Source organism: Primulina tabacum, chromosome 12 (assembly GCF_025594145.1).
Source record: "Primulina tabacum isolate GXHZ01 chromosome 12, ASM2559414v2, whole genome shotgun sequence".
Taxonomy (NCBI): domain Eukaryota; kingdom Viridiplantae; phylum Streptophyta; class Magnoliopsida; order Lamiales; family Gesneriaceae; genus Primulina; species Primulina tabacum.
In genome coordinates, this window is record NC_134561.1 from 13,245,371 (window position 1) to 13,317,459 (window position 72,089).

The following is a 72,089-nucleotide window of genomic DNA, read 5'->3' on the forward strand; positions in this document are numbered from 1 at the left end:
ATTGTTATAGACTAGTATTGGTTGAGTTGTCGGTATCGAGAAACTACGCCGTTATACCGTCAAAATTATCTCGAGATTGGATATTGCACTACACATATATTATTTTGAGTTAGAAGTTGATATGGTGCATTGTATATATGTCATTTCATATTGGGTTTGACAGATTCGATATCAAGAATACGAGACTTCGACTTCTACGAACGACAAGGAAGGTATAATTCAATGTTTGTTTGGGGAAGACACAACTCAATTGAGATTCAATTTGAGTTTCCCAACAAAATCACATACTTGTTCTGTTTGTACTTTATATTGATTTATATATATGTACTGAGATAGGAGTGTCATTGGTAGATACGTCAATTTTCTAAACGTTCGGTGATATCGATGCTTCGGATCAGATTCACTCCGATTGTAGATTTCGATACAGACCAGACCGAAGTTTAGGAATAAGATGTAACGCCACCACGATTGGGAGAGTAGGTGGGAGACCTGTTACATCTTATTCACACCGGGATCCCTAGACTTAGATACGAGTCGAGTTAAAGATTAAGAGTCAGATTGTTTTATCTGTATTCACTAATGTGTCATAATTACTGATTATGTGTTATGGATTGTATTAAACTGCATGACATGCATGTATACATGTTTTATAATGGGATTTATTCTCACCGGAGTTTCCGGCTGTTGTTGTGTCTGTATGTGTGCATAACAACAGGTAGGGCAGGATCTGGGTCGCAACAGAGATGAGAGATGGATATAGCGTGGTGATCACGGGCATAGAAGATATACTAGTAGTTTGTACTTTTGTCATGTACTGTATTTGAGATACTGGTTTGTTGAATATGTACTGGACAAGACATGTATATTATGTTTGTAGAGATAAAATAAATAAAGACCTTGTGCATGTTTATATAGATTTGAATTAATGTTAAAAGCAAAAATTTGACCCACATTTTCTAGCAAAGATCCAACTAATCCCAAAAAGAATCGAGTTAGAGCCCGGGTCCCCACATCAGGTGGTATCAGAGCAGTAGGTTCTGTAGACTGAGATAGAATAGAATGAGCGGGGTAGATCGAGTCTTCTTCCTTGCCTTTGATGTGCTAGCATGATTTATTGCTTTCCTTATTACATGTTGTATTGTTATCTGAATTGATTTACAGCATGTACTTGTAAAGACTGAATCAGAACCGATTCTGGATCAGAGGTATATGATCAGAGGACGGCTGAGACAGATTGTATAGACTGTGTACTAATCTGTTTGATAATCAGATATGCCGCCTAGAAGAATACCACAACCAGCTGCAGGTCAAGTGCCAGAACAAGGTAGTACGTCAGGTACTCAAATGGACGTTACTGCGACACCTATGGAGACGTTATTAAAGAGGTTTCAGTCATTCCATCCCCTGACTTTAAAGAGCACGGAGAATGTAGTGGATTGTGAGAGCTGGTTAGACGATATAGAGATGCTGTTTGAATCTCTTGCCTATACAGATGAACGAAGAGTAAAGTTTATTGGGCATTAGTTACAAGAAGTCGCCAAGAGTTGGTGGCTTACCACGAAACGAGCATTGGAGCATAGAGGTATTGATATTACTTGGAAGGTATTCAAGGATGAATTTTATCAACGTTTCTTTCCAGTCTCCTATCGAAAAGACAAAGGGGCAGAATTTGCCAACTTGAGACAGGGGCAATGGAACATAGAAGAGTATGTTGCCAAGTTTTCTTCCTTGCTTCGATTTGCGCCACACGTGGCAGGAAATGACGAAGCGGTCGCGAACCAGTTCATCAATGGTTTAAACCCTGATATTTTTACTTTGGTGAACACGGGACGACCCAACACCTTTTCTGATGCACTGAACAGAGCGAAATGAGCAGAGGCTGACTTGATTAGGCAGCGAGGAGCTTCGTATAGTGCTCAGAGTCAGAGACAGCCACAGCCCGCCGCACAGTTTCCACCACCTCCTCCTCGATTTGATAGTGGAAGCAGTAGTAGTAGCAAGAAAGATTCTTTGAAAGCTAAAGGCAAGCAGTTCAAGAGATCAGGGAGCAGTTCGTCGAGCTCCAGTGGACCCCGACAGGAAGGTCCTGGTCAGAGTGCAGAGTATGCAGGTGTATACTGTCGTTCTTGTGGAGGCCGACATGCCACAGAGCAGTGTCAGGGAGTGATGGGCAGATGTAACATTTGTAGGCAACAGGGACATTTCGCCAAAGTCTGTCCACAGAGAGGTGCACAGAGATTTCAGGGTGTAGGGTCATCAGCATCAGTGACTCAACCCGAAAGGCAAGCTTCGTCTGTTCATTCCTTCCAGCCGCCGCCTACATAGTCCCAACCGAGAGCCAGAGGTGGCCAGACAGTGAGCCAACCTCCCAGACAACAGGCTCAGTTGTTTGCATTGACGGAGGAGCAGGCCCAAGATGCACCAGACGATGTGATTGCAGGTAACTGTTTTCTTTTTGGTTATCCTGCCTATGTATTGATAGATACAGGTGCATCACATACATTCATATCATAATGTTTTGCATTGAGACATGCATTGCCTGTCGAGTCATTGTCTGCTATAGTGTCTATTACTTCTCCGTTGGGAAGTGGTTTGATATCTGTGACATCAGTTAGACATTGTATACTACAGTTTGAGGGACATGAGATTGATTTAGACTGTGTTTGTGAGACCCCGTAATCTGATTAATGTTAATTAGGTACTTATGAGTCATAGAGCAACTCATAAAGTAATCAAAATTAAAATTGAAATAAGAAAATATAAATAATATATCATGATAAGAGATATGGGTTGCAAAAATAATCTATTAAATTTTAAAAGTAGTCTATTAATTTAAAAATAGTCAATTAAAATTTAAGGGTAAAATGGTAATTTTCATAAGAAATTTACATGTGCAGATCCTTGATTCATGTTAAATTGGTGTTTTTGTCCTTTCATTTCGTAAGCATGCTGTGAGTCTAAGATAGACTCGCAACCACCGCCTTATATTTATTCCATTTTATTGTGTATATATGTCATTTATTTAACAAAAAATAGCAGATAAATAGAGAAAAGTTAGAGGGGACTCGCCGTTTTCCTTTCCTTCATTAAGTATTGTAGAAACATTAAACCAGCAGCATACTATTCACTCTTGGCATAGCTAGTAAGTAATCGAGGTGAGTTCTTGGATTTCTTACTTGAATTGAGAATTTATGTCATAAGTGGAGTTTGCTTGATATGTAGACTCATGTTTATGAGAACGTCAATCTAGTAATTTGTGTAAAATAAATAATTCTTCAGTATCAGTTAGATAATGATATTGAAATTTTATTAAGTTAGTGCTAATGGAGAGTTTTTAATTGTAATACTTGATTTGGGGTGAAACAAAGAATCAAAGTAGTAAAATGAATCAGAATAACATAATATTAAATCTTAAAATAATGAAATAATGAGGTCTTCTTTGGACAAGTTGTGTAATTCGAATTCTGATGGTCTTTTGTGCTAGTAATATTAAAATGATAATTAGTGATAATTGCTTCAACTTAGTTTAACAATTTGAAGAATCATAGAAAATAAATTAGTTTACATATGGATTATCGAATGAGAAACTGAAACAAAAATAAATATATGGAATTGTGTAGATTTCACCCAACATTGAAGATATCAAGTTTGGATAATCAGAAATAAGATATGTTGCGACCAGGTAACATATGACAGGTATCTGTATTATATGATATATTTTTGATTGATTGGATTGAGAATATGTGTCTATATGCCTTACGTGATGACCTGATGTGGCATACATGACATTGTGATTGGAATATCGATGTATAAAATAAATGTTTTGTTAACACACATCGTTTGATGCATACATCGATACATGACATGCACGTTGAGCTATGATCCTTGGATACCCTGATATGATTTGATTGGATTCTGGGGTTTGTGAACACAATGCTATGTTTAGTATTATATGACCCTTAAAAACATAGACATTTGTGGCCCCGATGATTGGATATGAGATTTGGGATTTGATGGCGCTTTGTCGACGCTATCATACGAGTATCCCTTATTGAGGCCGGTGTGCCAGCTCGAGCATTGATTTGATAGCGATTCGTTTGATTCTGACATGTGCTCAGTGGATGGGCATTTGACCTGATACCTCCACGACATACATGCATTGCATACCATATATCATTGTTTAGATATCTGTGGTATATATGATTGGTTGTTCCATACGGAGCTTTGCTCACCCCCAAAGGGGGCTGTTGTTGTCTTTGTGTGTGGATAATGGCAGGTACTCCAGGATATCAGGAGACCGGAGAGGGTACTTCTGGAGGGAGCCACAGTTTGGGCTGAGGTTTTATGTTTATGTCTTGTTCCCTGTATATATGTATATGTATTTATATACCGGGGCATGTCCCGAGGATATGAGTTGTTTGTATATGATTGGTTATGATTTCCTGTGGGCATGTTTATGATGTGAGATTAAATACTGTTTTTAGTATTTAAATTATAGAAGAAATATTTCGGGCTCATTGTAAAGAAATTTTAAACTCGTTTTCCGCTGTAATTAGTTAACCCTAATCAGATTGCATTGTAATAACGATTAGGAGCTAAGGGCCCCACAGTGTTGTACTTGGCTTCTCTGATTTTGATTGCATTGTCGGGATTGACATGTTAACTAAGTACAGAGCCACCGTAGACTGTTTTCACAAGATTGTCAGATTCAGACCTGAAATGACAGAAGAGTGGAAATTCTATGGTAAGGGTTCCAGATCTCGGATTCCTTTAGTATCTGCTTTGACTATGAGTAGATTGCTGCAGAAAGGAGCAGAGGGGTTCCTTATTTACTCTGTAGACCTACAGAAATCGAGCCCGACATTGGCAGATTTGCCAATAGTACGGGAGTTTGCAGATGTATTTTCAGATGAGATCCCAGGGTTACCGCCAGCTCGAGAGGTAGATTTTATTATTGATCTCATTCCAGGTACTGTTCCTATATCTCGAGCTCCGTATAGAATGGCGCCGATGGAGTTGAAAGAACTGAAAACACAAATAGAAGATCTTCTAGCCAAAGGATATATCAGACCCAGTGTATCTCCTTGGGGCGCTCCGGTATTATTTGTTCGAAAAAAAGACTGTTCGATGAGATTGTGCATCGATTACCGGCAACTGAATAAAGCAACGGTGAAGAATAAATATCCATTGTCGCGTATCGACGATTTATTTGATCAGTTACAGGGATCATCTGTCTATTCCAAGATTGATTTGTGATCGGGATATCACCAGTTGAGAGTTAGAGATGTGGACATACCGAAGACAGCATTCTGAACCAGGTATGGACATTATGAGTTTGTTGTCATGCCTTTTGGTTTAACGAATGCTCCAGCAGTGTTTATGGGATTGATGAACCGTGTCTTTCAGAGGTATTTAGATGAGTTTGTGATTGTTTTATTGATGATATCTTGGTGTATTCTAAGAATCTGAGTGAGCATGCCAATCATTTGAGAATTGTGTTGCAAACGTTGAGAAATGAAAAATTATTTGCTAAACTGTCAAAGTGTGACTTTTGGCTAAGACAGGTTGTCTTCTTGGGTCATATTATATCTGGAGACGGTATTTCTGTAGATCCGAGTAAAGTTGAAGCTGTGATCAGGTAGCCCAGACCGACTTCCGTGCCTGAGATACGCAGTTTCATGGGTCTGGCAGGGTACTATCGACGATTCATCAAAGATTTCTCCAGCATTGCAAAGCCGATTACCCAGTTGACACAGAAGAATACTCCGTTTGTATGGTCTGAAGATTGTGAGTCTAGCTTTCTAGAGTTGAAGAAGAGGCTGACCAGTGCACCCGCCTTGATGATTCCTTCAGGTACTGGCGATTTCGTTGTATATTGTGATGCATCTCACAGAGGGCTAGGATGTGTTCTTATGCAGCGAGGTCATATGATAGCATATGCATCTAGACAGCTGAAGCCACACGAGACCCGATACCCAATTCATGACCTTGAATTGGCGGCCATCGTTTTTGCATTGAAGATTTGGCGTCACTATCTTTATGGCGAGAAATTTGAGATTTACTCTGATCACAAGAGCCTGAAGTATCTGTTTTCTCAGTCAGAGTTGAACATGAGACAGCGTAGATGGCTCGATTTGTTGAAAGATTTTGAATGCGAAATCAAATACTATCCAGGGAATCAAATGCAGCAGCAGATGCCTTGAGTCGAAAGGTATGTGCTCTATCCTTATCGACGATAGGTGTTTCGAATTTAGTTGAAGATTGCTGTTTGTCTGGTTTAGCATTTGACACAGATAGTAGACTATTGAGACTTGCTTCGATTCAAGTTGAGCCAGATTTGATTATGAGAATCAAGGAAGCTCAAAGAACTGATCAGAATGTGCAGAAATCGATTGATATGGTCAGATCAGGACATCAGTCTGAGTATCAGGTACATGATTATGTTCTGTATGTGAATAACCGTCTTGTAGTGCCAGATGTTCCAGAATTGAAACAACAGATTTTGTCAGAAGCGCACTGTAGTCGGTTTAGTATTCATCCTGGTGGCAGGAAGATGTACAATGACTTGAAGATACAGTTATGGTGGAAACAGATGAAGTCAGATATTGCCGAATTTGTGTCTAAGTGCTTGAATTGCCAACATGTGAAGGCCGAGGGAAAGAAGCCCGGAGGTCTACTTCAGAGTATGTCTATTCCTGAGTGGAAATGGGATCACATTTCCATAGATTTCGTGACAAAGTTACCTCGATCATCCTGGGGCTGCGATGCGATTTGGGTCATTATTGACAGATTGACCAAATCAGCTTGTTTTATTCCATACAGAATGACATATCGACACGATCAGATGGCTGAGTTGTATGTCCGAGAAGTAGTCAGATTGCATGGTGTGCCGAAGTCTATCGTATCGGATCGTGATCCACGATTCACTTCACACTTTTGGCACAGTTTGCAGCAGGCTTTAGGTACGACATTGCACCTGAGTACTGCCTATCATCCCCAAACAGATGGACAGTCAGAGCGGACTATCCAGACTTTAGAGGACATGTTGAGAGCTGTAGTGCTAGATTTCGGCACTAGTTGGCAAGATTCACTGCCACTTTGTGAATTCTCGTACAACAACAGCTATCAGACGAGCATTGAGATGGATCCGTTTGAAGCCTTGTATGGCAAAAAGTGCAGATCTCCGTTGTACTGGGATGATATATCTGAGCTACCAGAACTTGGGCCTGATATGATTCGTGAAATAACTGAGAAGGTAAAGATCATTCAGAAGAGAATGAAGGCAGCGCAGGATAGACAAGCCAAATATGCCAATATCAGACGTAGACCGTTGGTATTTGAACAAGGAGACAGAGTGTTTTTAAAGATTTCTCCTTTCAGAGGCATTGTCAGATTTGGCAAGCGTGGAAAGTTGTCTCCTAGATACATCGGTCCTTACGAGATTCTGGAGAAGATTGGCGATCGAGCATATCGACTGGCTCTTCCTCCTTCTTTATCTTGGATACATGACGTTTTTCATGTATCGATGTTGCGTAGATATATGCCAGATATTTCTCATGTAATTCAGCCTGACGAAGCCGAGCTTGATCAGACGTTGATTTATGTTGAGCAACCGATACAGATTCTTGATCGGAAAGAGAAGCAGCTCAGAACGAAGACTATTCCACTTGTAAAAGTTCAATGGAGTCGGCATTGAGGAAGCGACTTGGGAAACAGAAGCAGATATGAGACAGAGATATCCCGAGCTATTTCTATGACGTGAGTATTTATTTAGTTTTGATTAGATTGCATCTTGTATATACTTCGATTGATTGAAGTCGATTTCGAGGACGAAATCATTTCTTAGAGGGGGAGAAATGTAAGGCCCGAGAATTGGATTATCATAATCAGACTTGTTTTGTTGATAATTAAGGGGATTGTAGACGCATTGTATCAGACCGGAAGAGACGGAAAAGTAGATGCAATTTTTGGTATGAGATGAGCTCGGCGCATATGCGCGACATTTCCAGAAACATTGGCGCACATGCGCGAGTAGATACGCGCATATGCGCGACACGTCCAGAATCTTTGGCGCATATGCGCGAGATGAAGCGCGCATATGCGCGAGGAGTTAAGATTGACATTGCCGAGACCAGTAGGTCTCGCGCATATGCGCGGGTGATGTCGCGCATATGCGCGAGACGTGTACTCCAAAGAATAAGCCATTTGTCCTAGGCCATGCATATATGTTGAGTTGGCTTCTTCCCTTCCTTGCAGCAGCTGAGAACCGAGAGAGCAAATTCCATAGAAGCTCAAGATTCCTTCATAGCTTAGAAATTGATTTGTGCAAGAATTATTCACCCAAACTTTGATCCAAGTAAAGATTCTCGTTCCTTGCATCAAGGGCTTCAAAAGGGTATATGTTTTATTAAATTCCAACATGTTTTGATATATATGTGTTGGGAGAATGAGGAATTGAGCTCTATGATATGTTCCTATAATTATGAAGATAGTATATTCGCCACCGGAACGAAAAAAAGATACCGTATACGATTTTTATGAAATTCCAACATGTATTGAATGGAAATTATGTAGATTTTCAGAGTTGGACATGTTTATGATAGTGATTATGAGTTGATTGTTATAGACTAGTATTGGTTGAGTTGTCGGTATCGAGAACCTACGCCGTTATACCGTCAAAATTATCTCGAGATTGGATATTGCACTTCACATATATTATTTTGAGTTAGAAATTTAATATGGTGCATTGTATATATGTCATTTCATATTGGGTTTGACAGATTCGATATCAAGAATACGAGACTTCGACTTCTACGAACGACAAGGAAGGTATAATTCAATGTTTGTTTGGGGAAGACACAACTCAAATGAGATTCAATTTGAGTTTCCCAACAAAATCACATACTTGTTCTGTTTGTACTTTATATTGATTTATATATATGTACTGAGATAGGAGTGTCATTGGTAGATACGCCAATTTCCTAAACGTTCGGTGATATCGATGCTTCGGATCAGATTCACTCCGATTGTAGATTTTGATACAGACCAGACCGAAGTTTAGGAATAAGATGTAACGACACCACGATTGGGAGAGTAGGTGGGAGACCTGTTACATCTTATTCACACCGGGATCCCTAGAATTAGATACGAGTCGAGTTAAAGAGTAAGAGTCAGATTGTTTTATCTGTATTCATTAATGTGTCACAATTACTGATTATGTGTTATGAATTGTATTAAACTGCATGACATGCATGTATACATGTTTTATACTGGGATTTATTCTCACCGGAGTTTCCGGCTGTTGTTGTGTCTGTATGTGTGCATAACAACAGGTAGGGCAGGATCTGGGTCGCAACAGAGATGAGAGATGGATATAGCGTGGTGATCACGGGCATAGCAGATGTACTAGTAGTTTGTACTTTTGTCATGTATTGTATTTGAGATACTGGTTTGTTGAATATTTACTGGACAAGACATGTATATTATGTTTGTAGATATAAAATAAATAAAGACCTTGTGCATGTTTATATAGATTTGAATTAATGTTAAAAGCAAAAATTTGACCCACATTTTCTAGCAAAGATCCAACTAATCCCAAAAAGAATCGAGTTAGAGCCCGGGTCTCCACACTTTACTTTTGAGATGTATATCTGATTGATTACATTACGTTTCCGCATTTGTATTTTAAAAAAAAAAATTAAACCCTGTTTATTAATTGATCTAATTATTCCCAAAGATGATTAAGAAATGAATTAGCGTCCGGGTCCCCACAGCAGGTGGTATCAGAGCAGTAGGTTCTGTAGATTGAGATAGAAGCTAGTGAGCGGGGTAGATTGAGTTTTCTTCCTTGCTTTTTATTGCTAGCATGATTCCTTGCTTTCATACATGTTTACCTGATTATCTGATTTGATTTGGTAATGTATAGTATTGAGAATGAATCAGAACCGATTCTTGATCAGCAGTAAGATGATCAGAGGTGGACTGAAACAGGTTTGTGGTATTTGGTTACTAATCCTTTTGATAATAAGATTTACCTCCTCGAAGAATTCCAGAACTAGGTAGTATCTCGACTAATCAGATGGATGTGTCAGAAACTTCGATGGAAACAATTTTGAAGAGGTTTCAGTCATTTCAACCGCCGATTATGAAGGGCACTGAGACGTCTGATGATTGTGAGAGTTGGCTAGATGATATAGAAATGTTGTTTGATTCACTTGATTATCCGGATGAACGTAGAGTTAAACTGATTGGGCACTAGTTACACGAGGTCGCGAAGAGTTGGTGGCTTGCAACCAAGGAAGCCTTAGAACAGAGGGGTACGGTGATTACGTGGAAAATCTTCAAAGCTGAATTCTATAAAAGGTTTTTCCCAGTATCGTACCGAAAGGACAAGAGTATAGAGTTTGCCAACTTGAAACAAGGCCAGCTAAATATTGAAGAATATGTAGCAAAATTTTCTGCCTTGCTACGTTTTGCTCCTCACGTAGCTGGGAATGATGAAGCGGTAGCTGATCAGTTCATCGATGGATTGAATCCTGAGATATTTGCGTTAGTAAAGGTGGAACGACCCCATAATTTTGCTGACGCCTTGAATAGAGCAAAGGGAGCTGAAGCAAATTTGATGCAACAGCGAGGAATGTCGTATGTTGCTCAACCACAGAAACAACAACAACCTCTAGCTCAATTCTTGCAATAACCGTTTAGATTTGATAGCGGCAGTAGTAGTGGTGGAAAGAAAGATTTTCTGAAAGCTCGAAGGAAACAGTTTAAGAAGTTAGGGAGTAGTTCATCTAGTTCCAGTGGTTCTAGCCAGAGTTATACAGGGGTTTATTGCAGGACTTGCGGAGGAAGACATCCCACAGAGCAATGCCGAGGTGTGTTTGGTAGTTGCCACGTCTGTCGACAGCAGGGACACTTTTGTAAAGTCTGTCCACAGCGAGGTTCCCAACGATCCCAGAGAACAGAATCATCTGGATCAGTGGCACAGCCTGATAGACAATCATCTGTTGTTCACTCGTTCCAGCCACCCTCTACCCAGTCAGAGCCAAGGCTAGGAGGAAGCCAAACAGGTAGCCAACCTCCTAGACAGTAGGCCAGAGTGTTACCTTGACCAGGAAATAGGCCCAAAACGCATCTGATAATATTGTGGCAGGTAATTGTTTCCTGTGTGGTTATTCTGCATAAATATTGATAGATACTAATGCATTCCATACGATTATCTTTGAACGAATTGCGTTGATATATGCTTTGTCTATTGAGTCATTATCTGTTGTAGTACTTATCTCGTCGCCTTTGAGGAGAGGTTTTGTATCAGTGACATCTTTTAGGCATTGTATGCTACAGTATGACGGGCATGAGATAGAATTAGACTGTATTGTACTTAGGTTGTCTAAGTTTGACTGTATTATCAATATTGATATGTTGACCAAGTACATAGCTACTGTTGATTGTTCCCATGAGATTGTGAGATTCAGACCTAATATGGCTGAAGAATGGAAAATTCTACGGTAAGGATTCTAGATCTAGAATTCCTTTTATATTTGCGATGTTGATGACTCGATTATTACAGAAAGGAACAGAGGGATTCCTTATGTATTCAGTTGACATACTAAAATTGAGCCTATCATTGGCTGATTTGCCAGTGGTATATGAGTTTGAAGATATTTTCCCAAAGAAGATTTCAGAATTGCCTCTAGTCAGAGAGATAGACTTCATCATTGAATGTGTACCAGGTACAGTTCCTATCTTTAAAATATTGGACAGGATGGTACTGATTGAATTGAAAGAGTTGAAAGAGCGGCTTGAATATTTACTGACCAAGGATTACATTTTCCTTGGGGTACTTCAGTTATGTTTATGGATTTAATGAACCGAGTATTTCAGAAGTAATTTGATGATTTTATGATTATTCTATTGATGACATTCTGATATATTCGAAAAGTATGACTGATTATGCAGAAAATTTGAGAATTTTGTTGAATATTCGAGAGCAGAGAAATTGCATGAAAAATGTGAATTTTGGCTGAGACAGATTGTATGTTTGGGGCACAATATATCCGAAAATGGTATAGCGGTTGATCTGAATAAGTTGAAGACGTGATCAGTTAGCCAAGACCGATATTAGTGTCAGAAATTCGCAATTTTATGGGTTTAGCAGATTAGTATCGATGATTGATGTCTCGAATCTGATTGAATATTGCTGTTGTTCTGAATTCGTGTTTGAAACAGATAGTAGACTATGAAAACTTTATATTGTACAGGCCGAACCAGAGCTGATTTTGAAAATCAAAGCGGTTCAGAAAGTTGATCAGAACGTTCAGGACTCGATTGTGATGGTCAAAGCAGGGCATCGATCCGAGTATCAGGTTTGTGACAGTGTGTTATATGTGAATAATCGTCGTGTTGTACCAGATATTTCAAATTTGAAACGACAGATATTGTCAGAAATGCATAGCAGTCGATTCAGTATTCGTCTTAATGGCAGAAAGATGTTTAATAAGTTGAAATAGACAGTTTTGAGAAAAACAGATGAAAACAGATATTGCAGAGTTTGTATCGAAATATTTGAATTGCCAACAGGTGAAAGCAGAAAGAAAGAAACCAGGAGGTCTATTACAGAGCTTGTCTATTCCTGAATGGAAATGGGATTACATTTCCATGGACTTTGTGACGAATCTACAATGTTCCTCCCGAGGTTGTGATGCGATGTGAATTGTGATTGACAGATTGAGCAAATCAGTATGCTTTATTCGGTATAAGATGACATAGAGACATGATCAGATGACAGAGATTTAAATCAGAGAAGTGATCATATTGCATAGAATGCTGAAGTCAATTGTTCAGACCGTGATCCTCCGTTTACTTCGCACTTTTGGCAGAGTTTACAGCAGGCTCTAGGTACGAAGTTACATTTGAGTACCGCATATCATCCACAGACCGACGGACAGTCAAAGCAGACTATCCAGACACTGAAGGATATGCTTAGAGCTGTAGTACTTGATTTTAGCACTAATTGGCAAGATTCTTTCCCACTTTGTGAGTTTTCGTACGACAACAGCTATCAGACGAGTATTGAAATGGCACCATTTGAAGCGTTGTACGGCAAGAAGTGCCGATTCCCTTTGTATTGGGATGATATCTCTGAGGTACCTCAGATTGGACCTGATATGATCAGAGATATGACAGAAAAAGTGAAGCTGATTCAGAAAAGTATGAAGGCAGCTCAAGAGAGACAGGCCAAATATGCCAATGTTCGACGTAGACCGTTGGTATTTGAGACAGGAGACCGAGTATTCTTGAATATTTCACCTTTCAGAGGAGTTGTTAGATTTGGCAAGAAAGGGAAATTGTCTCCACGTTATATTGGGTTGTATGAGATTCTCGAGAAGATAGGAGATCGTACCTATCGACTCGCATTACTGCCTTCTTTATCTGGGATATATGATACCTTTCATGTTTCTTTATTGAAGAAATATCTTCCTGATGCATCTCATGTTATTCAGCCATATGAGGCCGAACTTGACAAGACACTGAGTTACTTCGAAAATCCGATCCAGATTCTCGATCGTAAAGAAAAGCAGCTCAGAACGAAGACTATTCCGCTTGTGAAAGTTCAGTGGAGTCGTCATGGCATCGAAGAAGCTACATGGGAAACCGAATCAGACATGAGACAGAGATTCCCGAGTTGTTTCACTGATGTGAGTCTTCTTATTTAGATTCTATTCTCCATTCCTTATTGTATCTGATTTGATATCTTATTTGATTGCCTGTGATTTCGGGGACGAAATCGGATCTTAGAGGGGGAGAAATGTAATGCCCGAGATTTTGATTATTGTAATCTGAAAGGATTTGTTGTAATTGAGATACGATTATAGACGGAAAGAATCGGACCGGGGAAGACCGGAGAAGAAATGTTATGTGCGAGGACTAAGCACCTCGCGCACATGCGCGGCCCAGCCGGGCGCATATGCGTGAGGTAGGCAAAGAACCTCGCGCATATGCGCGACATGGACCGGTGCATATGTGCGAGTATGGTAGAGAGTTGCAAAGAACCTCACGCATATGCGCCGAGTGAGGGCGCGCATATGCGCGAGTTGCCGTGTAGATACGCGCCGAGACATAGTGTCTCACGCATATGCGCCCAAGGAGGTCGCGCATATGCGCGAGACGTGCAGTACAAACATTGAGCCACATGGCTTAGACATGCAAGATAGATGTTAAAAACTTCATTCCTTCACTCAGTTACTAAGGAAAGAACCAAGAGAAGTCCTGGAGAAAAGTCAAGTTCTTCAAACAAGGAATTTGTGATTTACGCAAAATCCGCCCGTCAGAATTTCAATCCGACTTCGATACTGTGTTCCTATAGGTAAGAGCTTCAACTGGACGTAAGTTTTACTACGTTTTGTTATGATTCGAAAATATGATATTGAAGGAATCAGACATGTTTCATATATGGTGTTCTTGACATAGTAGACATCGTATAATCGAAATCGGATTGAACAACAGATACCGTATGAAATTGTTTTAATTTTCAGAATGGATTTGGTTGAGATTTGATATCAGAATTGTATTGTTGATTTGTTATGAGTTATTGGGATTGATATCTGATTGATACTGTATTGCTGAGTATACTGAGATTGTGCAGTTATGCCGTTGAAAACATAAGTTGATTGAGTTCTGATTATATCCAGTATTGATTCGAGTGGTATGGTGATATTATGCTTCTTGAATTATTATTCCAGATTGGAATCAGAATCAGTAGAAGAAAGATCAGAGTTGTCAATTGTTTGTGCTACGACAAAAAGGTATAAATTAATGTTGATCCGGGGTTGCACAACTCGAGTTTGATTTAACTTGAGTTTCCCAAAATCACATACTTAATTGTCATTACCTCGATATGTTGCAATGTTTGAGATTGATATGCTTATTCTATTGATTTATAGTTAAACATATGTTATGTGAGTAGTCATGGGCGGATGTGCCTAGTTCTTGGGCTGATGTGCCTGATATTTGGCGGAGATGCCAAATCTTTGGCAGAGGTGCCAAGACACCGGACGTTTGGTCATATCGATGTCACTTAGGAGTGGATTGACTTCTATCGCCGAGATTCGATATGGACAGGACCAAAGTCCATAAATAAGAACATATCATCACCGCGATCGGGAGATTAGCTGAGAGATTGTTACGTTATTATTAAGATTGGGATCCCTAGATTAGGAAAGAGTCGAGTCAGAGTTGATTTACAGTTTTACATCGATTCATGTCTTTCAGATTTGATACATGTTATTGATATTTGCTTCATGCTTTTATATCTTTATATGATTGCATGTATACATGATTTATACTGGGAATGTATTTCTCACCGGAGTTATCCGGCTGCTGTTGTGTTTGTATGTGTGCATGACAACAGGAGGGATAGGATCAGGGTCAAGAAGAGGATGAGAGAGGACAAGTTAGCGTGGAGATCCGGATCAGATGTAGATAGGCTTCAGCACTTGATATATAGTGATTGAACCCTAGTGCGCACGGCGTGCAAGCGCACTGGCGCGTGTAGCGGCGGAGCGTCCGCACGCTGTGAGCACTGGCTGCCGCCACTGCCCGCAACGTTCGAGCAGCGGGCGGTCAGCGAGGGTGTGGGGACCTGGGTGCTAATTCATTTTCGTTAATCGTTGGGACTAATTGGATCAGTTATGTATGCTAAAAAAAATTTTCCTATATATATACACCATAGCATCACTAGCTAAATAGATACAAGCATACAACAACTCAAGGTTCTTTATTATACAAGATCAAAAGCAAGGTCTACAACACATGATCAACTTGTAAATATATTCCATTTACAAACCATCTAACTAGTGTTTATTTCCATCAATACACGTCTAGGAATACTGTGAGACCCCGATAATAAAATAGTATTGATGGCATTTTTGTAAATAAGTTAAAAAATAATGAATTAATTTTAATGGCAAAATGGTAATTTGTGACCTATCTTAGTCATATGAAGTCCAAATGATTTAATATAATATAATATTAAAAATAAAAAAAAAGGATAAATTTGAACGTAAAGAATGAATTCACAATTCATCTTTCGCACAGAAGAAAGCCGAGAGGAGAGAGGGGAAAAGAATTAGGTTTTCGAATTTTCTTTTCGATCGTGCGACTTATCGGTTTATCCAATCGACGAACCGACTTCAATTTTGGAATCATTGACACGAGATCTTCGATTTGAGGTATAAATTTTATATTTTTTGTGAAGTTTGAAATTCGTCGATTTTTGGAATAAATCCGATAAATTGTTGAATCATACAGAAATTGAAGATTGTTGACTAGTGTATGATTTTAACGAAGAAGAGATGATTATAGTGATGTTATTTTGAATTATTCCTAATTTATTATAATTAGGAAATTTTAATCGTATGGTTGAGATTGAATAATTATTTGTCAGTTATTATTAATTCTGATAAATATATGCGGTAGAATAACCGACAAGAAACTAAGTTTTGAAGTCGGAATTGAATTATGATATGATTTTGATTTGATATGAATTTTTGAAGTTTCAAATGATATTTGAAACTCATATTAATGATTTTGGATTATGTTATTGATTGGAATGAGTATGTTATTGATGTAGATAAAGTATTATACCGATATCTTCAGGCTACATCAACTGGAACGAAGAATTGAGGTATGTTGCGACCGGGTAACATACGACAGGTATCTGTATTATATAATATATGTCGGATTGATTTGATTGATTGGAATGAGAATACATGTTTATATGCCTTATTTGTTGATTGATGTGGCATACATGACATTGAGATTGAGATATCGATTTATAAAATAAATGTTTTGTTAACACACATCGTTTGATGCATACATTGATACATGACATGCACGTTGAGCTATGATCCTTGGATACCCTGATATGATTTGATTGGATTCTGGGGTTTGTGAACACAATGCTATGTTGGTATTATATGACCCGTAAAGCATAGACAATTATGGCCCTGATGATTGGACATGAGATTTGGGATTTGATGGCGCTTTGTCGACGCTATCATACGAGTATCCCTTATTGAGGCCGGTGTGCCAGCTCGAGCATTGATTTGATAGCGATTCGTTTGATTCTGACATGTGCTCAGTGGATGGGCATTTGACCTGATACCTCCACAACATACATGCATTGCATACCATATATCATTGTTTGGATACTTGTGGTATATATGATGGTTGTTCCATACGGAGCTTTGCTCACTCCCAACGGGGGCTGTTGTTGTCTTTGTGTGTGGACAATGGCAGGTACTCCAGGATATCAGGAGGCCGGAGAGGGTACTTCTGGAGGGAGTCACAGTTTGGGCTGAGGTTTTATGTTTTGTTCCCAGTATATATATATGTATCTATATACCGGGGCATGTCCCGAGGACTTGAGGTGTTTGTATATGATTGGTTTTGATTACGTGTGGGCATGTTTATGATGTGAGATAAAATACTATTTTTAGTATTAAAATGAAATGATTTGGGCTCATTGTAAACAAAATTTAAATTCGTTTTCCGCTGTAATTAATTAACCATAATCAAATTGCATTGTAATAACGATTAGGAGCTAAGGGCCCCACAAATACACCACCAGCTTCATATCTAAGCCCGAATCACCACGCTAATCATCACTCGTTCAAGCTCTTCTCGGTACTGATCCTGTCCCACCTGTTGCCATGCACACATATAAACACGACAACAGCCGGAAACTCCGGTGAGAATAACTTCCAGTATAAAACATGTATACATGCAATGCATAAGATCATATACAAAACATAAACCATGTATCAAGAACATGAATCATGATTTTATGACACATAGTGAATACAGATAAAAATCTTGACTCGACTCAAATCTAAGTCTAGGGATCCCGGTGTGAATAAGACGTAACAAATCTCCCACCTACTCTCCCAATCGGGGTGGTGGTACATCTTATTCCTAGACTTCGGTCCTTTCTGTATCGAACATCTACAATAGGAATCGATCTTCTCCTAAGCAATTCGATACCACCGAACATCTAGTAACTTGGCTGCTCTGCGAAGGACTCATCTATCTTAAGTGCATTTCTATAATTCAATAGACAAAATATAAACATCTCAAAGCATAAACAATCTAGTATGTGGTTTAGGGAAACTCCAGTCCAATCTGACTCGAGTCGTATCTCCCGGTTCAACATTGATTTTTTGGTGTTTGGTTGGATTAAATCAATCCCAATCTTCAAAACCTTCAATACGAATCTGAAAAACATGTATAAGATGCACTATATCAATCTTCAACTCAATGAATGAATACCGATATGAATCTCGATGCATTTCTACGGCATAACGGTGTAGTCTTGATAGACCGGCCACTTACATATCATAAGAGCAATATCACCAATTCATAGCAACAATGATATGCACATCATAACCCCAAAATTCTGTACAACTCATACCATATAAGCTGGAAAATTCATAACAATTGTCTACAATAACATTTCTTCGATCCGGTTTCGATTCTACTTATCTCAACATATCAATAACACATCATATAGCTCAAAATCTGATTTTCCCAACATGCTATTTCCAAATCAATGAAGAACATAATAAAACTTACATCCATTGGAAGTTAGTGACAAGAGGAGCAAGAATCTATACTCGGATCGGAATTCGGATAACCGGATTTATCACAATTCTATTACAACTATAGCATGAAGCTTGATGGAATTTCTAAATCTTTCTCTCGGTGTTTGCTGTTGTGATTCCTTAAGAATGAAGTACAATTCATATATATATCTTGCATGTAAGGGGAAAATGGCTTAACCTTAACACAACATGTCTCGCGCATACGCGCGACCATTCTCGGCGCATATGCGAGAGACACTATGTCTCGGCGCGTGCAAGTCTCGGCAGCTCGCACATATGCGCGCCCTCATTCGGCGCATATGCGTGAGGTCCTTCACAATTCTTCACAACTCTCGGATAACCTCACGCACATGCGCAGATCCATGTCGCGCATATGCGCAAGGTGCTCTGCCTGCCTTGCGCATATGCGCCCTGCCCGGTCGCGCATATGCGCGAGGTGTTCTGTCCTCGCACATAATTCGGTCTTCTTTTCATCTATCCCGGTCTGATATGTTTCCTCCATAATCACCTCAATTTATCCATAATTCATATTCGATTATGATAATCTAATTCTCGGGCCTTACAGAGGGCGGTTTCCCGGGATCGTCTCGGGAAGCGTTCTGAATGACGGGCTTGAATTGTTTGGGTCTAGGGTGCAATTTTCTTATTTTTCAAAATTTTGGGCAAAATTGATATTTTTGGAAAATTGTTCAATTTTTATTTTGTAAAATTAATTTTTAGAATATTAATTATTTTCTTGTAAAATAAATAAATAGAATATGATTTAAATTATTTATGGTAAAATAAGTTTTACAAGAAATCAATTATTGTTGATTTAATTGGAAATTAAATAAAGGAGTTTATTTAATTTATTAAATTCTTTAATAATTGTGGTGGTTAGTGATAAAATTATTAGATATATGATTTATCAATTAATTAAATTGTTTAATTAAATTGATGTTAATATTTGATATTAAATGCATGAAGGATGGTCGAGAGCCTTGACCAATGTGTTAGGTGTATGTTAGGATATTTTACTGTTTTATTCGTTTTTTTTAATATTTGATATTATTAAAGTGGGCCTGGTTTATGGCATGTTCCCACCCCCATGAGATGTATCCTTTATGTGCATGGCTATTTAAATGTAATCATTAGAAATAATGGGAGATCAAGACTGGAAGATGGTGGGCCCGATGAACGAGATAAAGACATGTAAAATATTGGAAGCTCTTGTAATAGTTGTATTTGTATCCCTTCATTCACCTAGGTTTTGGACCTGGATCCATGTATGGCTCACATGGATCTAATCGTGTCGGCGATCGATCATCCTTAGTTATTGTTGAATGTCGTATTATGATATATGTGATATATAGTAGTATGCATGTATGTATATTATTAAATAATATAGATGCATGAATCCGGCAAACATACAAACATGGCACACGATTTTTAAATTAAAATGATGGGACAATTTTGAAATTAAAATCCCTCATTTTGAATATGATTCAAAATTTATATCAAACCGAAAAAGTAAATTAAAAGAGTTTAATTTTTTCTTGCCTTCCATCAACCGTGGTTGCATGTTGATCGCTACCCGCGGATAGTGTCTGGCTCATATTATTGGGGAGGCCTGTACGCCGGAAAGCTGTGACTTCTACCGGACATATGATGTGAATTGAGTGAAACTCCCATGACTTCTGCTCATATTATTGGAGGAACTAATGGCGACCGTCTACTACAATTCAATATTGATGGGTCGATTTGACACCCGAAAATAAACGGCGTCATATTATTGGGTCCTTATTAAACGTGAGGCAAAACACGCGGAGGTTGCATAGGGATGCAATTGGATTCTACCTTTTAGAAATTATAATGGCTGATATTATTCGGGATTATAATTGGCTATTTGGACTCTACGTGCCCACTAAGGAAATACGATTTCCCTTTTTCATCAGAGGGTGGTGGAAATGTCAAAATAGTGGGAGGGAGATTTATAAAATAAAAATCCATATTTTAAATCTTAAAATTATTTTAAAATAATCAGCAACCATTATTCTATTTCCATATCAGTATATTTTTGATTTTGTCACGTAATTAATTTTTGTTATTAACAAGCTAACCGAATCTAATTTTCAAGACTGGTTGAAAAATTTGTTCTAAATTCGGAGAAAATGATATACCCACTAATGTCAGTCTTGTTGAACTGACAATGCATGCAAGATGGTAGGACCATAGTATGCAAGCTAAAGTGTGATGTGCTCGCTTCTATGTCAAATGAACTGTAGGGACAGTTTGAGGAATTTTGAATGCTGCTGACATTCGAATGCACGTGCAAGAGTTTCATGGTGCATGAAACTCATACGATGATGCACACTACTTTCAAGGAGCTCATGACTACACACATACAAGATGGGGCTCTAGCCCATGAACATGGTGTACATATGACTGTGCTTATTGAGAATGTGGTGGGCCTGGAATATGTGATTCCTAACGAGTTAATTGATAACATCAATTTATTGTTTTTCTCTTCCTCATTTGACGGGGTTATGGTGAACTTCAAGTTTAATAAGATATTTGATAGCCTTGAAGAGCTAGTCAATATGCTTATGACTTATGATATCACCATAAAATAAGAAAATTTGCTGGTTTTATGGGCCTTTCGTTGGACGAAAAATGACCCACAAGGTAAGGGAAAGAAATGTTCTGCCCCTCATAAGAAAAACAATCACAATAAGAGGCAAACTCTGAAAGACACTTAAAAGGCCTACAAAGCCCGATAAGTTAGAACATATTTATTTCACTGAATGAAGTCTGGACATAAGAAATTATATGTGCCAGAAATGTTCTGGAAATGATAAGTGAATGTCCAAGTAAACATGATTTCAACAACAAACAAAAGAAAGTTAGATGATCCAAATCCCACACAAATATGGCACGCTAGACTATGTCACATTTCCAAAGAAAGATGCACAAACTAGTGAAAGAAGGCATGTTTGACTTGTCATACATAAATTCTCTACCTGTTTGTGAGTCCTGTGTAAAAGGAAAAGCGACTAAGACTCCATTCGATGGAAACGTGGAATGTGCGCATGGTCTACTGGATTTGATCCACACAGACATTTGTGGCCCGCTAAGTGTTAGCACAGAATATGGGCAATCCTACTTCATTACCTTTACTGATGACAATTCGAGGTATGGGTATGTTTACGAAACACAAATGTGAAGCATTTGAAAGGTTCAAAGAATTCAGATCTGAAGTAGGACAACAGCTAGAAAGGAGTATTAAGACACTTCGATCTGATCGAGATTGAGAATACTTAAGTGCTAAATTTTTGGATTATCTAAAAGAGAATGAGATTCTCTCACAGTGGACTCCACCAGCAACACCACAATTGAATGGTGTTTCTGAATGTCGAAATCGAACCTTGATGGACATGGTTCGATCTATGATGGGATTCACTGAATTGCCTATATCGTTTTGGGGATTTGCGCTTAAAACTGCGACAATGTTGTTGAATAATGTCCATACAAAAGCAGTGGATAAAACGCCATATGAGATGTGGATGGGAAAAACTCCCAAATATTCTTACATGAGAATATGGGGATGTCCTGCTTACGTGAAGCAGACAAGGGAGAGAAATTGGATAGTAGATCCACTTTGTGCTACTTTGTAGGATATCCAAAGAATTCAGTTGGATATTATTTCTATCATCCCAACGAAGCAAAAGTGTTTGTTTCAAGAAATGCCACCTTTTTAGAAAGGGAATTTCTATTAGATAGAAAAGGCAAGATGATAGAACTTGAAGAAATTCAAGATACTCCCTCAACTATAGAAGTTGAACCCATTTCCCAAGAACCAGTAGTTGAAGTACAAGCTTCTAGAAGGTCTAATAGGGTTATTAGACCACCTGCAAAATATACGCTTCTTCATGAACAAGGCCATGATGAGTCTTGTGTTGGATGTGATCCAATGAATTTCAAAGAAGCAATATCTGATACTGATTCAACCAAATGGCTTGAAGCCATGCAGTCAGAAATGGACTCTATTTATTCAAACCAAGTTTGACTTTAGTGGATCCACCTGAGGGAATCGTTCCCATAGGATGCAAATGGATCTACAAAAGAAAGCTTGGGGCGGATGGGAAGGTAGTGATCTTCAAAACAAGACTGGTTGCAAAAGGTTATACTCAAAGGCAAGGAGTTGACTACGAGGAAACTTTTTCACCAGTTGCTATGTTTAAGTCCATTAGAATACTACTAGCCATAGCAGCATGGTATGACTATGAGATATGGCAAATGGATGTAAAGACTGCATTCCTCAATGGAGACATCAAAGAAGAAATTTATATGTCTCAACCTGAGGGATACACATCAGTAGGAAGTAAGCATAAGGTATGCAAACTTCAGAGGTCAATATATGGTCTCAAGCAGGCATCAAGGAGTTGGAACCTCAGATTTGATAGCACAACCAAAGAGTTTGGTTTTGCTAAGAATCCTGAGAAACCATGCGTGTACAAGAAAGTTAGTGGGAATGCAGTGACGTTCCTACTACTTTATGTTGATGATATCCTACTCATTGGGAATGATGTAGGATTACTGCAATCAATTAAAGTATGGTTGGCGAGTAAATTCTCCATGAAAGACATGGGTGAAGCATCCTATGTATTGAGAATACAAATCTATAGAGATAGATCAAAGAGGATGCTTGGGCTCACCCAAGCGACTTATATCGATACCATCCTGAAAAGATTCTCTATGGAAGAGTCCAAGAGAGGATACTTACTAATGTGTCATGGTGTTATTCTATCTAAGGCAATGTGCCCCAAGACTGATGAAGATATAGATGTGATGACACGTATTCCATATGTGTCAGCCATTGGTAGTATCATGTATGGTATGATATCAACGCGCCCTGATGTTGCTTACGCTCTAAGTGTTACAAGCAGATATCAGGCGAACCCTGGTCCAATGCATTGGAAGGCCGTGAAAGATATTCTTAAGTACTTGAGAAGGACTAAGAACTTGTTCATGGTCTATGGGGGTGGAGAATTGAAATTATAAGGCTACATTGATTCTAGCTTCCAATGTGACGTAGATGATTCGAAATCGACCTCTGGTTTTGTATTCATGCTTAATGGTGCGGCTGTCTCTTGGAAAAGTTCCAAGTAAGACACCGTTGCGGATTCAACCACTGAACCTGAATACATTGCTGCATCGGCTGCAGCCAAAGAGACAGTTTGGATGAGGAATTTTGTCCAAGAGTTGGGCGTCATTCCTAATAGACTTGATCCAGTCCCGGTGTACTGCGACAACACTGGTGCCATTGCGCAAGCAAGGGAACCAAGGTCTCATCAAAGATCCAAACATATACTGAGGAAGTTCCACATCATCCGGGAGATTGTGGGAAGAGGATACATATCAGTCGAAAGAGTTCCCTCTGCAGATAATGTTGTTGATCCACTGTAAGGCTCGAGACTTATTAGTCTTCGTTGATGTGATATTCGGAAGATATGAGTATGCATGACATGTAATGAGAGGCACTAAATGAGATTATGAAGTGTTGCATGAGATATAGACCGCACCCGCGCCTAAAGAAGGACAGCACCCGCGGTGCATAGGCAGAAAGTTGGATAGAATTACAGTAGCAACACCGCACCCCGCGGTTCCAGCGCCAGCGCACTCGCGGTGCAGCTACAGTAGGGTCACCGCACCCGCGGTGCAGAACTGACCGCACCTGCAGTCGACGTTTATGCAAATTGGGATGTACTGCCGAAGCTTGAGCGCAGCCGCGGTTCATGAACTACCGCACCCGCGGTCATGCGTGTTACTTGAAAAATATGACACTTGTCCCTCAACATGCATGATATATATATGAGGTGTTAGCATTCTTTCCTTCCCATTTCAGCAACCAGAGGACCGAGACCATTAGCAGGAAAGCTTCAAAGTTTCTTCCATTCTATAATTGGGTTTGTGCAAGATTTAGCCATCCAAACTTAAATCAAATTTCGGTTTTGAACTCCTCTCCTCAAGGGCTAGCTAAGGATGTAAGTTTCATTCATTTCCTGCATGATTTGAGATATTGTGATTGGGGAAATTGTGAATTTCACTAGATTATGTGTGATTGTGAAGTTGGTGATCGTATATTCGTAGTCGGATCGAAGAAATATTATCGTATGCAATGTTATGAAATTCCAGCGTAGTTATGATTGAACATGTTCAGATTTCAGAGTTTAGAGTGTGTTATGAAGAGAATGGTGAATTGTTGATATTGATTATATTGTGTTGATTTGATCGGTATCGAGAAACTACGCTGTTATGCCGTCGAAATGTACCGAGATTGAATATTGATGTGTACATGTATTGAATTGAGTTGTGTATTGATACATATACTCCTCGATATTGTCATTTCAGATTGATTGACATTGACAGATTCAGACTCCAGACTTTGACTTCGACGGACCGACGGAAAGAAATGTTTAAATCGATGTGAATTGGGAGATCGACTGGAGTTAGATTTAACTCGAGTTTTCCTAAACCACATACTTGTATGTTATTGTTTTCATACCTTTGTATGCTTTGTTTGAGTATGCTGATTTTATTGATGTGTGTAAAAGCAGTGGATAGCAGATAGCTATTGAGGGAGAGTCACTGACATAGGGGCTAGGTTTTGACAGAGCGATCACTGGCCTATTGCACATTGTCAAAATAGGATTGGCAGACATGCCAAGTCTTTGGCAGATCTTCCAAGACATTGGACGTTTGGTGTATCGATGTGCTTAAGAGACAGAGCAGCCTTTATTGCAGACTATTCGATACAGATCAGACCAAAGTCCAGGAATAGGGACTATCAATTACAACCACCGCGAATGTAAGAGATAGGTGGGAGACTTGTTACGTTCTTATTCATACCAGGATCCCTAGATGAGAGATGAGTCGAGTCTGAGCGATTGAGTCAGAGTCTTAGAATCACAGAGTGTGATTCAGAGTCTTTATTGATTCATATTTCTTATGATACATGTTCAGAGTATGAATTACTGTTTGATATCAATTTATGTTTTCAGATTATGATACATGTCTTGATATCTATTTCATGCTTTATTATATGTTGTTATATGAAATGCATGTATACATGATTTATTCTCACCGGAGTATCCGGCTGTTTTTTTTTTTTTGTATGTGTGCATGACAACAGGTGGGACAGGATCAGGGTCAAGAAGATGATGAGAGAAGATGAGTTAGAGTGGTGATTCCGGACTTATTGTAGACTTGGTTTAATACTTGAAATTTAGTAGTTGAACCTTAGACTAGTTTGAATAATTGTTGTACATGATTGTACTTTTATACTGAGATGTATATTAGTTAAATTCCATTACGTTCCGCACTTATATTTAAAAAAAATAAAAATTTTTAGACACTGTTTTATCTTAATTGATAATTAAATCCCAAAGATGATTAAGAAGATGATTAGCGTCCGGGTCCCCACAACAGGAGGTATCAGAGCGATAGATCCTTTAGATTGAGATAAAAGATTGAATGAGCGGGGTAGATTGAGTTTTCTTTCCTTGCTCGTGATTGCTAGCATGATTTATTGTTTAATACTTGATTTCTTGAATATCTGAATTGATTTGATAATATATATGATTGAGAATGAATCAAACCCGATTCTTGATCAGCTGTAAGAGGATCGGAGGAGGATTGAAACAGAACTGTTATATCTGGTTACTGATGATTTTGATAGTCAGATCTATCTCCTCGAGGAATCACAGAACATATAAGTATCTTGATTGATCAGATGGATGTGTCAGAAACTCTGATGGAAACGCAGTTACAGAGGTTCCAGTCATTTCAACCGCCGATTTTAAGGGGTACTGAGACGTTTATTGATTGCGAAAGTTGGCTAGATGATATAGAGATATTGTTTGATTCACTTGAGTATCCAGAGGAACGAAGAGTTAAACTGATTGGACATCAGTTACGCGAAGTCGCAAAGAGCTGGTGGATTGCAACCAAGGAAGTCTTAGAACAGCATGGTACAGTGATTTCTTGGAAGATCTTCAAAGTTGAATTCTATCGAAGGTTTTTCCCAGCTTCGTATCGAGAGGACAAGAAGGCAGAATTTGAAAATTTGAAACAGGGTCAACTAAACATTGCAGAATATGTTGCCCACTTTTCTACTTTGCTATGTTTTACTCCTCACGTGGTTGAGAATGATGAAGCTGTGATTGATCGTTTTATCAAGGGATTGAATCCTGAGATATTGACATTGATAAGTGTGAGCCGACCCTATACTTTTATTGATATTTTGAGTAAAGCTAAGAGAGCCGAAGCTAGTCTAATGAGACGGAAAGGAGCTTCGTTTGTACTTCCAACATTGAGACCACAGCAACCACCTCTCAGACTTGAGATTGGTGGTAGTAGTGGTGGAAAGAAAGATTATTTGGAAGTCAGAGGAAGACAGTTCAAGAGGTCTGGCAGCAGTTTGTCTGATTCCAGTGGTTCTAGCCAGAGTTATACTGGAGTTTATTGCAGCGCATGCGGAGGGAGACATCCCACAGAGCAATGCCAAGGAGTACTTGGTAGTTGAAACATTTGCAAACAACAAGGACACTTTGCTAGAGTATGTCCACAAAGAGATTCCCGAAGAATCCAGGGAATAGAAGCAGCTGGTGACAGTGATCGAGGAACAGACACAGGACACACCTGATGATAGCGTGGCAGGTACTGTTCTTTTATGATTATACTGCATAGGTATTGATATATACTAATGCATTCCCTACGATTATCTTTGACTAAGTTGCATTGAGATATGCTATATCTGTTGAGTCAGTTTGTACTGTAGTATTGATTCCCTTACTTTTTGGGAAAGAAAGATTGATATCAGAGATTTCTGTGAAATATTGTATACTACAGTAAGATGAGAATGAGGTCGAGTTAGATTATGATGCACTTGTGTTTCTGATTTGACTGCATTATTGATATTCATATGCTGAACAAGTACAGAACTATTGTAGATTCCTTCCAGAAAAATATAAGACTCGGACCAGATAGGGCTGATGAGTAGGAATTCCACGGTAAGGATTCTAGATATAGAATTCCTTTGATACCTGTATTGTTTATGACTCGATTGATACAGAAAGGAGCAGATGGTATCCTTATGTATTCAGTAGACATGCTGAAATCGAGCCTAGTATTGGCAGATTTGCCAAGTGATGTACGAGTTGGTTGACGTCTCCCTGGATAAGATTTTGGATTTGCTTTATATCAAGAAGATAGATTTCAGAATTGAATTGATACTAGGTACTGTTTGTATTTTAGAATTCAGTACAGAATGATATTGAATGTACAGCATGTCACTGACTGAATTTAAAGAATTGGAAGATCAGTGGAAGAGTACCGGCCATGAGTTACATTTGATTTAGTGTTTCTTTGTGGCATGTTTCAGTATGTTCAGAGATATTCTGATGATTTCATGCTCGTTGTATCTATGATATTTTGATATATTGCAGCATCTGATTGATTGAATCGAATATCTGAAGATTGTATTGAATACTCTGAGAATTGTGATTATTGTATATAGAAATTATTCAGATAAGAATCTTGCTTGAAACAGATTGTATTCAGAATAAGCGATATCTGAAGTTAATATATCTATTGATTGTGACACAGTTGAGATTGTGATCAGTGACTGAGAACGATACCAATATCAGAAAGATCAGAAATTTCAGAAATATCAGAAATTTATTTTGTCTGAGTTGGCAGATTATCTTATACGATTGTTGTTTTGTATCTGCTTGAGCATTGTTATTGTTCTAAAACAATATTTGAGACAGCTTATATTGTTTGAGGGCATATTATATTTGCAGATGATATATAGCAGTTGATCAGAACGACATGAAGACGTGATTGATTAGTCAGAATTGACAATATTGCCAGAAATTGTCGTTTTATGAATTTATTGAACTCACTAGATCAGTATAGATTAGTGATATTGTGAATCTGATTTGATAGTACTGTTATTCTGAGTCAGTGTTGGATACAGATTATTCAAACCGAATCAGAGCTGAATTCGAGAATTTCGGCAGTTCAGAGATTTAACCAGAATATTCAGAACTTAAATTCGATAAATCAGAGCAGAACATCGTTCAGAGTGGCAGATATGTGATTTCTACTGTATGAAAATGATTATCGTATGATGTCAAATGTGTCAGATTTGCACGACTGAATTTGATATCGATAGTCAGAACCGAATACCAGGTAGGTAATTTTTCTTTTAATTTATATTATTAACTGATTTGTTTGTACCAAATAGTTCGAAACGGAAATGACAGGTAGTGTCCGAAACGCACCGTAGTAGATTCGGTTTCATTTTGGTGAATGAGAATGTATAATATTCGAACAGATAGTTTTTGACATAGACAGATTAAATCAGTGGTGACAGAATTTGTACTGAAATGTTGACAGAATTTGTACTGAAATGTCTGAATCGCCAATAAATGAAGATAGAAAGATAGAAATCAGAAGAGTTATTACAGAATTGGTATATTTCTGACTAGACATGGGGAGTATAATTCGATGAATTTCGTAAGGAGATCACTATAATACTTTCCAGATTGTGATATAATATGATGGTGATTGACAGATTGTTCAATCTATATCTAGTAGTGGTACAAGATGACGTACACACATGACCAGATGACAAAGATCGATGTCAAAGAAATAGTCAGATTGACTTGAATGTGAAATAGATTATATCAGATTGTGAATTATTGTACGATAATAGTTATCAGATAACCAGATGGATAATGAAATAGTTACAGACGACCCATTGCACAGTAAGTACTGCAGATTTCTTTGATATAAGAATAATATCTCGGAGATACCTGAGATAGGAGCTGATACGGTCAGAGATATGACAAAGAAAATGTAGCTAATTCAGAAGAGAATGAAGATAGCTCAGACCAGACAGACTTAATATGCCGACGTCGAATGGTGACGGTTGGTAATTGAAGCCGAAGGTTGAGTAAATCCTTGACTGGGATAAACAGATTTGATAACAACCAATGATATTGATTTGGTATGAGTTGTTGATTGATATGTACGGATGTTGTATAGCCAGTATTGTGAGATTGATTCTGTCAGAGTTATTTCGAAGGGTATTATAATATTATGCTCTTGAATTATTAGTCCAATTTAGAATCACAGATCCGTACAAGAAAGATATTTCAGAATGAAGACTATTCTATTATTGAAAATACTGTAAGTTGACAGGGCATTAAAGAGACTATCTAAAATACAGAATTTGTCATGAGATTAAGATTTCAGAATGGATTCATTGAGATGAGTTTCTGATTTAAACTCTGTATACATTCCTTCTGATATGTTTGAATTGATTACTTGCGATTTCGAGGACGAAATCATTTCTTAGAGGGGGAGAAATGTAAGGCTTGAGATTTATTAATCTTCGTTGATTTGATATTCGGAAGATATGAGTATACAAGACATGTAATGAGAGGCATTAAATGAGATTGTGAAGTGTTGCATGAGATATAGACCGCACCCGCGCCTAAAGAAGGACAGCACCCGCGGTGCATAGGCAGAAAGTTGGATAGAATTACAGTAGCAACACCGCACCCGCGGTTCCAGCGCCAGCGCACTCGCGGTGCAGCTACAGTAGGGTCACCGCACCCGCGGTGCAGAACTGACCGCACCTGCAGTCGACGTTTATGCAAATTGGGATGTACTGCCGAAGCTTGAGCGCAGCCGCGGTTCATGAACTACCGCACCCGCGGTCATGCGTGTTACTTGAAAAATATGACACTTGTCCCTCAACATGCATGATATATATATGAGGTGTTAGCATTCTTTCCTTCCCATTTCAGCAACCAGAGGACCGAGACCATTAGCAGGAAAGCTTCAAAGTTTCTTCCATTCTATAATTGGGTTTGTGCAAGATTTAGCCATCCAAACTTAAATCAAATTTCGGTTTTGAACTCCTCTCCTCAAGGGCTAGCTAAGGATGTAAGTTTCATTCATTTCCTGCATGATTTGAGATATTGTGATTGGGGAAATTGTGAATTTCACTAGATTATGTGTGATTGTGAAGTTGGTGATCGTATATTCGTAGTCGGATCGAAGAAATATTATCGCATGCAATGTTATGAAATTCCAGCGTAGTTATGATTGAACATGTTCAGATTTCAGAGTTTAGAGTGTGTTATGAAGAGAATGGTGAATTGTTGATATTGATTATATTGTGTTGATTTGATCGGTATCGAGAAACTACGCTGTTATGCCGTCGAAATGTGCTGAGATTGAATATGGATGTGTACATGTATTGAATTGAGTTGTGTATTGATACATATACTCCTCGATATTGTCATTTCAGATTGATTGACATTGACAGATTCAGATTCCATACTTTGACTTCGACAGACCGACGGAAAGAAAGGTTTAAATCGATGTGAATTGGGAGATCGACTGGAGTTAGATTCAACTCGAGTTTCCCTAAATCACATACTTGTATGTTATTGTTTTCATACCTTTGTATGCTTTGTTTGAGTATACTGATTTGATTGATGTGTGTAAAAGCAGTGGATAGCAGATGACTATTAAGGGAGAGTCACTGACAGAGGGGCTAGGTTTTGACAGAGAGATCACTAGCCCATTGCACATTGTCAGAATAGGATTGGCAGACATGCCAAGTCTTTGGCAGATCTGCCAAAACATTGGACGTTTGGTGTATCGATGTGCTTAAGAGACAGAGCAGCCTTTATTGCAGACTATTCAATATAGATCAGACCAAAGTCCAGGAGTAGGGACGTATCAATTACAACCACCGCGAATGTAAGAGATAGGTGGGAGACTTGTTACGTTCTTATTCAGACCGAGATCCCTAGATGTGAGATGAGTCGAGTCTGAGCGATTGAGTCAGAGTCTTAGAATCACAGAGTGTGATTCAGAGTTTATTCTGATTCATATTTCTTAGGTGATACATGTTCAGAGTATGAATTATTGTTTGATATCAATTTATGATTTCAGATTATGATACATGTCTTGATATCTATTTCATGCTTTTATATATGCTGTTATATGAAATGCATGTATACATGATTTATACTTGGATTTATTCTCACATGAGTATCCGGCTGTTTTTTTTTTTTTTTTTTGTATGTGTGCATGACAACAGGTGGGACAGGATCGGGGTCAAGAAGATGATGAGAGAAGATGAGTTAGAGTGGTGATTCCGGACTTATTGTAGACTTGGTTTAATACTTGAAATTTAGTAGTTGAACCTTAGACTAGTTTGAATAATTGTTGTACATGATTGTACTTTTATACTGAGATGTATATTAGTTAAATTTCATTACGTTCCGCACTTATATTTAAAAAAAAATTAAAAATTTTTAGACCCTGTTTTATCTTAATTGATAATTAAATCCCAAAGATGATTAATAAGATGATTAGCGTCCGGGTCCCCACATCCACTTACAAAGCCCTTGCCAGGACCATTGTTTGAAAAGCATCGCGAAGCAATGCAATTAAGGGTAGTTGGCTCTAGGGCAAGTGGGAGATTGTTAGAGTAGATTCCCTGCAAGCCAACGTTTGGCTAGGGAATTTATTGACTAAAGTGAAATAAACAATTTTTATTTTAATATAATTTAAATTTTTATGGTTTTGTTATACTTTATCTGTATACCCATGCTAACAGCATAGGTAAAGTCCTTGATTATGCTTTAATACAAATGAATCGTAATTCGATGTTGAAACTCATTTGTAAACACTGCATATTCTAAATTCGTTCCTAGTCGATTCAGCCGCCTAAAACAGGGATAAAGGTCGCTTGAGCTCGAGACTAGCATCTGTGATGTTGTGTACTGCGTTTCTTGGTAAGAGCATAGAGATGTCCAAACATGCAGATGGGTAGTCATATGATGATTATACCGAACAACCCTCAATCGAACTTTCCAAGTGGTTATAAATTCATCGAGACGATAAGTCCGTGGTTATGATTGTACACCATTAGTCCTTACAACCCGGGACAACACTGAGTCTCTATATGCTAGGGCTTTGCTTTGACTCATTTACCGGCTCCAGGAGAGTCATCAGGTGGCGAGGGTGGGTACAGTTGCGACACATATAGGAGCCAGTGCATTGTAGTCGGGGATTCACCGCTCACCTACGGGTGTGGATATCCTATGTGATCTGATGTAATAATAATGCATGGAATCTCTGACCAGAGTATGAGATGTACGTTGGAGAAGGAGTTCTCCAATAGTACACGCGATGCCACTATTATAGTTATCACATAGTTATCGAATTATTATGAAACCCTCGATGAACCAATGGTTGCAGATTCGATCGGGATATATGAGATGAAGGGACCGTACTGTACGTTAATCATAATCGACTGGTTATTGCAGGCACTATCAGTGATACCTAGGGGATCATGGGGCGATGCTACTAGACGCTCTTACCATGATCCGATGGATGCAATCTGAAATGAGTTCTGACATTCTTGATCAAGGTGTTGATGAAAAGAATGGGGCTAACTAGGGTAAGCCCGAATAAAGGATTATGTCCTGAATCACAAAGAGTTGTGAACCCACAGCTAGCTGTATCCATGAACCATTGAGGGTCACACAAGCACTAGATTGTTTGTTCCCGTTGAGAAAATAAATTCAAGAAGTTGAATTTATATTATAATATAGTAAATTACAGGAGTTGAATTTATGATAATTAAATTTTGAGAAAAATAAATTCAAAGAAGTTGAATTTATGAGATAGTAAATTCAAAAAGTTGAATTTATAAAATTTAAGGATTTAATTTATTAAACTCAAAAATTGAGTTTATTAAATATTAAATTAAATATAGTGTGAATTATGTTTAATGGGCTTGTAGGAGTTCAAGTCCAACATACTAAATAATTAAAGTTTTTAATGGACTTTGATAGATTAATTAAACTAGTTGGACTAGTCCAATTAATTAATCAAGTCCATTAATTTTAATTATGGTAATTAGTTCATGGATTTTTTTTAAAATCAATTTTTGACCTAAAATCATAGCCTCCACTAATTTGGATTGTGAGATTTTGAGAATCACAACCATATTCCTCCAAATATTTAGTTTACTTAATTAATTAAATTAATTAAGTAAATGATAATTAAAGAAAGATTAATATTTCTTTATTCTCAAAATTATGCACAAGATGATTTCGAGAGTTTCAAGGAATTGCTATTCTTTCTTTCGGATTTTACAGCATACAATATTATTTTAGAATATTCAATTGACTTAATCAATTAAGTAAATTGAATATTAGAAAGAAAAAAAAAAGATTTTGATTCTCATAAAACGTGCAGAGGGCATCCGAAAGCTAAGATTTAATAGATTTCGGCTCTTCCATTAAAGATACTCTAAAAGGTTTTGAACAAAATTTTGTGTGTTCTATCTCTTCGCAAAATCTTCTATACTTTCTAATGCAAGTTAGAAGAGGAACAAGCAATCCGGTCGTGAACCTGATTCGAAGTTGATCGAAGAACGTTCGTAGGGATTTACAACAAGAGCTACGTCCGCTAATACCGGAGTAATTGGAGTCCAGAGATTTGATTCACAAAGGTATAATTTTAAACATTCTATGTATGTTTAATTCACGAAAACCATACGAGTGTCCAAAAGAATTATTTTGTTTTTCAAAATAAAATAAAAATTTTAAACTTCCGCTGCGTTTGGGCATGTAGAAAACCGAGATCCAACAATACTCACCCCCCTTACAACCCTTCCCAGATAAGCTTGAAGAAGAAATCGAAGAGGAAGAGTCGGAACAATTCTGGGGATGGTGAATGTTCGAGAATTAAATTAAGTCTAAGTTATTATTATTCAGTTTACGTTTCCGCATTTAACTCTGTCGTCTTTTTGAGATTTCGGTTTTGTAAAGCCAATGTTTATTTCATTGAAATTATGAATTATAAACTGGTTTCGGTTACATTTGTGAGGGCCCGTTATCCTAATCACGATTTATTAACATGCAATCTTGATTAATCAATAAACAGTGGAAAAGTGAATTAAAAATTTGCGTTTGGGCCTATAAAAATTTCGGCATGACCTTCCCGTAAATAGGACATACCAGAAAATCAAATACTTAAAATAAACAGCATGTGCCCTCAATAAACACAACAACATACACACGTGCCAGCCAGACACGATCATGACATATACAAACCAAAATATCATAGAGCCGACAAGGCTCGATAATACCATAATACGATCCTCCAAATATATACATAGAGTATCTGGGAGACAGCAACACCACGCAGTACCTAAATACAACTACGTCTACTCTCAAGGAGCTCTGGTACTTCCTGAGGCTTCCTCTCGAGCGCCTGAGGTCGAACCACCTGTACCACCTGTCATGTCCACACAAAAAGACACGACAGCTCCCTCTCGGGGGGTCAGTAACCCCAGTACGAGACATCAAGAAACACGATATATGACATAGAAATATAATGATGCCATGCATGAATGCAATGCATGAATAGGTGCAAGATATCAGGATATCAGGAGTCAAATGATCGATATCAACAATCATACATATATAATCGAGCTGGTCCACGACTCAGCGGACCATGCCTGGGATATGGCCCAGCCTCGAAGCCAGCAACTACCTAAGCCGGACCAAATCAAGGTAGCCAAACATCTCCAGAACACCATATCATATCATATATATAACAGATATCAACCGAAATATAACTGGATCTCAATAACAGATAGGCTCAATATGATATGTTCAATGGTGTTGATGTGTCTAACGAAAATAAAAGGTGTGTGAATCAAAGAAATATTTTATTTTATTTTGCACATCAATTACCAACTGATAATATGCAAGTCAGCATATAATATCACATAAATCAGCAAATAGCAAATAAATCATACACATGATCATCAGATGCCTCTGTCAGACATCGTGAAAATAACTGATCTCTACGTACCTTAACTAATTTACTAGTAACTTAAATTCTCAAGAGAGTCCTGGAATTGCCAACTCAGACAAATCACCTGAATATTAATTTAAATGGTCTTATTAACATATAAAAATTCTAGAACCATTTAAATTCACTAAAAATCCAATTTCAACAATTTAGGCATTTTAAATTCCTAAAATTTCAATATTCGACTAAAATGCCTAAAATCAATCGTTTTATTTTATTGTCGCAAATATTCTTTTTAGCTTTAAGTGACGCTAAACTAATATTTAAGCGACCGCGATAAATTCTAGGTTCACCAGATTATACCTCCAACTTGCACAATTCCGGAACCTACAACAATAACCCAATAATTAATCAATAATGATACAATATTTGAGTCGAAATTAAATTAAATTCTCATAGTCAAGAATTCGCACCGAGACAGCTAGTAATTCCAACAACAGTGACTAGAAATCGAGCCTAACCCGAAGCTAACCGGCAACAGGCGGCAAACTCGCCGGAGAAGATGACCGGAATCACGCAGAAAAACAGAGCCGACGGGTCGTTCTCGAAAATTTACAAAAGTAGTACCAAAAGAAAGCTTATGACATAAGGAACAAAACCCCTCAATCAATTTTTACTTTTGAGCGGTGGAACACGGCGATTTCAACGACGAAACCGACGACGTTTTCCGATGGGTTTTCAGAAAGCACGATTTTTCCTATCAGAAGTGGTATCAACGGAAAGCTTACGTCGAGAGCTTTCCAACCGTATATTTACTTGAATTTTTCGGCGACTGGTGCGACCACAATTGACGTTCAAAGGTGACGAAATGGTTGAACATGATTTCAGCAGAAAGTTACGGGAAGAATGGCGCACGGTTTCCAAGGAACGTTTGAGGATTATTATGATTCTTATTATTATTTCATATTATGTATATATATATATATATCTATAGGTGTGTGTGTGATAAATATCCTATATGTGTATCTTTTATCTTTTCGGGGTTCGAAATTTGATCCGGTCTATTTTATTTCAAATTTCGTGTGCTATAAAATTTAAATATGCATTTTAATATCATCTGTAAACCGATATTCTCTAATACATATTTTTAAACACACAATTTAATTATTTGACTTAATTATTTTAAATTCCTCAATTTAAAATAATTATTCTTAATTATCGTCAAATCACATATAATTAAATCGGATCATTACATTTCTCCCCCTCTAACAAAAGATTTCGTCCTCGAAATCGAAACACATAACACACCTTATATACAACCTAATCACACATCTACCACTGATAGTACATAGGAAAGTCAGAGTACATGGAATAATTTGTGATAGTTTCAAACAAGTGAGGCTACTCTTGACGTATTTTAGCTTCCAATTCCCATGTAGCCTCTTCAGTCCCATGTCTACTCCATTGTACCATAACCAGTGGAATCGTCTTGTTTCGAAGTTGCTTATCCTTTCGATTAAGAATCTGAATAAGATACTCAAAATAGCTAAGAGAACTGTCTAACTCCACATCCTCGGGTCGCAGAACATGAGATGGATCCGGCTCATACTTCCGCAGCATAGATACATGAAACACATCATGTATAGCAGACAAACTCTGCGGCAAGTCCAATCTATAAGCCAATATGCCGATCCTCTCAACAATAGTATACGGTCCAATATAACGTGGAGCTAACTTCCCTTTTCGCCCAAATCTCATCGTTCCACGAAATGGTGACACTTTCAAGAAAACTTGATCGCCAACCTGAAATTCTAAAGGCCTACGTCTTTTATTTGCGTAGCTAGCTTGACGATCCTGAGATGCTTTCATTCTTTTTCTAATCAAATTAATCTTTTCATTCATTTCTTCAACAAACTCGGGTTGTCCCAATGGTCTTTCTCAAACTTCATTCCAACATACGGGCGATCAACACCTTCTACCATACAAAGCTTCGAATGGTGCCATCCCAATAGTTGTTTGAAAACTATTATTGTAGGAGAATTCGACCAATGGTAAAGATTCTTGCCAGTTTCCACCAAAATCCATGACCACAAATCCTAACATATCTTCCAAAGTTTGTATAGTCCTCTCTGTCTGACCATCTGTTTGGGGATGATAAGTTGTACTCATTGCCAACTTAGTACCCAAAGCATTCTGAAGACTACTCCAAAACTTGGAAGCAAATCTAGGATCTCGGTCAGATAAAATAGATACCGGAACTCCATGTAATCGAATAACATTATCCACATATAATCGTGCCATTTTATTATAAGCATAAGTACGATCGTATGGAATAAAGTGTGCTGATTTGGACAATCTATCGACTATCACCCAGATTGCATCACAACCTCTATTTGATCTGGGCAAGTGAGTCACGAAATCCATTGCAATATGTTCCCAGTTCCATTGTGGTATTTCTAAACTATGTAACATACCTCCAGGTTTCATTCTTTCGGTTTTAGCCTGTTGGCATGTCAAACATTTCACTACAAATTCTTAAATATCTCTCTTCATCGCATCCCACCAGAAATATGGTTTCAGTATGTGGTACATTCTATGAGTACTAGGATGAACACTATGACGGCTGCAATGCGCCTCTTGAAGCAATGCTTCTCTCAATCCTGTGACATTTGGTACTACTAATCTGTTATTCATTCGTAAACAACCATCTGATGAGATATTGTATTTATCTGGGTTACCAGACAAAACCAGATATTTCTATTTTTGAACCTGTGAATCATTCTTTTGAGCTTTCTTGATCTTCGAAATAATCTTCGGCTCAAATTGTAAAGCAGAAACAATAAAATGATTGTCTTTCGGCTGAAAAGTCCAACCAGAAGTACATAAATCATCATAATTCTGCCATACATGGATAGATGCTATCATAACATCTTGATATTTCCGGCTTAATGCATCTGCAACTTGATTCATTTTTCCTGGCCGATACTGTATTTCACAGTCAAAATCCTTCAATAAATCTAACCATCGTCTCTGCCTCATATTCAGTTCTGATTGAGTAAACAGATATTTCAAACTCTTATGATCTGAGTAGATAATAAACTGCTCACCGTATAGATAATGTCGCCAAACTTTTAAAGCAAAAACAATGGCTGCTAGTTCAAGATCATGAACTGGATATCGGAATTCGTGTGTTTTCAATTGCCTTGAAGCATATGCAATAACTTTTCCATGTTGCATTAAAACACATCCCAAACCTCTTGATGATGCATCAGTACAAACCACAAATCCACCTGATCCAGATGGCAATGCCAACACTGGTGCTGTTGTCAGCTTCTCTTTCAATGTAAGAAAACTATTCTCACATTCATCTGACCAAATAAATCTTGCATCTTTCTTAGTCAGTTGGGTAATAGGTCGGGCAATCTGCGAAAATCCTTCAATGAATCGTCTATAATACCCAGCCAATCCCATAAAACTTCGAATCTCCGGTATATTGGTTGGTCTAGCCCAATTCAGGACTGCTTCAACTTTACTCGGATCTACAGATATACCTTGGGCTGATATCACGTGACCCAAAAATATCACGCTATCCATCCAAAATTCACACTTCGACAACTTAGCAATCAATTGAGAATCTCGAAGTGTTTGAAGAACCAATCGTAAATGCTCTTTATGTTCCCGTTTTGATCTCGAATACACCAGTATATCATCAATAAAGACATTAACAAATTTATCCAGAAAATTTCTGAACACTCTATTCATTAGATCCATAAACACTGCTGGTGCATTTGTTAAACCAAATGGCATTACTAGAAATTCATAATGCCCATATCTAGTTCTAAAAGCTGTTTTAGGAACATCCTCTTCTCTAACCCGAAGTTGATGGTAACCTGATCGAAGATCAATCTTTCAATAAACAGAATTTCCTTGAAGCTGATCAAACAAGTCATCAATTCTAGGCAGATGGTATTTATTTTTAACAGTTCAATTCTTTCAGTTCTGCAGGAGCAATTCTGTACGGCGCTCTAGAGATCGGCGCAGTACCCGGCATCAAGTCGATGCTAAAATCAATTTCTCTCTGCGGTGGAAAGCCTGGTATTTCTTCAGGAAAGACATCGGGAAATTCTTTCACTACTGGGATATCAGATAATTTCGGTTCTTTCTTGGTAGCATCCACAGCATAAACCATATATCCCTCATTTCCTAAAGATAATAATCTAAACATTTCCATCGCTGAGACTAACGGTATCTTAGCCTGTTATCCTTGACCATAAAAATTCCATTTGCTACCATAGTATGGCCTAAATCGTACTACACCATGAAAACAATCTACAGTGGCTCGATAACTAGATAGTGTGTCCATACCAATGATACAATCAAAATCATGCATCGGTAATACAATCAAGTTTGTGATCATAATGCTATCATCGAAATGCAACACACAATCTAACAAAATTTGCCCAGATGGAATAAATCAACCAGCTGGCGTAGACACAGATACAGTTTCATGAAATGGTGTGGTCCAAAGTTCATATTCATCAACATAATCGGATGCAATGAATGAATGAGATGCTCCAGTATCAAATAAAACTCGTGCAATATGATCGTAAATAAGGCAAGTACCTGCGATCACCCCGCCTGGAGCCTCTCTAGCCTGATCCTCGGTCAAAGCGTATACTCAGGCTTGTTGAGGACCCTGGAAAAAATGTGGCACATTACCCCTAAATGGTCGCTGAGATGAGTCACCTGGAAAACTACCTCTGGCATAAGGCAAGTGTTGTGGATGCATCTGTCCCTGTGCACGGCCCGGACAAACTCTGGCAAAATGCCCTGACTGACCACAAGTATGACATGAACCCCATACTCCACTACACTATGCAGTAGGATGTCTTCCTCCACATCGATCACAGTAAATCATGGGGTACTGTCCACCTGTCACACTTTGTGAACTGCTCGAACAAGAGGAACTGGACTAATATTTCTTTTTAAACTGTTTTCCTTTTGGTTTGAATTGTTTTTGTTTCTATTGGTATGACTAATGAGATGGGAAAGATGGTGTACCTGCTGGAAAATATGAACCACCAGTAGGCATTTGTGGAGCCTGTGGTTGTCTACCCCTTTTCAATCCAGCTTCAATTCCAATCGCCTTGTCCACAGCTTCGGCATAAGTTGTAGGCGATCCAGCCATAACCATAGCATGTATTTGGTAGTCCAGTCCTTCCAAAAATTTTGAAATTTTACCTTTTTCACTGACAGCCACGTGGGGTACATAAGTGAGAAGAGCAGAAAGTTGTCGAGCATATTCCTCAACAGACATATTGCCCTGAACTTGTCGATGAAATTCTTATTCTCTGGCTGAGTAGTAGGATGGTGGAACATATTCTTGGAGAAATTTAGCACGAAACACCTCCCAAGAGATCTGACTACCTGTTTGTTGCAGTACATTTGTAGTAGCCTCCCACCAACGCTGTGCACGATCCCGTAGTTGGAGGACTGCCATAGTTAACCTTATATCAGAATCATAATGTACTGTGTTGAACAGGAATTCCATGTGTTTCAACCATCCTTCTGCTCGATCACTGCCTTCATTTCCAAAGAATTTCGCAAGATGCATATTCTGAAATCGAGCTACAGCCAATTCCATTTCATCAACTCGGTGCACTAACTGTTCTACCTCTGCATCAGCTTTAGCGGCTATCTCTGCAGCAGGACGCCCGCGCCTACCTCGAGGAACTCTGTCATTTCCTCCTATATTTTGTGCCCCGGACTCCTGAGCCACTTCTTTTCCTTTTCCTTTATTTCCTCTAGTTGTCATTCTACTCTCAAAATATTCAATAACCTCAATGTAAGCCAAAACACTGAAATAAAACTCAAATGTATAGTCTACATGTCATATCCCTAAGATACTAACATGTAATTCATGCAATACAAGAGCAAGTAATTTCAAATAATCAAACACATGCGCACAAATATCTTGTGCCTAAACTCGAGTGTACTAACTCTAGTACGAGCGTATCCCAGTCTACGCTCTGATACCAACTGTGAGGGCCCGTTATCCTAATCACGATTTATTAACATGCAATCTTGATTAATCAGTAAATAGCGGAAAAGTGAATTAAAAATTTGCGTTTAGGCCTATAAAAATTTCGGCATGACCTTCCCGTAAATAGGACATACCAGAAAATCAAATACTCAAAATAAACAACATGTGCCCTCAATAAACACAACAGCATACACACGTGCCAGCCAGACAGGATCATGACATATACAAACCAAAATATCATAGAGCCGACAAGGCTCGATAATACCATAATACAATCCTCCAAATATATACATAGAGTATCTGGGAGACAGCAACACCACGCAGTACCTAAATACAACTGCGTCTACTCTCAAGGAGCTCTGGTACTTCCTGAGGCTTCCTCTCGAGCGCCTGAGGTCGAACTGCCTGTACCACCTGTCATGTCCACACACAAAAGACACGACAGCCCCCTCTCGGGGGTCAGTAATCCCAGTACGAGACATCAAGAAACCACGATATATGACATATAAATATAATGATGCCATGCATTAATGCAATGCATGAATAGGTGCAAGATATCAGGATATCAGGAGTCAAATGATCGATATCAACAATCATACATATATGCTCGAGCCGGTCCACGACTCAGCGGACCGTGCCTGGGATATGGCCCAGCCTCGAAGCCAGCAACTACCTAAGCCGGATCGAATCAAGGTAGCCAAACATCTCCAGAACATCATATCATATCATGTATATAACAGATCTCAACCGAAATATAACTGGATCTCAATAACAGATAGGCTCAATATGATATGTTCAGAGGTATTCATGTGTCTAACGAAAATAAAATGTGTGTGAACCTAAGAAATATTTTATTTTATTTTGCACATCAATTACCAACTGATAATATGCGAGTCAGCATATAATATCACATAAATCAGCAAATAGCAAATAAATCATACACAGGATCATCAGATGCCTCTGTCAGACATCGTGAAAATAACTGATCTCTACGTACCTTAACTAATTTAGCAGTAACTTAAATTCTCAAGAGAGTCCTGGAATTGCCAACTCAGACAAATCACCTGAATATTAATTTAAATGGTCTTATTATCATATAAAAATTCTAGAACCATTTAAATTCACTAAAAATCCAATTTCAACAATTTAGGCATTTTAAATTCCTAAAATTTCAATATTCGACTAAAATGCCTAAAATCAATCGTTTCTATTTTATCGTCGCAAATATTCTTTTTAGCTTTAAGTGACGGTAAACTAATATTTAAGCGACCGCGATAAATTCTAGGTTCACCAGATTAAACCTCCAACTTGCATAATTCCGAAGTCTACAACAATAACCCAATAATTAATCAATAATGATACAATATTTGAGTCGAAATTAAATTAAATTCACATAGGCAAGAATTCGCACCGAGACAGCTAGTAATTCCAACAACAGTGACTAGAAATCGAGCCTAACCCGGAGCTAACCGGCAACAGGCGGCAAACTCGCCGGAGAAGATGACCGGAATCACGCAGGAAAACAGAGCCGACGGTTCCTTCTCGAAAATTTACAAAAGTAGTACCAAAAGAAATCTTATGACATAAGAAACAAAACCCCTGAATCAATTTTTACTTTTGAGCGGCGGAACACGGCGATTTCAACGATGAAACCGGCGGCGTTTTCGATGGGTTTTCATAAGGCACGATTTTTCCTATCAAAAGTGGTATCAACGGAAAGCTTACGTCGAGAGCTTTCCAACCGTATATTTACTTGAATTTTTCGGCGATTGGTGCGACCACAATTGACGTTCAAAGGTGGCGAAATGGTTGAACATGATTTCAGCAGAAAGTTACGGGAAGAATGGCGCACGGTTTCCAAGGAAAGTTTGAGGATTATTATGCTTCTTATTATTATTTCATATTATGTATATATATATATATCTATAGGTGTGTGTAAATATCCTATATGTGTATCTTTTATCTTTTCGGGGTTCGAAATTTGATCCGGTCTATTTTATTTCAAATTTCGTGTGCTATAAAATTTAAATATGCATTTTAATATCGTCTGTAAACCGATATTCTCTAATACATATTTTTAAACACACAATTTAATTGTAATGCCCCGAAAATTTTAAGGTCCACGCAAACCACGCGCATGCAATTATTAAATTCTCTTGTATTTTAATTAAATGTTTTAATTGCATTAATTATGTTGTGCATAATTGCATGTTTAAAATATATTATTCTACATTATTGCATTAAAATGTATTTTTAAAGGTTATTCAAGTTGCGATCGAGGAACGGGGACCGAGGGCTGAAAAACAGAAAATGTTTTTATTAAATAATTGTTTTTAATTATTTAAAATATGGTTGATACTTTTTAGTATTTTTGAAAATAAAGGGGTTTTGAGGTGATTTTATACGCCGGGACTTAAATTTTATCGGTGTTGGTTTTTCAACTAAAATACGAACTTTTGGACAACCCGGCTAGTAAATTCACATATTTAATTAAAGGAAAACTTTGTTATTATTTTATTAAATCCTAATTAAAGCTAATGGGCTTAAATTTTGTTGCTTAATAGGCCTAAAGCCTACTTAGTAAATAAATTAGTATATAAAATATTAATTGATCACAAAACCCTACACTTTCTACTCAAACAATCGGCACTCAATTTATTTTCTGAAAAACTCTTTCCCAACCCCACAAACCCACGGCACACACCAAAACAAGCAAAAGGGAAGTTTTGAAATTGAAGGAAAATTCACCCAAGGTTTCTCGTCGCCGTTCTTCGCTTCGTCAACGGATATTCGTGCGTTAAAAACGCAAAGGCACGCCATAAATCTCATTTTCTCATCTATCGCACCATATTACATGTTTTAATTATGTTTGCATTGAAAATATGTTGATATTTTATGTATTTTCGTTTTTAGTCCATATCATGTCAAAAAACTCATGTTTTCATGATCCAAACTTATGATAACTTTGCATTAAGGGGCTGCCATGTTAGGGGCTTCATAGGGGATGTTTTTCCACTGGATTTAGAGTCCTTAAGGGCATGATCAAGGGCTGGACAGGACCATGTATCATGAGAAACGAAAATTTAGAGTCCTAGTGGGTTGGGACTCTTCGGCTAGGGTTCATTAGGACTCTCGGAGGCTTGCTGCTGTTAAGATCGTGACCAAGAGACTTAAGGGGAGGGTACGAGGGTCCTAAAGTGTTTGTGCAAGGGTTGGAAGCAACTGTGTAAGGGGCCGCACGGTGGAGGAACCCGAGAGGCTAGCCGCGGCCGAGCGCAAGGAAGAGAACCAAGCACGTCTTCGTGCATGGCTCGTGAGGACTGCTCTCAGAGGGTCTTAGAGGGTTCAGGTAGGGTTCTAGGAGGGTCTAACAGGGTCTGGATTAATTGATTAAGGGCTGGAACCAAAATAGGAGGAGTTAGAGTCCTATTAGGACTAGAACACCCATGCAGAAATATCAGCAGCTGCAGGGGCGGGTTCCAGGGATTTTGTGGGCTTGAATTGAGTTCACTAAGGCTTAGTTATGTTTTAGGATGCTTTGGTTAAAGTTTGGTAAGGTTTGGAGAAGTTTCGAGTCCATACGAGTCAAAACCGGGAAGTACGTCTAAGTTTAAAAACGAATTATGAAACACCTAGTTTAAGCTTTATAAAATTATGAAAAATTAGGTGTAAGCTTAAATAATTATTTGGGACATGTTATAGTCAATGAAATTAAGAAAATGTCAAAAACGGGAAATTTTATGTCAAGGGGTAAAACGGTCTTTTTACACCTAGAAATTAGTAAGCGTCATGGCAGTACCCTAAATGCTGTTTTTATGATATTATGATTATTTTTAAATGTTTATGAAATGTTCATGATTAAATTATGATTTTTAAATGTTTAAGGGATTTTATGATTTAAGGAAGACATTTAAAAGACATGTTGCATGCTTGGTTTCAAAAACGAAAATGTTATGTTATGCATGATTTTTATAAAGTGATGAGAATGTAAATGTTGAAGGAAGTGAAGTGATTGTGACTAATTCGTTAATGTTGGCGACATCGTGAGGGTTATGGTCCCAGTGGGAGCCCGACGATCGTGTTTCCATCATTGCGAATATGTTGTAACGGTTTTGTGGTAACGGAAGAGTGGGAATATCGTGAGGGGAAAAGGCCCCAGAGGGAACCCATTTATGGGAAAAGGCCCCCGAGGGAACCTCGACGATCGTATTTCTATTCAATCATGATAGGCCAGGGCCCAGTTGACCGTTGAGAGTGTTGCTGGTGTCCCCCGCCGCCCAGTACTGCGGTTTCACGTAGATGAATCCATCGATTTTCATGTCATGTCATGTCAGGAAAGTCACAATTAACGATCTGAATTCAACAAAAGGGAAAAGAAAACGTTTATGATCATGTTAAAAAGGTTTTATGTCATGTCATGTTGAGGAAAAAGGAAAAGGTTAAAGTTTATGTTATACATGTCATGAAAATGTTTATGCTTAAGGTTGATGCATCATTATGAAAATGTTTCTATTTAAAGTTCATGCATCATAAAAGATTTACGAAAATGTTCATGTTTGAAGTTTATGCATCTTCATGAAAACGATATTTTAAGTACAAATATTTTTCACTGTAATATGTTGACTGTATTACGTATTACTTGCTATAAAGATGATGGTGTGTTGAGTCTTTAGACTCACTAGGTGTGATTGATGCAGGTGAGGTTGAGGGAGGTCTTGACGGATTATTTGACTGGACTGATGGCGCACACAACCCGAGGACCAGCGCTTCTACTATTTCCGGATTATGTTTTATGATTACTGATTTTAGATAAAGATTTTTAAGACTATTTATTTATGCTTTTAAGAGATTTTTGAGAGGTTTAGTATGGGCTATACTTTTCAAACTTATTGCTTTATTTAGGTTGGGTAAAACCGTTGACGATTTCATTTTATGACTCTTGCATTTGATTTTTAAAATGTTAGTTCGTTGAGATTTTGTTTTAAAGCGTAAAATATTTTATAAAAATATTTTCATGTGGAAAATGTATATGGCCGAAAATTGAGTGTTAAAAAAAAATTCTAGTACTTTTAAAGCAAAAAAAATGACAGACGTTTCATTAATTATTTGACTTAATTATTTTAAATTCATCAATTTAAAATAATTAATCTTAATTATCATCAAATCACATATAATTAAATCGGGTCATTACAACACTATACTACAAAGGCTCGTTGTTTAAATTGTGTGATTGTTAAACGACGTCGGTGTCAATCCCGAGTCTCGGGAAGTGACATTTCATCTTCATATTGAGTAATTGTCAATTCTGGGAGATTTTTGCTAATGTCTTTAAATTGATTTGATCCTTTTGTGTTTTCTTCTGTCTAGAGGAATCTTGCATTATTCATTAGTGATGGACTGAAAAGTTTCCTTTGTTTTGCTAATTTTTTTAACAAAATTCAAACATAGTTAATAATTAAAAAAAAACCTTGACTTTGTTTCTTGTCTTTGAGTTTTTTCTGGTCTGAACCTTTTCTACAATGTGTTCTTGCATAATTATCCTCGACTCTTTGATTTCTATTCCAAAGGATTCAATTTCCTTGTTGCGATGTTTTCCTTTTGTTCTGATAAACTAGCCCTTCTATTCACACACATTTGAGAAAATATCTAAATATTTAATATGTTCATTTATATTTTTATATGCTATTAAAACATCATTAATATAAAAAAATTTAAGATAATATTTAAATAAATTATCTATCTTATTTTGAAATATATGGGGTGAATTAGGCAATTTCATTGATATAATGACTATATGTGTTGTGAAGAATGTTGTTATTTTCTTGTTTTCTGTTATTTTCTTGTTTTCTTCCTTTATCCTAATTTGATAGAATCCGGACTTACAAACGAATTTGGAGAATATTTGGACATTGCATTAAAACTTATTAAATGTTATTTATTAGGTACAAAATACCCACAAAAATCCAGAATTTTATTAATTTTTTTATAATTATTTAATATTATGTGTTGTTTCTTTATATTCCAGCATGATTTCATCCCAGAAGACTTGGACTACTATTTTCTAATTTTCATTCTTTGATTAAACTAATGTTTAAATGTTCCGTGATAAAAATCAGTATATCTTTTTGATCTACTATGTTCATTGGGATAGGCTTACATCTCATGAAATCATATTTATTGTCTTCCTTAATTTTAATGTTGGTTCTTGTCTCACCACGTCAAAGAGTCTTCATTGTAGTTTACTTTGATCATTTTCTCGACATCTACTATCTACATCACTTTTATTGTCCATATGATGAAAATGAGTTTGCATGCTTTAAAATGAATTCATAAATTAGACAACGTGTGTTGGGTATATATCCATGTTGCGTTACCTCGAAACTCACATCTAATGCGCAACGAGATTCCAATAATTATTTTTTAATCAATTCTAGAGACGATCAACTGATTTTCATTCATAAAATTAAACAATAAAATACCGATCGGGTATCTTCCCCATATTAGACTCAACCGAGTATTTTTTCGAATAGGACATTGTATTTTTCAAAGAATTTGGTTTCGGGTAAAATTGACCATCAGTTATATATATGTCGGTCGAGTTGGTTATGATTTTTCCTACATGATACCCAATTTATAACACATATAAACATTTATAATTTTTACTTATGTATAAATATTACTAGACAATAACTATAAATTGTTAGAGTATTTGTCCAAAAGCCAACTGTAGGCTTAAAATTTATTGGCACTTATGTCACAAATGATATTTAATTTAATAGTATGGGTGCTCATATGATGAGTTCACTGAACAACCCTCATCGGATTTTTCAAGTAGTTATCATATATCGAGTGGAAAAATATGTGGTTATAATTGTACATCATTATTCCTTACGACACACAGAGGCTCAATGTACTAGTGTTGCACTAGGACTAGTTTATTGGCTTCCCAAGGGTAGGTGGAGGGGCGGTTGGTTCCAGTGTCGACATATGTATGATTAAGCGCATTGTAATTGGGAAATCATTGCTCACCTACAACATTAGTCCTTATCATATATTGCAATGACAAGAGATGAATCGATTACTTCTTTAAGAGTAGCTTTTATAATAATCTGGATTGCAATGATATGAATCCAGGACATAGTTTGTGCTACTTCTATCTTGGGTTGTTGCAATTCATCCTTAATTTCTTCAGAATGAATTAATTGTATCTCCATATGATTTTTCTTAAATTCCATTTGATTGCAATTTCCCTTCTAGAGACTTGTATAGATTACATGATATTTTTTGTTTCTTAGGCTAAGATTTCCTAAGAACTTTTATATCTATCCTGTAGAGAATCCTTGAAATCTTTGTAGGTTTGGATTTTTCATCATGATTTTTGTTTTGCTAAAGAAACTAGACAAATATTCATGTGTTTCGTATCGAAACACATTATCTACAGTCAGATTATGATTCTCTTCCATCAGATTCTTCTTGACTAATGATTTCTTCTTCTTCATATATACTCTCGTCGGAAGGAACATCTTCAAACTAATACACTTGAACTAGATCATGGTAATAAATCACTTCTTTAATATCCAGAGTTGGTTTAAATCATTTTATTCCCTTTTTGTCATTTTTTTGATAGTTTTTCGAAATATGATATCTTGCTTCACTAGCTCGAGTTTGAGTTCTTCTGAATGTTTTTTTTTGTTGGCATTCATCCCGTGTTTCGATATGAAGTTCAATGTTCGGATGAAATCATACTTCTCGATAGTCAACTTCTTTGCTCAGATTTCTAAGATCCAAATTTTTGTCTAGACCATAATATTATTGGTTTCCAAGAACTACTTCCACTTCTAGCATAAAGATGAGATAAAAAAACTCATCCATTTTCTATCTTTGTGATTTGCTTTCAATGATGGTTGGAAAATCATTTTCTTTACAACATAAAGTAATACATTTATTAATACTCTTAATTTTTGTAATTATTTGGTAATGCTGACATATTTCCCAATTTTTCTTTGAGAAAAGAGGAGTTTCGTGCCAAAGTATATGCATTGCCATGGACATATCATATTCCCCAATCAGCATTTCTCTCCACCTACTTGTAAATCTGTTTGGGGTCCTCTGATATTTGTATTACGAGGTTCCACATTTTTCCTTGGTGGATCATGGGAAAATGATCAAGTTATTGAAGGAGGTTCACCTCTTATTGTGTTCATCTTCAGATCTACGATATTGAGATTGGAAAAACTATGTAAGGTATTGAAGAACTTCTAGACCTATCCTTTATATAATTTTCATCAGCTTAATTTATTTTCTGAGAAAGTTTAATTAAATTGACTTTTTTCCTCGTCGGTTAAAGGTTTTGTCGTTACGTTGACCGTTCCTTTTTGGTGTAGTAAGAGTTCAATACCAAAAGATGATGGTAAACTTCATTCCAAAATCCTTTTACTATAACCTAATTGTTGTTCTAGAGTTTGTAATCTTTTTAAAATATCCTTAAATGTTTCAAAAATCTATTCTTTTTCTCAAGGATTTCCTTAATTTTACGTGGTAGATAGTATAGCTGATTGTCATAGTTATGTACTATCTTTTGGATTTCGCTAAGATCTATAGATAGTTTAAAAGAATCCAGGACTATTTCTAGGAACCAATTACTCTTAATCATAAAATTACATTAGCATTCTGATATGTTTCTCTTTGCTCGTGATGTTTGACATTGGTTAGATATTCTTGTAATATTCAATGTCTTAGAATAAGTCTTGTAAATCACTAATCTAGAACATAGGTCTGGATCCTTAATTTTAAGAAAATATCCTTCTCAACATTTAATTACATAGTAATAATAACATTGTATGTTTGAAATAATTCTACATTTGCTATGATACAATTTTTTGGCCCAGTTATAAAATCAAGGATATTTTTGATTATTTTGTCAAAATTTATTTCAAACTAAATTTTTATGTCCTAGAGAGTTCATCCTCAATTGAAACTTGAATTAATGATTTTTATCTAATTTACCCATGTTTTATCTCATATTTATAATTTTATTATTGATGAGTTATATCCAATTTATTTATTAAATGGACTTAAAATTTATAAAAGCGCACTACTAAAGCCCACCAAAAATACAGTTAGGCCTACATAGGCCCAAGCCCAGAAAAAAGGTGCGATTGCTTGAAGCCCCTCTAGTGATCTATAAATAGATCACTTCCTATTTTGGGTAAAACCGTCCTTGAATTATATATATGTCGGTAGAGTTTGGTATGATTTTTCCTACCCAATACCCTATTTATTACACACATAAATTTTAATACTTTTTCTATTTAAAAATATTACTATACAATAACTATAAATTGCTAGTGTAGATGCCTAACAAGCCAATCGTAGGCGTATGATTTATTGGCACTTATGTTAGAAATTATCTTTTAATTAATAACATTTTTATTTATTTTGGTAGTTATCCGTTATCCGTATACCATGAAAACTACATAAAAAAATAACTTAAATATTCTACTTACAATGAGGTCGTACATATGGTGGTAATCATGAAACACATTAAAAAGTTATTGTATATTCTAAACATGTTCATAGTTGATTCAACCACATGAAATGAGGATAAAGTTTACTCGAGTTTGAGATTAGTATCTGTGATACTGTATATAATGGTTCATTGGTAAGTATATGGATATGTTCAATCATACAATATGAGTGCTTATATGATGACTTCACTGAACATCCTTCCCTCGGATTTCACAAGAAGTTATAATTTATCGAGTGAAAAAATATGTGGTTATAGTTATATATCATTAGTCCTTACGACTGAGGACAACACAAAGGCTCCACGTGCTAGTGGTGCACTAGGACTAGGTTATTTGCTCCGCGACGGTCATCAGGTGGATGGGTTGGTTCCAGAGTCGAAATATGTATGATCCAAAGCATTTTAGTCGGAGATTTACCGCTCATCTACCTGTGTGAATATCATATGTTATCTAATGATTTAATAATGTAAGGGATCTCTTTGATGCAATTATAGTTGCACATGTGATGCAATTTTAATCACTAAAATATACATTGCATCGTTATCGAATTCATATGCAACCTCGATATACCGATTGTTTCATATTTGATTGGGATATATACGATGAAGAGACCGTAGTGTACACTAAACATAATCTATTTTTCCTTGCGGAAAATATCAATGATACGTAAGGAATCAGGGGGCGATGCTCCTAGGAACTTTTACCATGATTCGATTGATGCACTCAAAAATTAGTTCTTACATTCTTATGATCAATGAGTCAGTGCATAAAAAATACTAATTAGGGTAAGACCAAATTAAGTACACATATTTTCTTTATTGACATGAGTTGTTTTGCGATGTCTAGTTTATCCATGAACCATTGAGGGCACACAAGTATTTATTTATTTTTTACCACGGAGATAGTAAAATTCCATGAGTTGAATTTGATGATTGTAATTTAATGAGATCAAACAATTATCTTACAAGAGAGTTTATAAGTGGATTTAATATTTTGAAATTTTGAGCATGTCTGCTAAAATAGTGAGGATAGTGTAATTGCCTAATTTTTTGAAGTTGTTCAAATTGATTGTTCCCAAAATTTTAGACAGCGAATAGTTGTTTTGACTAGTTGACTTTGGCCAAGTTTAATTTTGACTAAATAACTTTAATCGATGTGAATTTGAATAGTTGACATTGACTGAGTTAACTTTGACCAGTTTGCTTTTGATTCAAAGGTTTTGAAAAGTTGGAGTCAGTGTCAATATAACGAGCTTTTAACACTTGTCACATCGTTGATATCCTATCGTTGACCAGGCTTGAGATGAAACCACGATCATGGATATTTTGATTAATTGGCTTGGAGTATCCATTGAAACACTAACTAGTAGGAGTACTATCTAGACAGAAAACTCATAAGTAGTTTTGACTCATTCGACTGAAGCACCTTAATAAAAGCATTAACTACTAGGATATTTGATTGGTTAGTTTGGAATATCCTAATGAAATATTATCTAATAGGTGTACTAGTTGGTCAAATCCATTAATCCTATTTAATATTCCAGAGATTTGTGTAGATATATTATTATTAATTCTATAATTTAGACATATAAATATATCATACCAAAATTTGATAATTACGACACGAGAATTGACGCAAAATCTATTACTTCTCTCCACACAATACCAATCACCTCTTGATATGAACACTCATATGCATGAAAATCAAATACAATATATGTGAATCGTACCCTCAATTCAATAAACGAAAAAGGATATGTTTACGTTTTTTTTCCGTTTTTTGAAACAAGTAATGCATGGTATTCATCCCTAAAATATCTGCTGTTGTAATAAATAATGAAAAGAAAACCATAAAAAATTCAAAGAACCTTCAAAGAACTTGTCTTTGACAATTCACGTGAAGAACAATTGACAAATGTCAAAAAGATGGAGAAATCATTAATGAGTTTGATTTGTGAACAACAAAAGTTAAGGGACGTGTGCTTGGCACCTTGAGGTGATTCATAAAAAATATTCTCCAAGATCTGCAATAGCTCGTATTCTAAGAATGTATACAACGATGAATTAGATCGAGTATGGTATTAAATCAATTGGAAAACAATTGAAATAATCCTCTGTTAAGAAACACTGTTATATTTTATATCATGTTTAACTGAATAACAAAAAATAACGGGAATAAGTTGTGACATATATCAGTTCAGTTATAGTGAAAAACTGAACTGACAGATTCTCGTGATGATCAAGTCAGTTTGAAAACAATAGTTAAACAATTAAATACACAAGATATGTTTATTGATATTTGGAGAATTCAACTGCTTATACGTCAACCCTTCTACCACCTCAGGTACGATCCACTAGAAGATTTTGATTAATTACAACAAGTGTAATAACCCCCCTAGCTTAGGAATTACCCATTGACTTACTGAACTCCTAGACTAGACTGAAGGTAACACCTTCTAGTCAAAACTTGTTTAACGTCTGTGTGTCAAAGACTACATACACAAGTTTATTGTCTTTGTGCCTTTAACTGAGTGGTGGTGTGTGTGCGTGTTTGATAACTGAACAAGGAATGCACCACGAAGGTATTCTCACACACTGAGAAAAGTAAACCTCTAAACTAAGCTGATATGACTTGAGTATTCCCTCTGGGCTAAATTGATTCTAGAAAGCTGATATGCAATATGCGTGCCCTTTCTCTGTATCTTTACACACTTATTCTTTTTCTTGATTTTTATTGGTCTTCATTGATCTTCGATTTATAGGCGGGAAACTGATCATACAGTGAGACTCAATAATTGATTCCGTTGCAGTTTGAATGTTTTTCTTGAGATTCGTGTCTCGACTTTTCCCAAATCTTTCCTGGAACATTTTGTCTTTAAGCTTTTCTGAAACGTCCATCATTGTACCTTTGATCGTACAGATGCTTTTGTATCTTTGTGCGTAACTGGAATCCACTTAGGTAAGCTTATCTTGAACTGCAACTGATAGAATCCTAACTGATCAGCTAAACTGATCTTCAGTTGGGCTGATGAAATCAGTTGACTCGTCAGTTGAACTGATTTCACTCTTTCAGTCGAACTGGTCAGCTAGGTTCTTCATCAGTTGAACACTTCATCAGCTGGCCGGACTTCTGAAGGTCTTCTGCTAAACCACCTATCAGTTGGACAATCAGTTGAACTGTTCTTTGGTATATTAGTTGAGCTGATTCAGTTTGGCCGGTCATTTGGTGTTATGGGTTTGCATCTTAATAGCTTCAGTTTTGGCTCGATAACTGATCAGTTCAAAGCCTGATCAGTTCTAGCTTCCTGTGCACTAAGATAAATCATTAGAAACAAAATAACAAGTTTTGTTATCATCAAAATCAAGATTGCGAACATGAAATATTCCAAAAAAAGTAATAGATTTTTGGTTGAGAAAAAAACACAAAATAATTCAATAATGATAAAATCTACTTAACATCGTGTGAGGATCCGGATTTTTGAAGGAAATCACATAAGCAATAAAACTCGATTTTTAAGCTCAAAACTAGTAATTAAAGAAACTCAAATGTAGAATTAAACTTTTAGCTAAAATAGCTCGAGAGATTAGCTCACAAGAAATCTATGCGATGCAAAACCGTAATAATCGAAGCTCAAAGAAACCCTTAGCTCATGAATTCAAGATTTTTAGCTCAAAGAAGCTCCCTTTTCATGTCCTAAATAAACCAAAAACACAGCCAAGTGTTGAGCTATATCATTGGAAAAACTAAAGTGTAAGAAATGACTTTTGAGTTAACTGAATTATGCCCTTAGTATGGATAGAGTGTTGATTACATTGATGGCATTTCTAGAGCCCCAAATGGTTGACCAAAATGGTAGTGGAAAAGCCATCTGTTTACTGCAAATAGAAATCATATGTTGAAGAAAAATGTTTCAAAAATCCCTCCCAAAAGCCCTCCAGAAATTGTGCCAAGTTGATGCCCAAATTTGTGCACATTTGCTATCTTAGTGATAATATAAATTTTCCAAACACCATAAAACTCATGTACAAGGTGCCAAAGTTGTTGTCCAAGTTTTTGCCCAGTTTTTGTCCATGTTCGGTCATAAATCACTCGAGTTCGACCCAAGAAAATAAACGAATTTGCAAGCTATATAAACATGCCTAATTGTTTAGTATTTAACCAAGTTGGTGCAGAATTTCAAAGTATTTTGCTGCATGTTTTACATCCAGAGGCTGTCAAAGCATTGTTCTAAGATCAAGTATTTTCCGAAAAGCAACTGAATTGCAACCTTGAATCCTCCAAGTGTTCGACCCTTTTGTGCAGCAAATTAGTGTTAATAATTGTTGTGCATATCACAACTAGTAGCTGTCCAAATTCATGTTTAGGAGTTGTCCATAATCGATTCCAAGCATTGTCCATGTTCGGCCAAAACTTGTCAAAACTCGAGCAACTTCGAACACCGTTTGAGTCAAGTGTAAGTGGAATTATATATGTTTTAAAGCTTATGTATGTGTTAAAATTCGATCGTATAATGTATGTTTTGATTTGAATCGTTTGCTTCGCAATTGCTTCTTCTGCTAAGTTTAGTTCCAATCCGATTCGTTTCGTCCGTTTCATTTATGTTAGATCTGTCTGTTTCTTCCCAATGGGATAAGTTTTCTTGATATGATTCTAATGAAGGCGCATCAGGAAATGATGTGACGGAAAAGGCCCCAGAGGGAGCCCGGATGCGAGAAAAGACCCAGAGAGAGCCCATTTACAGGATAAGGCCATAGAGGGAGAACGAGATCAAGCATAACTCATGGTCATTATTAAAAGATCAGTGTTCAGTAACTGATTATGATTTGATAAGAATTTGTTCAGTTAAGATTTTGTTCTATTTGATATGTTCTGATTGTCTGAAGTCTGTCTGTTCCGTTTTGTCTTCTGCTTTGAAAAATGGTAACTTTAAAATATGTATATGCATAATATTTTAGTCTGGTATTCGATCGGCACCCACTTGCTGATCGTTTCCAAAAACGGTCGTCCCTTTACTTTCCTCCCAGATAATAATGAAGAAGAAGTGGAAGAGACGGAACAAAATAAATTTTGGGGCTGGTAAAGAAATCCAGAGTTATAAACACCAAGTCCCTGATTTCATGATTATAGTTTATTCGCTTCCACATTTCACAATTTTTTTTTTCCGCAAGAACAACTTCTGCATTATTCGTATTTTATATATTGAAAGTCAATGTTCTTTTATGAATTAGACTGGTTTTTGGCTATTTTCTATGAGGCTTATTGTTTTCAATAAAATTGTTAAAAAATTCCATATGTCACTGACGTTGTCTCGAAGCGTGACATTTATGTGGTATCAGAGCCGCAAGGTTCATAATTCGGATGAGAATCAAATTTTAGCGAAAGCCAAATGTCTAAATTCCAACAAATCAAACTCATCTTCCATCGTTTATATTTCCAAATTCGATCAATTCCCAATTGTGTTATATTTGAATGACTTATATCTTCGCATAGAAATATGAAACTTCATCTATTCAATTATTTCACACTCTTAATCTATGCAAAAATTTCTTTACTTGTTATTTTTTGAAAATCCCACGAAATTCAAATATTTTACCAATGTAGTAACTTTGATTTTTGCCATTATTCTGAGCTTTTCATCTGACTTGTCTATAAGATGGTCGCCCTTATACACGTGCTCAAGTCGCTCTTCGCATGCGTCAACTTATCATTGACAACCAAATAGGAGAGATTGAAACATTAATGGCCCAACTCACTAGAGAGAAACAAAAGAAACAAGAACTCATGAAAATTAAGGACCTACTTTAAACTGATATACAACGTCTCACCCATTACTTTGATCAAGGAGAGAGCCAACTCGCCCTAACCCCACGTAACTCATCTCACGAACTCAAGTTTTGAGGACGAAACTTTCAATAACGAGAGTGGGATGTGAGCACCCGGATTTTTGAAACAAATAACGTAAGCAATAATACTCGATGTTTAAGCTAAAAAATTATTAAACAAAGAAACTCAACTATAGACTTAAACATTCAGCTCAAAAAGCTCAAGGGATTAGTTCTTAAGAAATCTATGCGATGTGGAACCACAATTGTAAGGTCTATAAATTCGAATGACGTAAGCTGACTGCATGCAAATCTAGGGTTACTAAAATGCTTATTTATTGATTTTTAAATGCATGTTTATGACAGGAATATGTGCTTTTATCTCATGAATTACTAGATTGCATTTAATTAGGCTTTTAGCGGTATTTAATGCTTGAACGGGGAAGGATACGGGGGACAGTTCGAGGCAAATTTTTTTATTAAATAATTATCTTTAATTATTTAATATATGATGTATTTATTAGGAATTTTCGAAAATGAGCCTTCTAAGATATTTTATACGTTGAGCCATATTTTAAACAAATATTCAATTTTTATCAAAGCAGAGAACTTTTTGAGGGTTCGAGTAATATTTTTAAAAGCGTACCTAAACAAAATATTTTACGTGCTCATTTTTGGGCCTGATGGCCCTGTTTTAGTAGGAGTTTTTGGCTATATCACTAACCTCTTTTATATTAAAACTTGGCCCATTCTTTTAATTTGTTTTCATTATTTTCTTTACCCTAACCCTAGATTCATCCCACCTCCACTGGCTACCCCTCCTCTCTCAAAAAATACCAGCAGCTTTGGCACTCATTTTTTGTAAGAAAATTTTGTAGAAAAGTTGCCCCGTCCTCCGATGTTCGTCCCTCGCTACGTTGGTCATCGTTTTGCATACGTTTCGCATTTAGGCACGTCCGATTACCTTCTTTTCTCATCGATCACATCATATAACGTGTTAAGAAATGTATTTGCATGTTGTATTGCAGATATAGTGTTATGCATCAGTTTTACTTGAATTCTACACGAAAAATACGCATTTTTCTTGTCATGATTCTCACGTTTATTGACTTATATTTAAGGCGCAGGCATGACTCGAGATTTAAGAGTGATATGATAGTGGATATATAGGAGCTTACGTGCTGCTCTTGAGATCGATGCCAGTTTAAGGGATAATCAATCGATTCCCATGTTTGTGGCTCGGTTTTGGAGAGTTCGGGTGGTTAATGTGTATTCGAGGGCATGGGGTTGAAGGTCATGGCTAGGGCAGTGCAGAAAGATTTGGTTGTGGTTTAGGATAGGTTTTCTCGAGCTTGGTCTGAGCCGGGTGAGCGTAGGATGGCTTGGCATTGAGGTGGAAAATTGGGGGTTTTCCCCACTGGATTAGTGCCGTAGTGCTGTCCTTTCAGTGCCGCAACGCTTGAGCTTCGGCTCTTCTAGCGCCGCCGCACTGATGCATGGCGCCTAGGCACTTACAAGCGCCGCAGCACTGCCCATCCATCGCCTAGGCCCTAGTCCTGCACTTAAGTGTTTTTGAAACATATACTACTTAAATGCCACAAGAAATTTTGTTTTTATGTTTTTTTTAAAGCTAAATTTCAAAAATTAAACTTATGCATGCATGCATGCAATACTGCTGATGATTTTTCGTTCAAAAATAGTTGTATTCCAATGACCGAAAAAAAATACTGCAGTTTAAAAATATTAACGAGTCGACAACACTAGTCATACGTTAAGAAAAAAGGAAGCAAGTAAAAATCATCACAACCATCAACATGTCAAAACAAAAGCGTATAAAATAATCAGGTCCACTCCTATAAAAAATCATGATGTGCGGAAAATATATGGTTCTTGGGTTCACGTGCGCACATCCAGCCTTGCCTACTCAGACTTCGGAACCTCCATCCTCCTCATGAACATGCTCACCTGCATCATTCACGCCTAGTGAGTCTAAAGACTCAAAACCCCTGTAATGTTATAACAAATACATATACCTAGCGATCAACAATGAAAAGTAAAGTAATAAAAATACGTTTCATGATCTTAAAAGCGTAAACTTAAAAATACATCATATCATATCATCATATATTTGTTCATTTTCTTTAATCGATTTCAGTTTGTTAGTTGTGACTTTCGTATCAGCTCAATTCGATGGATCTGTCTACATATAACCGTGGTATCCGGCGACAGGGACATCAGTTACAATATTACCTATCCACTGAGCCTTGGCCTTACAGCTCATCGCATACATATATCGTTTGTCACAACCAACTTCCATCATTCAAAAACATCATCATTTTCATCATTTAACAAAATCATGCACATACATAGTTTTTCCTTAAAATCAAGCATGCAACGTATTCTTCATAATTTCAAAAAATTCATAAACGTGATTGAATAAACATTTGAAAACATGACAACTCGTGCTCAAGGCGCTGACAGGACTTCAAACTCGACCCAAGTGTAAAATGACTGTTTTGCTCCTAGAAACCCTACTTGACCATTTTACCTCTAGACCTCAAATTTTTGACACGAATTCAAACAAACACCTTAAAAACAATTCAAAACATAATTATAATCGTTTCTTAGACATAAAATCGACCATGTTTCAAACATATATGATTCGTTTTAAAACTTGGACCGGGGTCCTGGTTTTAACCCGAATCAACGTGTAACTTAACCAAATTTTTCCCAACTCAAACCATGACTCGAACCTACTTGACCAGCCTCTAAACCACTCATTCAAGACAAATTACATCCCATGAAACACGCCTGGATGTTGCTGGAAAAATCCCAGTGCGTTGAAACCTACAACCCTAATGCTTTACACCTTCAAACATTCGACCCTAGGCCCTACAAACTCAAACCAGCCTTAATCCAACCGTTTCTAGCCCACCTTAAGACCCTCCTTGTGGGGACTTGGACGCTAATTCATTTCTTAAACATCTTTGGAATAATTAGATCAATTAATAAACAGGGTCTAAATATTTTTTTAAATACAAATGCGGAAACGTAATGTAATTAATCTGATATACATCTCAGAAGTAAAGTACATGTCTCGTACTCAATACATTAAAATCAAACCCGCGCTGGGTGCGGACGCTCCGCACGCCGCGTAATAAGTGCATTTTGTGCACTTAAATTATCCCTATACTTCGTATAGATTGTTAGTCTTTTTGGACGGAATTACGCGCTTTTGTTGCTTTTCGGTGTGATTGCAGGAATTTAGGTGCGGCTACGACATGTGCGTGAAAACGAGCTAAAATGGCACCTAGAAGAAGAAATGTGAGCAAACATACAGTGAGGCTCGCGCATATGCGCGATTGTGAAATCAAATATTATCCGGGAAAATCGAATGCAGCAGCTGATGCACTGAGTCGAAAGGTATGTTCTTTATCCTTATCGACTATTGGTGTTTCAAATTTGATTGAAGATTGTTGTCTTTCTGGATTAGTATTTGAGATAGATTGTCAATCTTTGAGATTTTATGCAATTCAAGCTGAGCCAGAACTGATTGTTAGAATCAAAGAAGCACAGAAAGTGGATCAGAATGTTTAGAACTCAATGTTGATGGTCAGATCAGGTCATCAATCAGAATATCAGGTTCGTGATGTACTGTATGTGAATAATCGTATTGTTGTGCCGGATGTTTCAGAGTTGAGACAGCAGATATTCACAGAAGCGCACAGCAGTCGATTTAGCATTCATCCTGGTAGCAGAAAAATGTATAACGATTTGAAAAGACAGTTTTGGTGGAAACAGATGAAATCAGATGTCACAGATTTTGTAACTAAATGTTTGAATTTCCAACAGGTGAAAGCAGAGTGAAAGAAACCAGGAGGTCTACTGCATAGTTTATCGATTCCAGAATAGAAATGGGATCACATTTCCATGGATTTTGTGATGCAGTTACCGCGATCCTCCCGAGGTTGTGATGCGATTTGGGTCGTTATTGACAGATTGACCAAATTAGAATGTTTTATTCCGTACAGAATTATGTACAGATATGACCAGATGACAGAGATTTATGTCAGATAAGTGGTCAGATTGCATGGTGTGCCGAAGTCGATTGTATCAGATCGTGATCCTCGATTTACTTCACACTTTTGTCACAGTTTGCAGCAGGCTCTGGGTACTACATTGCATTTGAGTACTGCATATCATCCTCAGACAGACGGTCAGTCAGAGAAGACTATCCAGACATTGGAGGATATGCTTAGAGCTGTAGTGCTAGATTTTGGCACTAGTTGGCAAGATTCTTTGCAACTTTGTGAATATTCTTATAACAACAGCTATCAGACGAGTATAGAGATGGCACCGTTTGAAGCGTTGTATGGCAAGAAGTGCAGATCCCCTCTCTATTGGGTTGATATCTCTGAGGTACCTGAGTTTGGACCCGATATGATTAGAGATATGACTGAGAAAGCGAAGCTGATTCAGAAGAGAATGAAGACAGCTCAGGACAGACAGGCCAAATATGCAAATATTTGACGCCGACCTATAGAGTTTGAGCAAGGAGATAGAGTATTTTTGAAGATTTCTCCTTTCAGAGGCGTTATCAGATTTGGCAAACGAAGGAAGTTGTCTCCTCGTTACATTGGTTCTTATGAGATTCTGGAGAAGATTGGTACTCGTGCTTATCGACTTGCTCTTCCGCCTTCTCTATCTGTAATACTTGATGTCTTTCATGTATCTATGCTGCGGAAATATCTCCCTGATGATTCTCATATTATTCAGCCAGACGAGGCCGAACTTGATGAAAGTCTGAGTTATGTTGAGAAACCTATTCAGATTCTTGATTGTAAAGAAAAGCAGCTCAGAATGAAGACTATTCCGCTTGTGAAAGTCTAGTGGAGTCGTCATGGCATTGAGGAAGCTACCTGGGAGACTGAATCAGATATGAGACAGGAATTCCCAGAGTTATTTCACTGATGTGAGTCTTTTATTTTAGCTTCTGTTATATCTTTTTATCTTATGTGATTTGATTGCCTGCGATTTCGAGGACGAAATCATGTCTCAGAGGGGGAGAATTGTAAGGCCCGAGATTTTATCATTTTAATCCAAGATTATTTAATTTATGAATTTTGGAATGTTGAGTCATATTCCATGGTTTTACAATTTCATAGGATTGAAATTGAATTAAAAAGATTTGTGAGGACCAAATTGCAAATAGTGAAGATTTCAGGGGCTAAAGTGTAATTAATGGGATTTGAGTGGGGCACTTGTCTTCACCATGCAGTTTGATATATAAATGTACAATTCCTTCAGATTTCTCCAGCAAGAACCGAGAGCAAGCCATGAAAATTTCCTCAAGCTCCATTTTGTCTTAGAAATTTGATTTTTCAAAATATGATTATCAGAATTTTGATCTGAGCACAGTTCTGTGATCCTCTCGTCAAAAACTACACAAGGACGTAAGTTTTATTGATTTCTAGCATGATTTGAAATTTATGAATGGGAGGAATTATGATTTGATTATTATTATGTGTCCTTGAAATATTGGTAATCGTAGAATCGAAATCATATCGAAGAACAGACAGTAGATGGAATTGTTATGAATTTTCAGATTATATGATTGATAATATACAGATTTGATATTGGACTTGTATTTGTTGATTGATTATGAGTTATGATATTGTATTTGTGATGTTGAGTTGACGGGGATATCGATATTGTGCAGTTATGCCGTCGAAACATCAGTAGATTGATATTGATCAGATTCAGTATTGATTTGAGATTGTATATTGATATTGTGCCTATTGGTAATATCATTTCACATTTGATATTGACAGCTTCAGAATCGATAGCAAATAGATCAGAGTTGCCAAGCTTTTGTACTATGAAAAGAAAGGTATAAATCAATGTTGAACCGGGAGAATGACTCGAGTAAGATAGAACATGAGTTTCCCAAAACCACATACTTATTTGCTATTGTTTTCAGATATTTGAATTCATTGCATTTATATATGCTTGTTCTATTGATTTATAGAAAGCATGGATTAGACGATTGATTTGAGATAGAGAGTCTTTGGCAGATGTGCCAAGTCGTGACAGAGTTATTGGCAGAGGTGCCAAGTCACTGGACGTTTGGTTTGTATTGATGTTGCTTAGAATGCAGATCAGCTTCTATTGCAGATATTCGATATAGTGTACCAAAGTCTGGGAATAAGAACGTACCACCATCTAGCTGAGGAGAGTAGGTGAATTGTTGCATTCCTATTCAACCGGGATCCCTAGACTAGGCCAGATTGAGTCGAGTCAAAGAATAAGAGTCAGAGCTTGATTTACAGACTTGTATCGATTATGTTTCATAGATTATGTTACATGTTTATATCGATTTATGTTTCAGATTATGATTCATGATTTTAATAAATGTGTATGATTTTATACATTGCATGTATACATTGTTTATCCTGAGAATTCTATTCTCACAGGAGTTATCTGACTGTTGTTGTGTTTGTATGTGTGCATGACAACAGGTGGGACAGGATCAGGGTCAAGAAGAGAATGAGAGATGGTGTTTAAAGTGGTGATTTCGGACATAGATGTAGAACTAGTTGTTTATCACTGGTCATGTGATTGAGATTACACTAGTTTGTTTATGATTGCACTTTGAATAGATTTTGTACTTTCGATCATGATGTAGATATTGCACTGATCGTGTATTTAAATAAAATGGAATATAACTTGTTGTATAGATTTGTACACTTGTTTATACAGGGCCCAATTAAAAAAAAATAATAAAAATTTTAGACCCAGTTTAATTAATTGATCCAATTATTCCCAAAGAACGATTAAGAAGATGATTAGCGTCCGGGTCCCCACAATAGGTAGTTACGAAGTCAAAAAAATTTTCAAAAGAGCCAAAGAGCAGGACAAGGAAAAAGGCAGATAGTAAAGGTATTCGACCTGATATGAATCTGGTCGGGCTTAGTGTGCAAATTATTGGAAGGAGGTTCAAGGAAGTAGTGCATGGACTCAATAGAGAAGAACTTGCAAGCCAAGTTCCAAGCCTCGAGGCAGTCGTGATGCATGGGAGTGACTTTGGAGGCCATATCAATGTCATTAAGTGTGGAACAATGCGGATGGACGCTAGTGCGCAGGAGCAAGCGCCACAGTGCTAGATAAGCATGCTAGCTCCTAGGCGCTAGGATGTAGCTCCTAGGCACTACATTTTTAACACTGTAGTACCTAGGCGCTTCTAGGAGCTGACCCATCCTAGAGTTCAGTGCCTAGGCGCTACTAGATCAGCGCCGCGGCGCTTGGAACGCAAAAAAATATATTTTTACCTTATATTTAGCACTATATAATTTGGAAACTTATCTTTTGATATTTTTTGAATTTGTATTCAATATTTGAATGAATTTCGAACACTTTTCCTTATTATTGGAGATTGAATTACCTTGTTCTTGACTTTTCTCTCAAACAACAAAAAAGCATCTTGCTTTGTATCAAAAATCAAACTTATCAAAGTTTATGCTTTGTGGCGCTTGTCGATCGTTCTCACGTGGATTGTCAAGGGCGAGTTTTTTGAATGTTCGTTTGAGTTTCAGTTTTTTTCTTTGTGATTCTTTATTACTAACTGTAAGGACCCGACGACTCAGCTGCGGCCCAACTCACATGACTCCTCCCCCCTGGGAGGGAAGTACATGCCTCCCCAGGTTTCGATCCCATGACCTCCAGGACAAGTACATGGATCTTTCAAACCTGGTATCCACTTGAGCTGTGTCGTAATGTTAAATACATGATTATAATCAGTTGATATATTTTCTATCATTTTCACTGTGTCGTAATGTGAAATACATGATTATAATTGAAACATTATACTGTGGAGCTTTATTTGAGAATTTTGAGATTTATTGAGTCTTGGGAGCAAGAGATGGTCGATACATGATTGAGATGATTATGATATTGTGATTTTATCTTTGATCTATTGTATATCAGACATGACTAATCGAGGTAGAGGTCGTGGTAGATCTAGATAGAACATACTAGTGTCACAAGATCAGGACAGTCTACTCATGCTCAGATCGATATAACTCTGACTCCGATGGAGATACTGTTAGCCAGATTTCAGTATTTGAACCCACCGATGTTGAAGGATACAAAGAATGCATTAGAGTGTGCGAGCTGGTTGGAGAGTATGGATCAATTATTTGAATCTCTTGAGTATCCAGATGATTGTAGAATCAAGTTAGTTGTTCATCAGTTATTGGATGTTTCTAAGAGTTGGTGAATCATGACCAAGAAAGTTTTAGAGGGTCGAGGTACAATTATTACCTGGGATATCTTTAAATATGAATTTTTTCCTACCTCTTACAGGAAAGATAATGGAGCCGAGTTTGCAAATTTAAAGTAGGGAAATCTGAATGTCGAGAACTATGTTGCTAAGTTCTCGAATTTACTGAGATTTGAGCCTCATGTAGAATCCGATGAAGAAGCTAAGGCCTATCACATCATAAATGGTCTTAACCCTGATATTTTTACTTTAGTTAATAGTGGAAGACCTAAAACTTTTACTGAGGCTCTTGATCAAGCCAAGGAAGATGAAACTGCAATCAGTAGACAAAGAGGTTCTCAGTATATGCAATGTCCCCAACAGCCACAGTTTCGACAACAACTAAGACTGGGTAATAGTGGCGGTAATGTGGCAAAATAAGAGTGCAGTTCAGGGCTAGAGACAAGCAATTTTTAATAGGCATGACAATAATTTTTCGAGTTGTAGTGGATCGAGACAATCTGGTTCAGTTCAGAGCACTTGTTATTCAGGCACGACTTGTGGTTATTGTGGTGGTAGACATTATACCGATCAGTGTAGAAGAGTATCGGGAGCTTGTCACTAGTGTAACCATGAGGGACACTATGCTTGATTGTGTCCTAACCGTGGCAGTGATTCTGTAACACCCCGAAAATTTGAGGGTCCACGCGAACAACGTGCATACGAGTTATTAAATTCCTTGTGTATTTCAATTAATTATTTTAATTGCATTAATTAATTATGTTGTGCATATTAACATGTTTAAAATACATTTTAATGCAAAAAATATATTTTTCTACATGGTTGCATTAAAATGTATTTTTAAAGGTTATTCGAGTTGCGTTCGAGGAACAGAGACCGATGGCTGAATAAATAGAAAATGTATTTATTAAACAATTGTTTTAATTATTTAAAATAAAGATGATGCTTTTTCTTATTTTTGAAAATATGGGGTTTTTAGATGATTTTATACGACGGGACGTAAATTGTACCGGTGTTGATTTTTCAAAAAAAAAAAACGAACGTGTTGGCAACCCAGCTAATAAATTTACAATTTTTATTAAACAAAATTAATTTTCATATAATAATTAAACACTAATGGGCTAATTGGATCTAATTAATATGGTTAATGGGTCTAAGCTAGCAATTAGAGTTTAGTTAGGATTTTATTATTATTTAAAGTACAAAAACCTACCCCTTAACCTTTTATTGTACACGTCCCACACCACAAAAAATCTTAAAAACTCCTCCCTTGCCAAATACACAACACATATACAAAGGTTTTGAGGGAAAAACATCAAGGATTCTCAAGGAAATTCAAGCCAAGGTGTACGTCGCCGTTCTTCGCATCGTCGATTCGTTTTCGTGCATTTAAAACGCAAAGGCACACCATATTTCTTCCTTTTCTCTTCCTTCACACCATAGTAATTATTTAAAATTGTTTTGCATGAAATACAAGGAAAACCTTGTTAAATTTTCGTTTTTCAAGCATATGTGATTTTTAAAGCATGGTTTATGATCCAAAAACTTGTATCTTGTGTTGTAAAGGGGCTGCCATGAATTAGGATTGGAACAAGCATGTTTTACACGAGTTAGAGTCCTTAAAGTCCCACCTGTCGGCTGCACAACATGAAATACAAATCTGGTAACAAGTTGCTGTCATGGTGCGGAGGTGGGGCTCGGTTTTTGGTCATAGGGGCTTGGCTTGGTCTTGTCTTGGGATCAGGGCTAGCCAGGGTCATGGTGGAGTCGAGGGAAGAGTCCTAGCCACGCTAGGACTCGAGTCAAGAGAGCTGGGAGGAGTCCTAGCAAGCTTGGACTCCCAAACGAGAATTGAAGGGAAGTAGCGCAGGGGTTTAAGCTGGTGCAGGGAAGAAGAGGTTCGGTCAGGGGGCTCTGGGCTGGGCTAGGCCGACTCTTAAAGGTCCTAGGAGGGTGCATGAGGGGCTTGTTCAATGGTTGGCTTGATGGTTAAGCAGCTAAGCAGGAAAACGTAGAGTCCTACCATACAAGGATTCTCGGCCAAGCATGTACATATCTGGTGCTGCGCTTTGTGCGTGAGTTCAAGTAATTGGGCTGGTCTGGGCGGGGTCTGGGCGTTGTCCAAGGAAGGTTAAGGTCATGATGGGTCGAGTGGTTAGCAGCTGGTAGTGTCCTAGAAGGAGAAGGAGTCCTATTGTCCAAGGGAAACTAACATGCACACACGCATGCACTTGGGTTCAAGGTGCAGGGGCTTTAACATGAGCCAGGGCTAGTTCTTTGGGCTGGGCTTTGTCATAAGGGTCCCTAGGTGGGTTGGCTAGGGTTTGGCTCGAGGTGGCTTGGGCGTGGCTCGAGTAAATTGGGAAATGGCTCGGATGGTTTGTCAATGTGTAAAAAACGAGATTTTAAAGAATAAAATTGAATCCATGGGTCCACGGGTGTGGCTCATGACTCGGAAGAGTAGAATAAATAATAAAAATGCTATGTTTAAAATTTGGGATCCAAAATAATGAGTTTTGGATTTATTCGGGATTTTATCGCCGCACGAAACGTTAATTAATGAATTACTTGAAACTCCTAGATTTAAGCTTAATAAAATTATGAAAAATTATATTTAAGTTCAAATAATTATTAAAAGTCTAAGTTTTTAATTTGAAAATTTTATATTAAAGTTTGGTTTAATTCGTAATACGTCACATTTAAAGATTAATTTAAAATTCCTCGATTTATGCTAAATAAAAATATGAAAAAATTCTTGTAAGCTTAAATAATTATTTGGGACATGTTAGAGTCAATGAAATTAAGAAAAAGTAAAAAACGTGAAATTTTACGTCTAGGGGTAAAACGGTCATTTTGCACCCGAAAAATTAGTAAACGTCGTGGCAGTGTCCTGAATGCTGTTTTATATGCTAATATGATTATTTAAAATATTTATGAATTTTCATATGATAAAATAAATATTTTTAATGTTTATGGATTTAATATGTCAAAGTGTTAATTTAAATGTTTATGATTTAATATGTTAAAATGTTGATTTTAAATGTTTATGACTTTTTATGATTTTTATATGTTAAAACGTTTATTTTAAATGTTTGCGGATTTTTTATATGTTAAAATGTTTATTTTAAAATGTTTATTTTAAAATGTTCATGGATGTTTATGATTTTTAATATGTTATTATGATTTTTGAAATGTTTATGGCTTTTATGATTTAACGTGGACATTTAAAAGACATGTTGCATGCTTGATTTTAAAGAAAAACGTTGTTATATGCTTGTTTTCATTAAGTGATGGAAATACGAAATGTGGAAGGACGTGAAGGGATTGTGATTAACACGATGACATGTCGGAAATATCGTGAGGGTTATGGTCTCTGTAGGAGCCAGACGATCGTGTTTCCATTGATACAAATACGAATACAAATACGTGATACGAATACGAATACGTGATACGAATACGAATACGTTGATATGTTAATACGTTGCCATGGACTCAGTTGACCGGTGAGAGTGTTGCTGATGTCTCCGCCGTCCAATACTATGGTTTTATGTAGATGGATCCATCGCCCAATACGATTAAGAATACGAGTAACAATCATGATCCAAATTCAACAAACACGAATATGAATATTTTTATGAAGAATATGAATATGAATATGAATATGGTTATATGAATATGGATACGATTATGAATATGTTTGTGTTTATGTTTATGCAAATGTATATGAATATGTTGATATGAAAATGATTACGAAAATGTTTAAGTTTAGGAATCTTCATGAAAAAGATATTTTAAGTACAAGTATTTTTCACTGTTGTATGTGATCTGTATATGTATTACTTGTTATCAAGATTATGTCGTGTTGAGTCTTTAGACACACTAGGTCTGATTGATGCAGGTGATTATGATAATAATGTTAATGGGGGTCTTTATTGTTGATCTGACTGGACTGAAGGTGCACATAACCCGAGGACCGATGCTATTTTTCCGCACTAGTTAAGATTTATGATTTTAAGTTATGTTAAAGATATTCTATGATTTTTACTTATGTTATGAGAGATTTTTGAGAGGTTATAGTATGGGCTATGCTTTTCAAATAATGTTTTTAAGTTGGTAAAATGTTTGATGATTTTATACTTTAAACTATTTCCTTTTGATTTTTAAATATTAGTTGATTGTTTATTTAAAAATGGTGGCAAGGTATTTTAAAGTAAAAAAATTAAATTTCTAGTATTTTTTAAGCAAAACGAATAAGCAGAAGTTTCAGATACATCGTAGAGTGGGGGATAATCGAGACAGACACCTCAACAGAACAGTCAGACCCATGCAGTTAATTCCTACCAGTAGTCAAACCGGTCAGGTCAGAACAAACAGAGTGGTAGCCACAGGGTAGGAGAGCCACCTAGACAATATGCCTGAATATTTTCATTCACTGAGTGTGGGGACCCGGACGCTAATCAGTTTTTTAATCGTCATCAGGATCAATTTACTAATCAAGTAATTAGGGTCATAAAAATTTTTTTCTTTTTAATGCGGAATGTAGTGAAATCAAACTAATATACAACTCAATATAAAATAAAGTACAAGTCATGTACCGTCTACAAATCAGTAAAAACTAAGGTTCAACATCTAATTATCAAGTGCCAAAACCCTATATACATCAAAGTCCGAAGTCTCCACTCTATCACGATCTCTCCTCATCTCCTGGACCCTGATCCTGTCCCACCTGTTGTCATGTACACATACAAACAAGACAACAGCAGAATAATTCCGGTGAGAATATAATCCCAGTATAAATCAACGAAACATGCAATCATATAAACAAATATAAAGCATGTAACAAATAACAGCAATAGGTATCAAAATCTGAAACATAATCAATATCAGACTGTCGACAATACTCGTAACTCTACAATTCAGACTAGACTCAATCCTAGTCCAGGGATCCCGGTTTCAAGAAGTTGGCATTCCCATATCGACCAACAGTAATAAGAAAGACTCCAGTTCTATCCACGTCGATAGGGTATCGATCACCAGTAATAGAAGAAGCTCTGATTCTATCCACATTGATATAGTATCGATCACCAGTAATAGAAGAAACTCCGATTCTATTCACATCGATATGATATCGATCATCAGTAATAGAAGAGTTACAATTCTATCCACATCGATACAGTACCGATCACCAGTAATAGAAGAAGCCACATTTCTATCCACATCGATAGCCAATCATCCGGTGACAGACTTTGGCACTATCGCCCATACACTATCTTGTGACATCGTGCAATGTGCCCGTGGCGATCCCGCCACTATCAGGCACTTCTATCACAAGATTACTCGTCTAATTCCTGCTATCTATAAATCAAGAGAACAAGTACATCAATCAAATCAATGCAAATACCAATGCAATAAAATAAAGTATGTGATTTAGGGAAACTCAAGTCTAAACCGACTTCAATCGATCTCCCGATACCACATTGACTTATACCTTTCGTTTGTAGTCACTGTCTGATGCAATATCAGTTCTGAACTCAAGACTGTCTCTGTAAATTTGAAACGACATATTGAGAATCATAATATCAATATTCCATTCTCAATTCAACACTGAATCTGATTAATCCGGATTTAATTCAAATAACAGCATAACGGCACAATCTCAGTATCCCCGTCAATACCATATCAACAGACATCAATTACAAATCATAACTCATATCCGATACAATTTGTAATCCATCCATAATCCAAATCTGTCCGATTTCAGATCAATATAATCAGAAAATCTTAACAATTCCATAATCAGTCCGTTTCTTAATCTGACTTCGATTCTATGATGTCTAACATGTCAAGAACATCATATATGACGTGTATTCAATTCCAACAACCTCATAATTTCAAAACATGTCAAAACGTAGTAAAACTTACGTCCAATTGTAGCCTACGTTGCTAGGAACTCGGTACCAAAGTCGGATTCAAAATCAGACGGACGGATTTTGCACAAAAGGCGTAAGGATTTTCTATAACTTCATAGAGACTTTTCTCGACTCTTTTCTCGGAAATAATGAAGAAGAAACGAAGCTTTGTTACATATATATATATTGCATTCATGCATGTAAAGCAAATGGCCGATCCTACATGCAACACGTCTCGCGCATATGCGCGACCCTCCTCCGCGCATATGCGCGAGGCGATGAACCCTGGCGCGTACCTTCACGGCATCTCGCGCATATGCGCGCACCTCTTCCGCGCATATGCGCGAGGAATTGTTCACAACTCTCGGGTTGTCTCGCGCATATGCGCGGATACACGTCGCGCATATGCGCGAGGCTCTCTGGAGATTTCGCGCATATGCGCCCCGCTGGTCGCGCATATGCGCGAGAGCTCCTCTTCGCACATACATCTTTTTACACGTTATCTCAAATCGTGTCCCGATTAATCCTTTCATAATCATATCAAATTATAAATCAATAATTACAGATTACTAGGATTAAATTTCCGGGCATTACATTTCTCCCCCCCTAAGATATGATTTCGTCCCCGAAATCACAGACAATCCATCATATCAATAAGAAGGTATGCAATAAAACTGAACATAAATTTACATCAGTGAAATAATGCTGAGAATTCTTGTCTCATATCTGATTCTGTCTCTCAAGTGGCTTCTTCAACGCCATGACGAGTCCATTCTACTTTCACCAACGGAATCATCTTTGTTCTGAGCTGTTTTTCTTTACGATCGATAATCCTAATCGGGGTCTCGACATAACTCAATGTCTCATCCAGCTCGGTTTCGTTTGGCTGAATAACGTGAGAATCATCAGGGAGATACTTCCGCAGCATTGATACATGAAAGACATCATG

At 37.1% G+C, this 72,089-nt stretch overlaps 3 long non-coding RNA genes across 3 annotated transcripts; 1 reads left to right on the top strand and 2 right to left on the bottom strand.

Moving 5' to 3' along the window:
• Window positions 1-3,042: 3,042 nt before the first annotated feature.
• Window positions 3,043-4,511, top strand: LOC142520067 (uncharacterized). The gene is made up of 3 exons (XR_012813896.1): window positions 3,043-3,155; window positions 3,621-3,682; window positions 4,277-4,511. It is a non-coding gene; the product is annotated as an uncharacterized LOC142520067 (long non-coding RNA).
• Window positions 4,512-34,639: 30,128 nt separating this feature from the next.
• LOC142520810 (uncharacterized) lies at window positions 34,640-36,526 on the bottom strand. Its single transcript, XR_012813995.1, has 4 exons — window positions 36,035-36,526; window positions 35,925-35,948; window positions 35,622-35,688; window positions 34,640-35,039 (listed from the first exon to the last, which is right to left on the bottom strand). It is a non-coding gene; the product is annotated as an uncharacterized LOC142520810 (long non-coding RNA).
• A 4,855-nt stretch (window positions 36,527-41,381) lies between these two features.
• Window positions 41,382-43,456, bottom strand: LOC142520772 (uncharacterized). The gene is made up of 3 exons (XR_012813988.1): window positions 42,906-43,456; window positions 42,602-42,668; window positions 41,382-42,018 (listed from the first exon to the last, which is right to left on the bottom strand). It is a non-coding gene; the product is annotated as an uncharacterized LOC142520772 (long non-coding RNA).
• Between the last annotated feature and the right edge of the window lie 28,633 nt (window positions 43,457-72,089).